Source organism: Zea mays, chromosome 1 (assembly GCF_902167145.1).
Source record: "Zea mays cultivar B73 chromosome 1, Zm-B73-REFERENCE-NAM-5.0, whole genome shotgun sequence".
NCBI lineage: Eukaryota > Viridiplantae > Streptophyta > Magnoliopsida > Poales > Poaceae > Zea > Zea mays.
In genome coordinates, this window is record NC_050096.1 from 287,226,540 (window position 1) to 287,292,851 (window position 66,312).

Sequence of the window (66,312 nt, forward strand, 5' to 3'; positions counted from 1 at the left end):
GGCTGGCCCCCGAAGGGTTCGACAGTCGCCTCAGACGCAGAGCGAGGGATGACCCTGGGTACGTTCGATACATAACCAAGGCTCGGGCTACGCTCCCGAAGTACCCTAGGACATTTCCGAAACCGACGGGAACGATTTTGTAACGGAATCCCACCAGAGGGAGGCATCGAGCCCTCGGACCCCGTCAAAAGGGGTCCGGGTCCGGCAAATCACCCGCAGGTACTTTTGGAGCGCGCCTCCGGGCCACTAGCCGACCCCTAACAAATGGGGCACGGGCGTCCACTCGGATTACCCGTTAGCAACTCACTAGAGACACCATGTTCGGCACCCTCCGAGGGCAACATGGCGCTTCCCCCCCTCCTCCTTGCAGAAAGGCGACGCAGGGGCGTATGTAAAAAGCCGAGTCTGTCCCTGACCGTCCTCTCGCTCTGTGCGGAGTGTAACACCCCTGGTGTTACTGTAACTAAAACTTGAGCATGACATCATAAGCATTGGCATTGCATATGTTTGACACACCTAGAGTGCATTCACTAGGCAAAAATTTCAAACAAGTTGTATTGTTTTAGTGTTTTTGCAAATAGGACCCTGGATAGAAAACTTAACCCTAAATAGGGATTAAAGGGGTAAGACCTAACCCAAATTGAGAAAACCTAAAGGCTTTAGGGAAATAGTTATAAAATATCCCCAAAAACAAAGTTGAATCACATTTATACCCCTGGGGTACCAGAAACCCTAATTGGAATCCTAGAAAACCCTAAAACCAAACCCTAGGGACCTATGTGCAAAATTAGTCCACTTTTGGACTAAAGTGCAAAAACCAAGTCAAATAAGTTTCTTAAGTCCTTTGGTCCACAAATGTGTGGACTTGAAAGCCAAATGTTGAGTTTTGGACTTAAATGCAAAATGGACCTCAATTAGGTTCTATTCTAAGTCTGAAATTTCAGAGTTTTGGCTCAACTTTGGAGCCTTGTAACTTTCAAACTATAGAGTTTTTGCCCTAGGTCACCACATCAAAATTGTAGCCCAATTATAGGAGCATAACTTTGCTTAAGAGTGTGAGCAGAGTTGTTAAGAAAATATTGGAGATATTTAAGCCTAAAGATTGGCTGTCAGGCTGATTCAGTCTGAGATTCAGATATTCAGTGTAGCAGAGCCAACTTTGAGTATGAATTCCACCTTGATTTAGTACTCAAATGTGTTCAAGTCCTATAGTCGAATTGTAGCTGGTTTGTAACTCTGCAACTTTGGTACAGAGGTTTGATGAAGTTCACATGCAAATTTGAGAGATAATTGAACCCAAACATTGACTGTCAGAAGCTCTGATGAAGCAACGCGATGGTACAGTACCCCAGCGGATCAGATCGACCGCGGCAGAAAAATCCCAACGCCGACGACCTTCGCCGTGATTCATGCCACCGCTGTTGGAATCGCGCTCGGGGTGGGTGGATAACGTCGTGCGGTAGAAGCCCCTTGCCGGCGGTGAGCTGGAGGTCACTCCAGTGACTCACCATGGCTTCCCCTCCACGGTGCGGCTTGAACAGATAAGAAAGCCAGTGATCGCCGCCTCCCGGCCATGCGCCGTGTGGCTCTCGCTTTCCACCGCACCGCCGCGACTTACCCTCGCTCTCCGTGGCTCACCGGAGTAACTGCCACGACAGTAGACACCAAGCCGCTGCGTCAGTGTTCTTCTTCCCCTCCGGCCGCCGCGCGTCCTCCCTAAATTCACTGGCCGCCGCTTTACCCTCCTATAAATTGATGGCCAGGGCTGTTGCGCTCTGTGATCACGAAGCCAACGCACCAGTTATTGCTTCAAATCACTCACCAGAGATCACTAATTTCTAACTTTCCCCAAATCTCTTTCCGCCACCGTGAAACGAGCTTCACCGTCGCCAGCCCTTTTTCGGTCAGTCCCCGTCCCCTGCTTCCTCGTTTGAGCACTTGCATAGCTCCGTGATGCTTATCAAGTCATCAATTTGAACTGTGTGACCACCCATCGTCGGGAACACGACTGCCAAGCCGCGATGCTCACGGCCGTCGTGGCCAGAGCTTATTAGTTAGTCGTTGGTAAAATTAGGTTAGGGGTAATGCTCGGGCTAGGTCTAATTTGATGTCCGCCGCTCGGGAACCCTAGCCGTTGCCCCAATCGGCCGGCGTAGGTGCTCGCCGGAGCTCGGCTGGGCGTGAACGCCGTCGGGGACCTCGAACCGAGAATAGATGGAAGTGCGGGGGTTTATCTGTAAACGTCAGTGACTCGGTTAAACAGTGAAAGAACTCGTTCGTAGTTAGACAGAAACGCGGGGGCCTCTGTGCAAAGTCGCCAGGGCGCGGGCGCGAGCGGGCGCCTTTCCCCCTCTGATTGGGCCGTATGGGCTACATTTGGCCCAGAGCTATTCACTGGTTTTTCCTTTTCTTTTTATTCCAGAGCCAAAACAATTATAGAAAAGGGTAGAAAAATCCTAAAATTGTGAAACCAATTTTCCTAGGCTTGTTATTTTCCCTAGAATTTAATAAAAAAAGTTTTATGATTTTTAAAGGAAATAAGAAATTTTGAGGTATTTTAAGTAGTTTAAAGAAATAGTTCTGGATTTTTAAAAGATAAATGGTAATCCCAAAAAATGCTCAAAATTTTTATATGAGTTCCTCATATTATTTAGAAGCCTTGGGTAGAGTTTGAATTGATTTGGACCATGTTTGATAACTAGAACCCAAAACACCCCCCTTCCCTGTGAGCTCCTTTATTGACTCCGGAAACCCTAAGTTCTCGGAGTTCCGTGAAGGAAAGTTATATTCAAGACTTAGATAATAAATCTTTATTATCTTCGCACTCTCATGAGCATTACATGGCATTCATTCTTATATATGTATATATATGGTTATGTTAGAACGTGAAGAAGAAGTGGAAATCACCGAAGAAAGGACACCACCACCCTCGGATTCTCAAGCAGGCAACTGCTTCTACTTTGATATTTGTGGATCCGAGCCAGACTCACCTGTTAACGAAGGCAAGCCCCGGTGCATTTGCCACCTCCCTTGATGTTTTTAAAATCTTTCTCACTTGCTTGCTGCATTAGGTGATAGGAGTTGATTGATTAAACAATTCCTGCATTACCTTCCTTGAACTTGATTACCTTCCTTGAAACCCTGTTTTTACAAAAAAGTTTTTCTATGCTTAGTATTGCTTTAGAAAAACAAAAGGATTTGTTTTACAAAAGATGTTTGGCAAAGTGGGAGGGTTGTTTTCGAAAATAAAATTTGATGGTGGATCCATCATGGCCATGATGGATTCAACATCGGAAAAGATGTACCTCTGCCAGGTACCAAGTTTTTGGGTTAAATGATTAAGCTGAGACCGGGCGGGTGACTTGCACGAGAAGAGAGTCTCGGTGTAGTGTCTCCGTCTGAGTCGATTAAGGACCGTCTCGATGTAGGCTTGATGATCGAGGACCCTTTAACTGGTCACATGCCTCGTCATGGGTAAGCCTTGCCTCGGGCAGACTAAGGCCAGAATAAGATAACACGAAATGGGCGTGGAGCGGTGGCGAGAGTAGCGTGTACCCTCCGTGGCAAGAGGCTGGACGGTGGTGTATGTGTGCTCTCGGTTTGCGTGAACCTGATCTGGTCTTAAGAACCCCGGTGGCGGGTTGACATATGCAAGGGTTAAGTGCTACATATGTCGTGTGATTGGAGATCCTCAGCTGAGTATAATCGATTCGGATCGCCATACCATCGCGGTTATGAAGACTTGGTCACTGACCTACACGTAGCATTCCACTTAAGATGATGGGTTTTTGTTAAGAAATTGGCTAGTGCAGGACCAGTGATTGAACTAGGGTAGAAAGAACTCTAGTTGCAGGTAATTGTACTTAACTTGACAAATAAAACTGGATTTTTAAGGATCCACTTTAATAAGCATTTCTGCAAAACAGAGTCTTTGATTATTGAAAAGCCTTACCTTGACTCCCATATAACCAGCATACCCTTGAGAGTCTTTTCTTTAGTCGGGTAAGACTTGCTGAGTAATTCCATACTCAGGGTTTATCCCTTCGTTGTTTTTAGGTGAGGAAGTAGCAGATTTCTGTTGCTTCTGTGCCAAGGTGGTTCCTAAGGAGGAGAAACAAGAGTGAAGACGCGGGAGGACTTGGTCCTCCATATAGAAAATTTTTGCTTAAAACTATCGGGAGGAGTTTGTGCCTCCCTTGGTATGTGTAATAATACTACTCTGCACTCGCTTATATTTTCTGGTCTGTAATAACCAACTTGATCTTACTTTTTAAATAAATGTAAGTTATGTAATCGCTTCCGCATTTATTTATCTCCGATGTTCTGTAATGTCTGCAAGACGGGTGAAACGTTCCTAGTGAGGTAAGGAAAGATGCCGAACTTGTCAAGTAGTTCAGGGGCACCTACAGGGTTGTCTGAAGTCCGTTGGACAAGGACAACGGTAGGTGGGCCTAATTACTTGGGAGGTTCCGCCACAGCTGGTATCAGAGCGTAGCCCTTCTTTGCAGATATTATGAGGCATCTTCAAAAGGATTTTCTAAAAAGTCTTACCTAGAAATTCTCTTCTCTTCTTACCTAAGTATTCTGAAGAGTCTATCTTAAAGACCAGATAGGAAGAGTGCAATGTATAGAAGGTTGAATCAACTAAGGTTGATTCTGTACTTACACATGCATTATGCTAAGAATTATACTAATAAAATTTTCCCCCTTAGAAAGATGTCGCAGCGTACCAGGCTAACGGCGCGCAAGTCAACTGGACCAATCGGTGTGCCCCGACATCAACTGGCCCCTCGACATGAGAACAGTAGCAGCGGGAGCAATGACCCAATAGGAGATCTTGAAGCCCGAGTAAGTCGACTTCAAGCGGAGTTACAACACAGGACCAATGCTTGGGTCGCTGACGGAGATAGAATAAATGAACTAAGAAGAGACATCCGTCACCTGCGGGATCAGCTTGCTGATCGGGACTTAGCACTCGACTGGGCAGTACAGTCCCGTTTGCTGGCATGTGCTAAGGAAGCAAGGGCTCAGGCCCGAATCAAGGAACTTAGCTCAACTGTCGACGACCTGTAGGTCTATTGCAATACGTTACATGAGGAAGTCCATGTACTGTATTCGCAATTACACCCTAGTGCACCTGCACACCCTGCTGAGGCGGAAGCCGGACCCTCTCACGTTGCGGGACACGCGCTGGGTGGGGAGTTAGACCTTTTTGAGCCCCCTCCTTCCATGAGGCTGGTTGACATATGGACTCCCACACCTGACGATGAGGCCGCCAAGAGTAATGGAAAGCAGGACTAGTGGTATAATAGAAGTAGTGTAGTGTATTGTAGGTTGTACTGGTGTATAATAGGTAATGCTATTGTATACTAGGTATTGTACCCTGTTGTAAGAGTCTTGAGTCTGTAACATTACTTTTGGTAATGTAAAATGGAATGGCTTTTTCTTTGGCATATCATATTGTTTTCAAATGTTGTTGCCACAGATGCCTTCCAAGACTCGAGCTCAGGACGGAGCTGGTACCTCTCGAGGAGGGGAATCTACACCCAATCCACCTCATGTTCCTCCAACATTGGCTGAGGCAATTGCTGCCTTAGTGAACGCAACTGCTGACAATACCCGCTTCCTAAGAGAAATGGCGGGTCAACAATTCCAGCAGCCTGGTGGGCGGGGCTATCAACAAGGCCCCTGCGAAACTTCTTACCTGGACTTCTCGGAAACCCGTCCACCACTATTTGTGAAAGCTAAAGATCCATTGGAAGCCGATGAATGGATACGGGTTATTGAGCAGAAATTTGGTCTTCTGCGCTGTTCAGAGACACATAAGCCGTTATTCACAGCGCAACAACTACGCGGCCCTGCCAGCACTTGGTGGGGTAATTTTGTGGCCGTTCAGGCGGCCAATCATCAAGTAACCTGGGAGGAATTCAAAGTGGCATTCCATGAGCATTATATACCCGAAGGCATTCTGCATATGAGGCAAGAAGAGTTCATGAAGCTAAAACAAGGAGGAGATACTGTCAATGAGTATCTCAACAAGTTCAATCATCTATCACAATATGCAATCGATCAGGTGAACACTGATCTGAAAAAGAGAAACTGCCTCATGAGAGGATCAAACGATCGATTGCAGAGAAAAATGGCCGCCTGCATAGATCTCACGTATGGAAAGGCTATCAGCACAGCCCTATCTGTTGAAGCAAAATATGCAGGTTCTGGAAAGAACAAGGGATTTGGTGGTGAGAAGACTAATCAGGGCCAGGCAAAAAGGCAACGGTTTATTCTCCGGCCTTCTAACCAGACTCCTCCACATGCACCAACTTTCCCTTTCAAGCAGCCGATAATTATTCGTCCCAATAAAGCCCCCACTGCCCCAAGTCAGCCGAGTGCCCCAGGCACTCGATTCCCTGCTTTGCCTAGCTCTTGAACCGGATGTTTCAACTGTGGCAAGTCTGGACATTTCATCAAGGATTGCCCATATCCCAAGCAGAATCAAGCAAATAATCAGCAAGGATCGGGGAATTCCTCACAAAGCAAGGGAAATGTTAAGGGCAAAAATTTCAAGAAGATGGGACGCGTATACTATACTCAAGTGGCCACTACACCGGAAGGTGAACCGGTGATGATGGGTACGTTTCTCGTGGCTAGTCACCCTGCAATTATTCTTTTTGATTCTGGTGCTTCGCATACGTTCATTAGCAAGAAATTTGTGGAGCAACATCACATTGCATGCCATGAATCAAAAGAGGGATTTAAAATACACTCACCCGGGGGACAAATCTTTACTAGAGAAGTGGCCTATCAAGTGCCTGTATCATTGGCCGGACGAGACTTTTCTACCAATATGATCGTCCTGAAAGGCCAAGACATAGATGTTATTCTGGGTATGAATTGGCTGGCCAAGCATAAAGCAACACTCAATACTGATCAAAGAACCATCAGGTTGAGCCATAATCAAGAAGAAATTATTTTGCCCATCCCTATTCTAAACAAAACCACTGGCAGAGTTTATGAAGTTATGGTACCGGAAATTAAGGATATCCCGGTAGTATGTGAGTTCCCTGATGTCTTTCCCGAGGATTTGTCGGGATTGCCACCTGAGCGGGAGGTAGAGTTTGTGATAGAGTTGAAGCCCGGTACGGCTCCCATTTCTCGAAGATCGTACCGTATGCCTCCTAATGAGTTGGCAGAGTTGAAGATTCAATTACAAGATCTCCTGGAGAAAGGATTCATCCGGCCAAGCTCATCGCCATGGGGTTGTCCAGCCATATTCGTCAAAAAGAAGGATCAAACCTTACGAATGTGCGTGGATTATCGGCCCCTGAATGAGGTCACCATCAAAAACAAGTACCCTCTTCCAAGGATTGATATTCTATTTGATCAATTGACTGGAGCAAGGGTATTTTCAAAGATTGATCTCCGATCGGGCTATCACCAGATCCGTATTCGGCCCGAAGATATACCAAAGACCACGTTCACTACGCGGTATGGGTTGTTTGAATATCTGGTAATGTCTTTCGGGTTAACAAATGCTCCGGCCCACTTCACATATTTGATGAACTCGGTGTTCATGCCCGAGCTAGACAAGTTTGTTGTGGTCTTCATTGATGACATTTTGATATATTCCAAGAATGAAGAGGAGCACGCCCAACATTTACGGATCGTGTTAACGCGCCTGAGGGTACATCAGTTGTATGCCAAGTTCAGCAAATGCGCGTTTTGGCTGGAGGAAATTCAATTTCTGGGACATGTTCTGTCTGCCAGAGGGATTGCGGTAGATCCCAGCAAAGTCAAAGACATTTTGGAGTGGAAACCCCCGACCGCTGTTCATCAGGTCCGAAGTTTCCTTGGACTGGCTGGATATTACCGCAGATTTATACCAGACTTTTCTAAGCTTGTGAAGCCAATCACAAGTTTATTGAATAATGATGTTAAATTCAATTGGTCTTCGAAGTGTGATGAAGCCTTTGAACAATTGAAGACATTATTAACCACTGCTCCGGTATTAGCTCAACCGGACATCACCAAGCCTTTTGATGTATATTGTGATGCATCTGGCAGTGGACTCGGCTGCGTGCTAATGCAAGAGGGCCGAGTAATTGCGTATGCTTCACGGCAGTTACGCCGACATGAGGAGCATTACCCAACTCATGATCTGGAGCTAGCTGCTGTGGTCCATGCCCTAAAAATTTGGCGTCACTATCTGCTGGGAAATATCTGTCATATCTATACAGATCATAAAAGCTTGAAGTACATCTTCACTCAGTCAGAATTGAACATGAGGCAGAGGCGATGGCTTGAGCTTATTAAGGACTATGAACTGGAAATTCATTATCACCCAGGCAAAGCCAATGTTGTGGCAGATGCACTAAGCCGTAAGGTTTCCTGCCATTGTTTAACGATGAAGACCTCCGAGAACACTTTATGTCAAGAGATGGAGAAGCTAAACCTGGGAATGGTCCAACAAGGAACTTTGAATCAGCTAAAGCTTGAGTCAGTCCTCTTGCAAAGGATAATTGATGCCCAAAAAGATAATGAGGGTATGAAACACATTCGTGAGAAGTTAAGGGCTGGAAAAGCCAAATGTTTCAAAGAAGATGAACAAGGCATTGTATGGTTTATTAACCGCATAGTGGTACCAAAGAATGAAAAGCTCCGCCAGCAAATTCTTGATGAAGCACATCTTAGCCGCTACTCTATTCATCCCGGAAGCACTAAGATGTACCAAGACTTGAAGCAACATTACTGGTGGACAAAGATGAAGATCGAAATTGCACGCTATGTGGCTAGATGTGACACCTGCAGACGTGTCAAGGCCATACATTTGAAAGCTGCCGGTCCATTATAGTCACTACCAATACCGACATGGAAATGGGAAGACATAAGTATGGACTTTATCGTGGGATTGCCCAGGACCGCAAAAGGATATGACTCTATTTGGGTAATTGTTGATCGACTTACAAAGATTGCTCACTTTCTGCCGGTCAAGACATATTACCCGGTACTTACTTATGCCGAGTTGTACATTGCCCGCATTCTCAGTTTGCACGGTGTTCCGAAGACTATAGTGTCAGATCGTGGACCACAATTTGTATCCAAATTCTGGGAAGAACTCCATAAATCCCTGGGTACCAAGCTGCTCCACAGTTTGGCCTATCATCCTCAAACCAGTGGACAGACTGAGAGAGTGAACCAAATACTTGAAGATATGCTGCGAGCATGTGTTTTGGACTTCTCACAAAAATGAGATGAATGTTTGCCCTTGGCGGAGTTTTCATATAATAATAGCTATCAAGAAAGTATCAAGATGGCACCCTTCGAAGCTTTATATGGGCGACGGTGTCGTACTCCGCTAAATTGGTCTGAACCTGGGGAAAGGTACTTCTTTAGGCCTGATATGGTGAAAGAGGCCGAAGAAAAGGTTCAGAAAATTATTCATAATATGAAGAAAGCACAAGCTCGTCAGAAGGGTTATGCAGACAAACGGCGAATGCCCTTATATTTCCTGGAAGGAGACTATGTCTACCTGAAGGTCTCACCAATGAAGGGAGTATCGCGTTTTGGGGTTAAAGGGAAGCTTGCACCACGGTATATGGGTCCTTTTCTTATCCTGGAAAGATATGGGCCAGTGGCATACCGACTCCAACTACCCGAAACATTGTCTGCTGTGCATAATGTGTTCCACGTGTCACAATTGAAGAAGTGTCTTCGGGTTCCTGATTGAACCGTTGAAATGACAGATGTTGTCCTTGAACCGGACTTGACATACTCTGAGCACCCTATTCGAGTCTTGGATCAAAAGGACAGGGTTACCCGAAGAAAAACTCTCAAGTTTTATAAGATACAATGGAACCAGCATTCCGAAGATGAGGCTACATGGGAAACTCAAGACTTTTTAGATAAGAATTTCCTAGGCTTTTTAGCCTCTTGTAAATTGTAAAGCCTGTATAACTGTGTAATAAAGAAATGACCCCCACACCACCCCTGCCTTGTACCAGAAATAAGGAAATAAAAGTATGCCGCGTTTCCTTTTCCATTACTTACCTTAGGACTTTTAATCTCGGGACGAGATTCTTTTATGGGGGGAAGGATGTAACACCCCTGGTGTTACTGTAACTAAAACTTGAGCATGACATCATAAGCATTGGCATTGCATATGTTTGACACACCTAGAGTGCATTCACTAGGCAAAAATTTCAAACAAGTTGTATTGTTTTAGTGTTTTTGCAAATAGGACCCTGGATAGGAAACTTAACCCTAAATAGGGATTAAAGGGGTAAGACCTAACCCAAATTGAGAAAACCTAAAGGCTTTAGGGAAATAGTTATAAAATATCCCCAAAAACAAAGTTGAATCACATTTATACCCCTGGGGTACCAGAAACCCTAATTGGAATCCTGGAAAACCCTAAAACCAAACCCTAGGGACCTATGTGCAAAATTAGTCCACTTTTGGACTAAAGTGCAAAAACCAAGTCAAATAAGTTTCTTAAGTCCTTTGGTCCACAAATGTGTGGACTTGAAAGCCAAATGTTGAGTTTTGGACTTAAATGCAAAATGGACCTCAATTAGGTTCTATTCTAAGTCTGAAATTTCAGAGTTTTGGCTTAACTTTGGAGCCTTGTAACTTTCAAACTATAGAGTTTTTGCCCTAGGTCACCACATCAAAATTGTAGCCCAATTATAGGAGCATAACTTTGCTTAAGAGTGTGAGCAGAGTTGTTAAGAAAATATTGGAGATATTTAAGCCTAAAGATTGGCTGTCAGGTTGATTCAGTCTGAGATTCAGATATTCAGTGTAGCAGAGCCAACTTTGAGTATGAATTCCACCTTGATTTAGTACTCAAATGTGTTCAAGTCCTATAGTCGAATTGTAGCTGGTTTGTAACTCTGCAACTTTGGTACAGAGGTTTGATGAAGTTCACATGCAAATTTGAGAGATAATTGAGCCCAAACATTGACTGACAGAAGCTCTGATGAAGCAGCGCGATGGTACAGTACCCCAGCGGATCAGATTGGCCGCGGCAGAAAAATCCCACCGCTGACGACCTTCGCCGTGATTGATGCCACCGCTGTTGGAATCGCGCTCGGGGTGGGTGGATAACGTCGTGCGGTAGAAGCCCCTTGCCGGTGGTGAGTTGGAGGTCACTCCGGTGACTCACCATGGCTTCCCCTCCACCGTGCGGCTTGAACAGATAAGAACCCCGGTGACCGCCGCCTCCCGGCCATGCGCCGCGTGGCTCTCGCTTTCCATCGCACCGCGACTTACCCTCGCTCTCCGTGGCTCACCGGAGTAACTGCCACGACAGTAGACACCAAGTCGCTGCGCCAGTGTTCTTCTTCCCCTCCGGCCGCCGCGCGTCCTCCCTAAATTCACTGGCCACCGCTTTACCCTCCTATAAATTGATGTCCGGGGCTGTTGCGCTATGTGATCACGAAGCCAACGCACCAGTTATTGCTTCAAATCACTCACCAGAGATCACTAATTTCCAACTTTCCCCAAATCCCTTTCCGCCACCGTGAAACGAGCTTCACCGTCGCCAGCCCTTTTCCGGTCGGTCCCCGTCCCCTGCTTCCTCGTTTGAGCACTTGCATAGCTCCGTGATGCTTATCAAGTCATCAATTCGAACTATGTGACCACCCATCGTCGGGAACACGACTGCCAAGCCGCGATGCTCACGGCCGCCGTGGCCAGAGCTTATTAGTTAGTCGTTGGTAAAATTAGGTTAGGGGTAATGCTCGGGCTAGGTATAATTTGATGTCCGCCGCTCGGGAACCCTAGCCGTTGCCCCAATCGGCCGGCGTAGGTGCTCGCCGGAGCTCGGCTGGGCGTGAACGCCGTCGGGGACCTCGAACCGAGAATAGATGGAAGTGCGGGGGTCTATCTGTAAACGTCACTGACTCGGTTAAACAGTGAAAGAACTCGTTCGCAGTTAGACAGAAACACGGGGGCCTCTGTGCAAAGTCGCTAGGGCGCGGGCGCGCGCGGGCGCCTTTCCCCCTCTGACTGGGCCGTATGGGCTACATTTGGCCCGGAGCTATTCACTGGTTTTTCCTTTTCTTTTTATTCCAGAGCCAAAACAATTATAGAAAAGGGTAGAAAAATCCTAAAATTGTGAAACCAATTTTCCTAGGCTTGTTATTTTCCCTAGAATTTAATAAAAATAGTTTTATGATTTTTAGAGGAAATAAGAAATTTTGAGGTATTTTAAGTAGTTTAAAGAAATAGTTCTGGATTTTTAAAAGATAAATGGTAATCCCAAAAAATGCTCAAAATTTTTATATGAGTTCATCGTATTATTTAGAAGCCTTGGGTAGAGTTTGAATTGATTTAGACCATGTTTGATAACTAGAACCAAAAACACCCCCTGCCCTGTGAGCTCCTTTACTGACTCCGGAAACCCTAAGTTCTCGGAGTTCCGTGAAGGAAAGTTATATTCAAGACTTAGATAATAAATCTTTATTATCTTCGCACTCTCATGAGCATTACATGGCATTCATTCTTATATATGTATATATATGGTTATGTTAGAACGTGAAGAAGAAGTGGAAGTCACCGAAGAAAGGACACCACCACCCTCGGATTCTCAAGCAGGCAACTGCTTCTACTTTGATATTTGTGGATCCGAGCCAGACTCACCTGTTAACGAAGGCAAGCCCCGGTGCATTTGCCACCTCCCTTGATGTTTTTAAAATCTTTCTCACTTGCTTGCTGCATTAGGGGATAGGAGTTGATTGATTAAACAATTCCTGCATTACCTTCCTTGAACTTGATTACCTTCCTTGAAACCCTGTTTTTACAAAAAGGTTTTTCTATGCTTAGTATTGCTTTAGAAAAACAAAAGGATTTGTTTTACAAAAGATGTTTGGCAAAGTGGGAGGGTTGTTTTCGAAAATAAAATTTGATGGTGGATCCATCATGGCCATGATGGATTCAACATCGGAAAAGATGTACCTCTGCTAGGTACCAAGTTTTTGGGTTAAATGATTAAGCTGAGACCGGGCGGGTGACTTGCATGAGAAGAGAGTCTCGGTGTAGTGTCTCCGTCTGAGTCGATTAAGGACCGTCTCGATGTAGGCTTGATGATCGAGGACCCTTTAACTGGTCACATGCCTCGTCATGGGTAAGCCTTGCCTCGGGCAGACTAAGGCCAGAATAAGATAACACGAAATGGGCGTGGAGCGGTGGCGAGAGTAGCGTGTACCCTCCGTGGCAAGAGGCTGGATGGTGGTGTATCTGTGCTCTCAGTTTGCGTGAACCTGATCTGGTCTTAAGAACCCCGGTGGTGGGTTGACATATGCAAGGGTTAAGTGCTAGATATGTCGTGTGATTGGAGATCCTCAGCTGAGTATAATCGATTCGGATCGCCGTACCTTCGCGGTTATGAAGACTTGGTCACTGACCTACACGTAGCATTCCACTTAAGAAGATGGGTTTTTGTTAAGAAATTGGCTAGTGCAGGACCAGTGATTGAACTAGGGTAGAAAGAACTCTAGTTGCAGGTAATTGTACTTAACTTGACAAATAAAACTGGATTTTTAAGGATCCACTTTAGTAAGCATTTCTGCAAAACAGAGTCTTTGATTATTGAAAAGCCTTACCTTGACTCCCATATAACCAGCATACCCTTGAGAGTCTTTTCTTTAGTCGGGTAAGACTTGCTGAGTAATTCCATACTCAGGGTTTATCCCTTCATTGTTTTTAGATGAGGAAGTAGCAGATTTATGTTGCTTCTGTGCCAAGGTGGTACCTAAGGAGGAGAAACAAGAGTGAAGACGCGGGAGGACTTGGTCCTCCATATAGAAAATTTTTGCTTAAAACTATCGGGAGGAGTTTGTGCCTCCCTTGGTATGTGTAATAATACTACTCTGCACTCGCTTATATTTTCTGGTCTGTAATAACCAACTTGATCTTACTTTTTAAATAAATGTAAGTTATGTTATCGCTTCCGCATTTATTTATCTCCGATGTTCTGTAATGTCTGCAATACGAGTGAAACGTTCCTGGTGAGGTAAGGAAAGATACCGAACTTGTCAAGTAGTTTAGGGGCACCTACAGGGTTGTCTGAAGTCCGTTGGACAAGGACAACGGTAGGTGGGCCTAATTACTTGGGAGGTTCCGCCACACGGAGGCTCGGGGGCTGCTCTCGCAAACCCGACTCCGGCCAAACCGTTGACAGCGTCAACATACCAGCCCGAGAACTTGGGACTCGACTGTGCACCCGGGCTACGGCCAGTTCGCATGAGGGAACAACTAGACCGGCCGAAGCATTGCGAAATGCACTAAGACCTCGAAGGAGTCAAACCACTCCTCCGAGGCCTCGGGGGCTACACCCGGCGGGTGCGCTCGCGCGCACCCACCGGAACGAAACGTAACCGAGAAAGGCCGGTCCCCTTGCAAAAAAAGTGCGACAAAAGCCTCCAAGCGAGTATCAACACTCCCTTCGAGGCTCGGGGGCTACTGTCGGGGACCATAATTAGGGGTACCCCCAAGACTCCTAATCTCAGCTGGTAACCCCCATCAGCACAAAGCTCCAAAGGCCTGATGGGTGCGATTAAGTCAAGGCTCGGTCCACTCAAGGGACACGATCTTGCCTCGCCCGATCCCAGCCTCGGGCAAGGGCAGCCGACCCCGAAGGATTCACGTCTCGCCCGAGGGCCCCCTCAAGCAACGGACACACCTTCGGCTCGCCCGAGGCCCAGTCTTCGCCGAGAAGCAACCTTGGCCAGATCGCCACACCGACCGACCGTATCGCAGGAGCATTTAATGCAAGGATGGCCTGACACCTTATCCTAACGAGCGCTCCTCAGTCGACAGAGCCGAAGTGGCCGCAGTCACTTCGCCGTTCCACTGACCGACCTGACAAGAAGACAGCGCCGCCTGCGTCGCCCCGACTGCTGTGCCACTCGACAGGGTGAGGCTGACAGCAGCCAAGTCCGGCCTTGGGCGCCATAGGAAACTCCGCCTCGCCCGACCCCAGGGCTCGGGCTCAGCCTCGGCTCCGGAAGACGACGGACTTCGCCTCGCCCGACCCCAGGGCTCGGACTCGGGCTCGGCCCCAGAAGACGACGAACTCCGCCTCGCCCGACCCCAGGGCTCGGACTCAGGCTCAGCCCCGTAAGACGACGAACTCCGCCTCGCCCGACCCCAGGGCTCGGACTCAGCCTTGGCCTCGGACGACGGTCTCCGCCTCGCCCGACCCGGGGCTCGGACTCGATCTCGACCTCGGAAGACAGATTCGACCTCGACCTCGGAGGAGCCTCCGCCTTGCCCGACCTAGGGCTCGGGCCAACCACGTCACAGGGGGAGTCATCATTACCCTGCCCCTAGCTAGCTCAGGCTACAGGGAATAAGACCGGCGTCCCATCTGGCTCGCCCCGGTAAACAAATAATGATGGCGCCCCGCGTGCTCCATGACGACGGCGGCTCTCAGCCCCTTACGGAAGCAAGGAGACGTCAGCAAGGACTCGACAGCCCCGACAGCTGTCCTTCCGCAAGGCTCTAGCGCTCCTCCGACGGCCACGACATCACATGAACAGGGTGCCAAAACCTCTCCGGCTGCCACGACGGCATGTACTTAGGGCGCTAGCACCTCTCTGCTAGACACGTTAGCACACTGCTACACCCCCATTGTACACCTGGACCCTCTCCTTACGCCTATAAAAGGAAGGTCCAGGGCTCTCTTACGGGAAGGTTGGTCGCGCGGGAGGACGGGACGGCGCGTATAAGCCTCTCGCTCCCTCCCACGCGGACGCTTGTAACCCCCTACTGCAAGCGCACCCGACCTGGGCGCAAGACAACACGAAGGCCGCGGGTTTCCCCTTTCGCCTGTCTCCTTCCTTTTTCCCCCTTCATGCTCCGTCTCACGCTGACCCATCTGGGCTGGGACACGCGGCGACAATTTACTCGTCAATCCAGGGACCCCCCGGGGTCGAAACGCCGACACTAGGAATTTTGATTGATATTTTGCACACATAGCTCTTTTATGTACCTTTGATCATATCTCTTTCATGTGCTATGACTAATGTGTTTTCAAGTGCATTTCATGCTAAGTCATAGATTGAAAGGGAAATGGAGTCTTCGGTGAAGACAAGGCTTCCACTCCACTCCATCGAATTATTCATCCTTCGTCATCGCTCCGCACCGCTCTTCACTTTGGTATAATCCTTCACTCATACATTATTTGCCAAAGAGGGAGAGAAAGTACAAGGGCTTATATTTCACTCACACGTATCCGTTTTTGGCGATTCATGCCAAAGGGGGAGAAAGTATTAGCCCAAAGCAAAAGGACCGCACCACCACCAATTTCAAAAATGTCATCTTTCAATGTGTAGTTAAGAAAGTTTTTCAATTGGTATCTTATTTTCGATATAATTTCAAATTGGTATGACCCCTTTCAAAAATTAATATCTAAAACCCTCTTGAACACTAAGAGGAGAATTTCATTGAGGGGGAGTTTTGTTTAGTCAAAGGAAAAGCATTTGAAACAGGGGGAGAAAATTTCAAATCTTGAAAATGCTTCTCAAAATCTAATTCATTTACCTTTGACTATTTGCAAAAAGACTTTGAAAAGAATTTCCAAAAGAGTTTGCAAAAACAAAACATGTGGTGCAAGCGTGGTCCAAAATGTTAAATTAGAAGAAAGCATCCAGGCATATTTTATGAAATGTATATTGGTTTAATCCCGAGTAACTTTTGCACTTACATTATGCAAACTAGTTCAATTATACACTTATATATTTGCTTTGGTTTGTGTTGGCATCAATCACCAAAAAGGGGGAGATTGAAAGGGAAATAGGCTTACACCTTTTCCTAAATGATTTTGTGGTTGAATTGCCCAACACAAATAAATTGGACTAACTAGTTTGCTCTAGAATATAAGTTTTATAGGTGCCAAAGGTTCAACTCAAACCAATAAAAAGTCCAAGAAAGGGTTCAAATAAAAAGAGCAAAAGACAACCGAAGGTAGCCCTGGTCTGGCGCATCGGACTGTCCGGTGTGCCACCGGACAGTGTCCGGTGCACCAGGGAGATCAACTCCGAACTTGCCACCTTCGGGAATTCTAGGAGCCACTCCGCTATAATTCACCGGACTGTCTGGTGTGGCACCGGACTATCTGGTGTGGCACCGGACTGTCCGGTGCACCATGCGAAGCAACGGCTACAAGCGCCAACAGTCATCTGCAATAGCTACAGGAACAGTGAACAATGCGTGACTGCGCACGCAGAGTTAGAGCAGACGTCAGATGGCGCACCGGACAGTGAACAGTGGTTGTCTGGTGCACCACCGGACTGTCTGTTGGGCCCAGTTGTCAGAAGCTTCAACGGTCGAACCCAACGGTTGGGTGACGTGGCTGGCGCACCGGACAGTGTCCGGTGGCGCACCGGACTGTCCGGTGCGCCCTTTGACAACAGAGTTCCCCAACGGCAATTTTGGTGGTTGGGGCTATAAATACCCCCAACCACCACTCTTCAAGACACCCAAGCATTCACTACTCCTCATTCAATACAAGAGCAATACACAACACTTCAAGACACAAATCAAAGCCTCTGATCAAATCATAGTCCACAATTCAACTCTAGTTTTTAGGACTTGTGAGAAGATCGACTTGTGTTCTTTTGTTGTTCTTGTTGCTTGGTTGACTTTCTTCTTTCTCTCATTCTTACTCTCAAAAGCCTTGTAAGCAAAGCAAGAGACACCAATTGTGTGGTGGTCCTTGCGGGGTCTAAGTGACCCGAGAAATCAAGGAAGGAAGCTCACTCGGTCTAAGTGACCGTTTGAGAGAGAGAAAGGGTTGAAAGAGACCCGGTCTTTATGACCACCTCAACGGGGAGTAGGTTTGCAAGAACCGAACCTCGGTAAAACAAATCACTGTGTCATCCGCCTCATTTGCTTGTGATTTGTTTTCGCCCTCTCTTTCGGACTCTAAAGCTAACCCCGACTTGTAGTTGTGCTTAAACTTTATAAATTTCAGATTTGCCTATTCACCCCCCTCTAGGCGACTTTCACCTAGTATTTGAAACCACGGTCCAGGGGGTCCAGACACACAACTTGGCTTCCCAGACTAAAACCTGCAGGTCCCATGCATGTATCAAAGGATGGCTAATGTCAGACGATGGGTCCTATGGGTGTACTACTAACGCTCCCTAGCCGAAGCTGTGTTCAGGTCCAGGTCCCAATCGAGGCTACCTCCTGGGGGCCATTCCCAAACCTTTTAGGTATGTTGGTATCCAGTCTCGACACATCGAGCATACATCCTAGGGGGGCCAGGTATGACCTACTCGCAGAAGACATCCCGGGCCCACGAGTCATACTCCTTAGGTGTCGGTGAAAGGGAATTAGGCTTACACCTATTTTCCTAATTGATTTTGGTGGTTGAATTGCCCAACACAAATAATTGGACTAACTAGTTTGCTCCAGTCTATAAGTTATACAGGTGCCAAAGGTTCACACTTAGCCAATAAAAAGACCAAGAATTGGGTTCAACTAAGAGAGCAAGGGATAACCGAAGGCAGCCCTGGTCTGGCGCACCGGACTGTCCGGTGCACCACCGGACATTGTCTGGTGCACCACCGGACAGTGTCCTGTGCACCAGGGGACTTCACGCTGAACTCCTCACCTTCGGGAAAATCCAGAGGCGCTCCGCTATAATTCACCGGACTGTCCGGTGTACACCGGACAGTGTCCGGTGCCCCAGGAGAGTGCGACTCTGGAACTCGCCAGCTTCGGGAATTCGCTTCGCTATAATTCACCGGACATGTCCGGTGCACACCGGACTGTCCGGTGAGCCAGCGGAGCAATGGCTACTTCGCGCCAACGGTCACCTACAGAAGCATTAAATGCGCGCCAGAGCGCGCAGAAGTCAGGGACGCGCGAAGTGGCGCACCGGACATCCTACAGTACATGTCCGGTGTGCCACCGGACATCCAGGCGGGCCCAGCAGTCAGAGCTCCAACGGTCGGAACCCAACGGCCTGGTGACGTGGCTGGCACACCGGACACTGTCCTGTGTGCACCGGACTGTCCGGTGCACCATGCGACAGACAGCCTCCACCAAACGGCTAGTTTGGTGGTTGGTGTTATAAATACCCCCAACCACCCCACATTCAAGTTATCCAAGTTTTCACACTTCCAACCACTTACAAGAGCTAGACATTCAATACAAGGCACACCCAAGTGATCAAATCCTCTCCCAATTCCACAAAAGCTTTAGTGATAAGTGAGAGTGATTTGTTGTGTTCTTTTGAGCTCTTGCGCTTGGATTGCTTTCTTCTTTCTCATTCTTTCTTGAGATCAATACTCACTTGTAACCAAGGCAAGAGACACCAATTGTGTGGTGGTCCTTGCGGGGAAGTTTTGTTCCCAGTTGATTTGAGAAGAGAAAGCTCACTCGGTCCGAGGGACCGTTTGAGAGAGGGAAAGGGTTGAAAAAGACCCGGCCTTTGTGGCCTCCTCAACGGGGAGTAGGTTTGCGAGAACCGAACCTCGGTAAAACAAATCCGCGTGTCACACTTCTTATTTGCTTGCGATTTGTTTTCCACCCTCTCTCGCGGACTCGATTATATTTCCAACGCTAACCCGGCTTGTAGTTGTGATTAACTTTGTAAATTTCAGTTTCGCCCTATTCACCCCCCCTCTAGGCGACTTTCAATTGGTATCAAAGCCCGGTGCTTCATTAGAGCCTAACCGCTTGAAGTGATGTCAGGAGAACACGCCAAGAAGGAGATGGAGACCGGCGACAAGCCCTCTACAAGCCACGGGAAAGCTTCATCAGGAGAGTCCCGCAACAAAGGGAAGGGGAAGGAGAAGAAACCCTCTTCCCACAAGTCGCATCGGAGTGGGGACAAGAAGAAGAAGATGAGGAAGGTGGTCTACTACGAGACCGACACCTCATCGCCATCTACCTCCGGCTCCGACGCGCCCTCCGTAACTTCTAAGCGCCATGAGCGCAAGAAGTTTAGTAAGATCCCCTTACACTATCCTCGTACTTCTATACATACTCCATTACTTTCCGTTCCATTAGGCAAACCGCCAACCTTTGACGGTGAAGATTATGCTAGGTGGAGTGATTTAATGAAATATCACCAAACCTCACTCCACAAAAGTATATGGAATATTGTTGAGTTTGGAGCACAGGTACCTTTCGTAGGGGATGAGGATTATGATGAGGACGAAGTAGCCCAAATCGAGCACTTCAACTCCCAAGCAATAACTATACTCCTCGCCTCTCTAAGTCGAGAGGAGTACAACAAAGTGCAAGGATTAAAGAGCGCCAAGGAAGTTTGGGACGTGCTCAAGACCGCGCACGAGGGTGATGAACTAACCAAGATCACCAAGCGGGAAATGATCGAGGGGGAGCTCGGTCGCTTCCGTCTACGCCAAGGGGAGGAGCCACAAGACATGTACAACCGGCTCAAAACCTTGGTGAATCAAGTGCGCAACCTCGGGAGCAAGAAATGGGATGACCACGAGGTGGTTAAGGTTATTTTAAGATCACTTATTTTCCTTAACCCTACTCAAGTACAATTAATTCATGGCAATCCGAGATATACACTAATGACTCCCGAGGAAGTAATCGGGAATTTTGTGAGCTTTGAGTTTATGATCAAAGGCTCAAGGAAGATCAACGAGCTTGACGGTCCCTCCACGACCGAAGCACAACCGGTCGCATTTAAGGCGACGGAGGAGAAGAAGGAGGAGTCTACACCGAGTAGAACACCCATTGACGCCTCCAAGCTCGACAACGAGGAAATGGCACTCATCATCAAGAGCTTCCGCCAAATCCTCAAGCAAAGAAGGGGGAAAGATTACAAGCCCCGCTCCAAGAAGGTTTGCTACAAGTGTGGTAAGCCCGGTCACTTTATAGCAAAATGTCCTATTTCTAGTGACAGTGACAGGGGCGACGACAAGAAGGGGAGAAGAAAGGAGAAGAAGAGGTACTACAAGAAGAAGGGCGGCGATGCCCATGTTTGTCGTGAGTGGGACTCCGACGAAAGCCCTAGCGACTCCTCCTCCGACGAGGACGCCGCTAACATCACCGTCACCAAGGGACTTCTCTTCCCCAACGTCGGCCACAAGTGCCTCATGGCAAAGGACGGCAAAAAGAAGAAGGTTAAATTCAAATCCTCCACTAGATACGAGTCTTCTAGTGATGATAATGCTAGTGATGAGGAAGACAATTTATGTACCCTTTTTGCCAACCTAAACATGCAACAAAAAGAAAAGTTGAATGAATTAATTAGTGTCATCCATGAGAAGGATGACCTCTTGGACACTCAAGAGGACTTTCTAATCAAGGAAAACAAAAAGAATGTTAAGGTAAAAAATGCTTATGCTCTAGAAGTTGAAAAATGTGAAAAATTATCTAGTGAGCTAAGCACTTGCCATGAGACTATAGACAACCTTAGAAATGAAAATGCTAATTTGTTAGCTAAGGTTGATTCTATTGCTTGTAATGTTTCAATTCCCAATCTTAGAAATGATAATAATGATTTGCTTGCTAAGATCAAAGAATTGAACATTTCTCTTGCTAGCCTTAGAGATGAAAATGAAAAATTGCTTGCTAAGGCTAAAGATTTTGATGTTTGCAATGCTACCATTTCCGACCTTAGAAGTAAAAATGATATATTGCATGCTAAGGTTGTAGAATTAAAATCTTGCAAACCATCTGCATCTACCATTGAGCACACTACTATTTGCACTAGATGTAGAAATGTTGATATTAATGCTATACATGATCACATGGCTTTAATTAAACAACAAAATGATCATATAGCTAAACTAGATGCAAAAATTGCCGAGCATGAAATTGAAAATGAAAAATTTAAATTTGCTCGTAGTATGCTTTATAGTGGGAGACGCCCTGGCATTAAGGATGGCATTGGCTTCCAACAGGGAGGCAATGTCAAAATTAATGCCCCTCCTAAGAAATTGTCCAACTTTGTTAAGGGCAAGGCTCCCATGCCTCAAGATAACGAGGGATACGTTTTGTACCCTGCCGGTTATCCTGAGAGCAAAATTAGGAGAATTCATTCTAGGAAGTCTCACTCTGGCCCTAACCATGCATTTATGTATAAGGGTGAGACATCTAGTTCTAGGCAACCAACCCGTGCTAAGTTGCCTAAGAAGAAAACTCCTAGTGCATCAAATGATCATGACATCTCATTTAAAACTTTTGATGCATCTTACGTTTTAACTAACAAATCCGGCAAGGTAGTTGCCAAGTATGTTGGGGGCAAACACAAGGGATCAAAGACTTGTGTTTGGGTACCCAAAGTTCTTGTATCTAATGCCAAAGGACCCAAAACCATTTGGGTACCTAAAGTGAAGAACTAAACTTGTCTTGTAGGTTTATGCATCCGGGGGCTCAAGCTGGGTAATCGACAGCGGGTGCACAAACCACATGACAGGGGAGAAGAAGATGTTCTCCTCCTACGAGAAAAACCAAGATCCCCAACGAGCTATCACATTTGGGGATGGAAATCAAGGTTTGGTCAAAGGATTGGGTAAAATCGCTATATCACCTGACCATTCCATTTCCAATGTTTTTCTTGTAGATTCTTTAGATTACAATTTGCTTTCTGTATCTCAATTATGCAAAATGGGCTACAACTGTCTATTCACTGATATAGGTGTCACTATCTTTAGAAGAAGTGATGATTCAATAACATTTAAGGGAGTGTTAGAGGGTCAGCTATACTTGGTAGATTTTGATAGAGCTGAACTCGACACTTGCTTAATTGCTAAGACTAACATGGGTTGGCTCTGGCACCGCCGACTGGCCCATGTTGGGATGAAGAATCTTCATAAGCTTCTAAAGGGAGAGCACATTTTAGGATTAACAAATGTTCATTTTGAGAAAGACAGGATTTGTAGTGCATGCCAAGCAGGGATGCAAGTTGGTGCCCATCATCCACACAAGAACATCATGACGACCGACAGGCCACTGGAGCTTCTACACATGGGTCGCCTCGGCAATGAGCACCATCACCGCGACCGTCGGGCCCACCTCGACGAGAGGGTGCGCCGAGGCTACCACCCCAGGCGCGGAGGACGCTACGACAGCGGGGAGGATCGGAGTCCCCCGCCCGAACCACCCGGTCCGCAGGCCTTCAGCCGGGCCATACGACGGGCGCCGTTCCCGACCCGGTTCCGACCCCCGACTACTATCACAAAGTACTCGGGGGAGACGAGACCGGAGCTGTGGCTCGCGGACTACCGGCTGGCCTTCCAACTGGGTGGAACGGACGATGACAACCTCATCATCCGCAACCTCCCCCTGTTCCTCTCCGACACCACTCGCGCCTGGTTGGAGCACCTGCCTCCGGGGCAGATCTCCAACTGGGACAACCTGGTCCAAGCATTCGCCGGCAATTTCCAGGGTACGTACGTGCGCCCTGGGAATTCCTGGGACCTCCGAAGCTACCGACTGCAGCCGGGAGAGTCTCTCCGGGACTACATCCGGCGATTCTCGAAGCAGCGCACCGAGCTGCCCAACATCACCGACTCAGATGTCATCGGCGCGTTCCTCACCGGCACCACCTGCCGCGACCTGGTGAGCAAGCTGGGTCGCAAGACCCCCACCAGGGCGAGCGAGCTGATGGACATCGCCACCAAGTTCGCCTCTGGCCAGGAGGCGGTCGAGGCTATCTTCCGGAAGGACAAGCAGCCCCAGGGCCGCCCACCGGAAGATGCCCCCGAGGCGTCAACTCAGCGTGGCGCCAAGAAGAAGGGGAAGAAGAAGTCGCAAGCGAAACGCGACGCCGCCGACGCAGACCTTGTCGCCGCCGCCGAGTACAAGAACCCTCGGAAACCCCCCGGAGGTGCCAACCTCTTCGACAAGATGCTCAAGGAGTCGTGCCCCTATCACCAGGGGCCCGTCAAGCACACCCTTGAGGAGTGCGCTATGCTTCGGCGCCACTTCCACAGGGCCGGGCCACCCGCGGAGGGTGGCAGGGCTCACGACGACGACAAGAAGGAAGATCACCAGGCAGGAGAGTTCCCCGAGGTCCGCGACTGCTTCATGATCTATGGTGGGCAAGCAGCAAACGCCTCGGCTCGGCACCGCAAGCAAGAGCGTCGAGAGGTCTGTTCGGTGAAGGTGGCGGCGCCAGTCTACCTAGACTGGTCCGACAAGCCCATCACCTTCGACCAAGCCGACCACCCCGACCACGTGCCAAGCCCGGGAAAATACCCGCTCGTTGTCGACCCCGTCGTCGGCGACGTCAGGCTCACCAAGGTCCTCATGGACGGAGGCAGCAACCTCAACATCATCTACGCCGAGACCCTCGGGCTCCTGCGTGTCGATCTGTCCTCGGTCCGGGCAGGCGCTGCGCCTTTCCATGGGATCATCCCCGGGAAGCGCGTCCAGCCCCTCGGACAACTCGACCTTCCCGTCTGCTTCGGAACACCCTCCAACTTCCGAAGGGAGACCCTTACGTTCGAGGTGGTCGGGTTCCGAGGAACCTACCACGCGGTACTGGGGAGGCCATGCTACGTGAAGTTCATGGCCGTCCCCAACTACACCTACCTCAAGCTCAAGATGCCGGGCCCCAACGGGGTCATCACCGTCGGCCCCACATACACACATGCGTTCGAATGCGATGTGGAGTGCGTGGAGTACACCGGGCCCTCGCCGAGTCCGAGGCCCTCATCGCCGACCTGGAGAGCCTCTCTAAGGAGGTGCCAGATGTGAAGCGTCATGCCGGCAACTTCGAGCCAGCGGAGACGGTTAAGTCCATCCCCCTCGACCCCAGCAGCGACGCCTCCAAGCAGATCCGGATCGGCTCCGAGCTCGATCCCAAATAGGAAGCAGTGCTCGTCGACTTTCTCCGCGTGAATGCCGACGTCTTCGCGTGGAGTCCCTCGGACATGCCCGGCATACCGAGGGATGTCGCCGAGCACTCGCTGGACATCCGAGCCGGAGCCCGACCCGTCAAGCAGCCTCTGCGCCGATTCGACGAAGAGAAGCGCAGAGCCATAGGCGAGGAGATCCACAAGCTAATGGCGGCAGGGTTCATCAAAGAGGTATTCCATCCCGAATGGCTTGCCAACCCTATGCTTGTGAGAAAGAAAGGAGGGAAATGGCGGATGTGTGTAGACTACACTGGTCTAAACAAAGCATGTCCAAAGGTTCCCTACCCTCTGCCTCGCATCGATCAAATCGTGGATTCCACTGCTAGGTGCGAAACCCTGTCTTTCCTCGATGCCTACTCCGGGTATCACCAAATCAGGATGAAGGAGTCCGACCAGCTCGCGACTTCTTTCATCACGCCCTTCGGCATGTACTGCTATGTCACCATGTCGTTCGGCTTGAGGGATGCGGGCGCGACGTACCAGTGGTACATGAACCATGTGTTCGGCGAACACATTGGCCGGACGGTCGAGGCCTACGTCGATGACATCGTAGTCAAGACGAGGAAAGCCTCCGACCTCCTTTCCGACCTTGAAGTGACATTCCGATGTCTCAAGGCGAAAGGCGTGAAGCTCAATCCCGAAAAGTGTGTCTTTGGGGTACCCCGAGGCACGCTCTTGGGGTTCATCGTCTCCGAGCGGGGCATCGAAGCCAACCCAGAGAAGATCGCAGCCATCACCTGCATGGACACACCTGCCTCTGTACCGCCTCGGGGCGAATAACGGTTCCCCTGGAAGCCTTCTCCTGAGACCTGCATCAACCCTCCGTCAAGATCGACAACACGCTCGAGCCCGAGGCACCCTCGGCCTAGCCCGAGGTACCCTTGGCTCGGTCCGAGGTACCCACGGTTCAGCCCGAGGTACCCTCGGCCTCCGAGGGTGAGGCACTGCGCGTCGAGGAGGAGCGAAGCGGGGTCACGCCTAATCGAAAACGGCAGACCCCGTGCCTGCAATGTCTCCACCGAGGAGAGCTACCCCTCGACCGAGCCAAAGCTCGGCGGTTGGCGCGGCGCGCCAAGTCGTTCGTCTTGCTGGGAGATGGGAAGGAGCTCCACCACCGCAGCCCCTCAGACTTCCTCCAGTGATGCATTTCCATCGCCAAAGGCCAGGAGCCCCTGCGAGAGGTACACTCGGGGGCTTGCGACCATCGCGCAGCACCCCCGAGCCCTTGATGGAGACACCCGGGGGCTACACGCACCCCTGGGAAGGGCCGCTCGTCATCGCCAAAGTTCTGAAGCCCGGAACAAACAAATTGGCCGACAGTCAAGGCGAGGTCCGCACCAACACTTGGAACGTCTAACAGCTACGTGGCCTCTACCCTTAAGATGCTTTCAAGTTGTTCGCATACCTCGCCCCCACGCAAGTTTTAGTCATCAAGGAAGGGTCAGCCTTGCCTCGGCAGAGCCCGACCCTCCCTCGGGGGCTAAAAAGGGGGGAACCCCTCTGCGTCAAAATTTTCAATCGAAAAGGCTTTTGCGTTCCCCCGGCTATGTCGGAAGCAGGACCCCAAGGAGCGAACGCGGGTGCATGTAAGTGGCAAGGCTGACTGAGCCGAGGGACTCCTACGCCTCTGGGTTACGGACACCTCACTCGTCACCCACCACGAAAAGTGACTCCTACTTGGGGAAGCCACCCTGCTACTGACGAGCGGAGCCGGACACGCAAAATGAAAGGGAAAGGAGCACGATTTTATACAACGGTAATAAAGTGTTCAGGCCTCAGCGGCCGCAGAAAGACACACGTGCATCCAACAGAAACTGCTCCGACAGAGTTAGGCGTCGCCCGGGGAAGGAGTCGCGCCTTCGGCTTCGTCCCCGCCCTCGGCAAAGTCCATCCCGGCTTCGGACGACGGCGCAGGCGGGAGGATCTCTGCCTCGAAGGTGGTCACCAGCACTGCACTCGGACCCACGGCGGCTGCGTCGAGCCTCTGGACTTCTGCCAGGGCGGCTTCATCTTCGTCGGGAAGGCAATACCCCTCGCTGACCCGCTCCAGGTCCACGACGTAGTGGGAAGCGAGCACGGCGAAGGCCCGCCTGACACTGTGGTGTAGCGCCTCGCGGAGTCTGACGCGCACATGATCGCCCAAGGCCTGCAGGCGACTTTGAGGGGAGCTTCCTGAGGGGACGTCGCTGAAGCCAAGGACCCGGCAGAAGCCCGAGACGGCCTCGGACATGGCCGCGTGGTCAGCCTCCCTCTGCTCGGCTGCCCTGGCAAGCGCCTCGGCAAGCGCCTTGGCGGACTCATCAAGGGCGGACTCGAGCTCTGCAAACAGCCAGAACGAAAGATCTCAAACACAAGCGGAGGAAACAAGCTGAAACGAAAACCGAAAATGGCCAGGGCGTACCTCCGGCTCGGGCACGCTGCTCCGAGGCTGCGACCTGAGCTACAGCTAGGTCGGCTGCAAGGGCTCCAGCCCGGCTTTCGGCCTCGGCAGCCCGGCCCCGAGATTGGTCTCGCTCATTGACGACCTGGTCGAACTCCGACTGCTGTCGTCGCACCTCTGCGCGTGCCGCTGCCGCCTCGGCTCTCAGATCGGTGCAGAGCAACCGAAGGTCCGCCGCCTCGGTGCCCTGCTGAGAGAGGCGCGCAGTAGCCCCGGCGAGCGAGGTCCTCAGGGATCGCAGCGAGCCCCAGACGTCGACCTCGTGGCGGATGAACGACGACTTGGCGGCGCTCAGATCCGTCAGATCCTGAGGAAAGGAAGCGGGGCGTCACAAAAGACGCCTTGGTCACAAAAAAGGTATGCCTGAAGCCATTACCTGGAGGATTTTGGGGACGTCCTTGCAGAAAACCTCCAGCGACGACCAGAGCGACCCCACCGTTGCTTCGGCACACTCGCGGAGCTCGTCCCAAGACTGCTCCTCCCGTTCATCGTCAAGAATGAAGAAGGGATCCGAGGCCCCACGGGTCCGGAACCGGAGCAACTGGCGCCGACCCTCGGAGCCCCGCCGCACAGCGACAAGGCTGCCGCTGGGCGGGACGGATCGCGTTTCCGCTCCCCCCTTCTCCGAGACACCAAGCGCCGACGCCTCGGCCATCTCAGCGTCGGCAGCAACAGGTCGCTCCCCGACTGGGACGGCAGTGGCTTCAATAGCAACAGGTGCCAGCACCACCGGCACGTCCGGTGGGGCCGGGGCCACGTCCGCGTCAGCCGCCTCCTCTAGCACGATGGCCGCCTCGGCAGAAGAGCCGGCCTCGGGAACTCGCTCCACGGCGACTGGTGCCGCCTGAGCCCCCTGCTGTGGAGCGCCTTGCGAGAAGGTCAGCTGAACAGCAAGGCCCGGAGCGGCACCGGCTGCGGAGGCCGACGCCGTCTTAAGGGCCTTTCGGGGAGCCAGATCGGTCAGGCCATGGCTTCGCTTGCTGAGGAGGAAAGAAAGGTCGCGGTCGGGACATATGAATGAAAAGCCAGGACGAAGACGTTCCAAGATACTTACCCGCTCCGGGCCATGATCAACCGTGCCTGAGGGGAGGTCTCTCGAATCTCGACCCCCGAAGGCGCCGCCGAGGTCCGCCTCGCCGGCAGCTTCGGCACCACCCTTGCTTTGGGCGCCTTGGACGCCCGGGAGACGGACTGCCCAGGCACTGCCACGGCGACCTGAGGGTCGCTCTCCTGCGCTGCCGGCGTGGGTGACGGCTCTCGGGGAACAGACGCCTCGGCCTGACTCCCCGGGGTCACCTCAACTCCCCCGGCCGAGGGGTCAAGTACCCTCTCGGTCTGCCCCCGCTCTTCGGGCCAGGGCCTCGGCGTCCCGACTCCGGGGACTGACGGCGCCAGCCCACTCGGGGGCTGACTTGACGGCTCCTGGCCTAACTTCAAGCACGAGCTGAAGCCGAGGCGGGCAGCCATGCCGTCATCCTCGTCATCATCTTCATCATCGTCGTCATTGTCAGGCGTTTCCGGCGACGGCTCCCTCGGGAGCCCCTCCCTCTCCTGCCGACGATGGAGCTTTTCCAAGGCGTCTCGAGCTCGCATCCGCTCGCGGGCCCAGGCCTTCTCCGCGTCCTTCTTTTTCTTCTTCTCCTCTGCGGCAACCCGCTGCGCTGCTCGGTCCACCGCATCCTCCGGGACTCGCGGCAGGGAAGGCTTGTGCCACCCTACCTCCTGGAGACGGATGGAGATCCCGACCGTAAGAACCAGGGGCAACCCGACGCAAGAAGAAGGAAGGAGCGGACACTCACCAGAGTCACGCACCCTTGGTCGGGGCGCATCAAGGGCTGGGAAAGGGCGCTAGCATCCGGTTTCCCCAACGCGACGGCCACCCGCCCATGGAGAACGTCGACGGGAAGAGGATCCGAGGACATCCGCGAGCCCTCCAAGTCAGCCTCCGCGCGTCATCTCCCAAAGCGGCAACCGCCGCTCCACCAAGGGAAGCACCCTACGGCGGTGAATGGCGGCAATCACTCCTGCGGCAGTAAGTCCTCCTTTCCGCAACACCTCCAGGGCCTTGAGAAGGGGCTCGAGGTTTTTCTGCCTGTCGTGCGGGGTCCCGTAGCGCCAGGTATTGGCAGCGGCAGTGACCACTCGTTGGGAAAACGGCGGAAGCATCTCGCCGTCATTCCGGAGGTAGAACCACCGGCGCTGCCACCCTTTGTTCGAGGACGCGAGGATGGCGGGGATGTACAGCGACGCTCGCGACTGACTCAGCTGGAGAATGCAACCGCCGGCCCGCACCGCCGCGCGAACCCTTCTCTCTCCCGTCGGTGAAGCAAAAAGTTCCGCGGAGAAGAGATGGGTCCACAAGTCCCAGTGGGGGGCGATCCCCAAGTATCCCTCGCACAACGCTACGAAGATGGCGGCCTGCGAAATGGAGTTGGGACTGAGGTTGTGCAACTCCACCTCATAGTTGTACAGGATCGCCCGCATAAAGCGGCTTGCCGGCACGCCGAACCCCCGCTCGTGGAAGGAGACGAAGCTCACGACGTACCCCGGCGGCGGGGACGGGGCGGTTCCGCTCGTGGGAGGAATCCACTCCGGCTACCTCTCATCAGAGAGAGGGCGAAGTAAACCCTCGGCAACAAGATCCTCCAGGTCCTCCGCTGTGACTGTGGAGAAGGGCCATGGATCACGCGGCGAGATGATGGTCACCCTGTCGGCCATCGCCGAGCGAAAGGGGTGGCGGCAGAAAAGACTGGGTGGATGGTTCTCCTTTTCTCCGGCTAAACCTCTCAGGTTGCGAAAACCTAAGGAGGCAAGAAGCGGAGCAAAGGACCGTCGCCAGGCCCTCCCCCGAGTATATAAAGACTAAGGCGAGACCCGTTCAACGCTTCGTCCGGACCCGCCGCGGGATTCAAAAACCCAAGGCGAAACGGCCGTTCCTCGAACGGCTCGCGCACGCGCAACGGCCGCCCCGCAAACCGCTCGCCCCGTCGCATTAACTCCGCGGCGGGATAGGCGGCGCCTCTGGCAGGAGAAGCGAGCGACGCTTCACCTTCGCCATAATGACCGCGTCAAAAAAGGTACGCCATGTCATTCGATTTCGTATCATTTTCCTTTTCCTCTTTCTCTCTCTTACAACAGGGACCGGGAAAGGGGGATACCCCGAAAAGGATCCTTCCTTGTGAAGGAACCAGGCTCCGAGCCTCCCTACTGATCAGAGGTTCGAAGGCTGGCCCCTCGGAGGGGTTCAACAGCCGCCTCAGAGCGCGTGGGCTCCACACCCACTACTGGTCAGAGGTTCGAAGGCCGGCCCCTCGGAAGGGTTCAACGACCGCCTCAGGCTACCCGGGCTCCGCGCCCACTACTGATCAGGGGTTCGAAGGCTGGCCCTCGAAGGGTTCACAGCCGCCTCAGACGCAGAGCGAGGGATGACCATGGGTACGTTCGATACATAACCAAGGCTCGGGCTGCGCTCCCGAGGTACCCTAGGACATTTCCGAGACCAGCGGGAACGATCTTGTAACGGAATCCCATCAGAGGGAGGCATCGAGCCCTCGGACCCCGTCGACAGGGGACCGGGTCCGGCAGATCACCTGCAGGTACTTTTGGGCGCGCCTCTGGGCCTCTAGCGACCCCTAGCAAATGGGGCACAGACGTCCGCTCGGATTACCCGCCAGCAGCTCACCGGAGACACCATGTTCGGCGCCCACCGAGGGCAACATGGCGCTTTCCCCCCCTCCTCCTTGCGGAAAGGCGACGCAGGGGCGTATGTAAAGAAGTCGAGTCTGTCCTTGATCGTCCTCTCGCCCTGTGCAGAGGCTCGGGGGCTGCTCTCGCAAACCCAGCTCCGGCCAAACCGTTGACAGCGTCAACATACCAGCCCGAGAATTTAGGACCCGACCGTGCACCCGGGCTACGGCCAGCTCGCATGAGGGAACGACCAGACCAGCCAAGGCATTGCGCGAGGCATTAAGACCTCGGAGGAGTCAAACCACTCCTCCGAGGCCTCGGGGGCTACACCCGGCGGGTGCGCTCGCGCACACCCACCGGAACAAAACGCAACCAAGAAAGGCTGGTCCCCTTGCAAAAAAGTGCAACAAAAGCCTCCAAGCGAGTGTTAACACTCCCTTCGAGGCTCGGGGGCTACTGTCGGGGACCATAATTAGGGGTACCCTCAAGGCTCCTAATTCTCAGCTAGTAACCCCCATTAGCACAAAGCTGCAAAGGCCTGATGGGTGCGATTAAGTCAGGGATCGGTCCATTCGAGGGACTCGATCACGCCTCACCCGAGCCTAGCCTCGGGCAAGGGCAGCCGACCCCGGAGGATCTCTGTCTCGCCCGAGGCCCCCCTCCAGCGACGAACATACTTCCGGCTTGCCCGAGGCCCTGTCTTCGCCAAGAAGCGACCCTGACCAAATCGCCGCACCGACCGACCAAATCGTAGGAGCATTTAATGCAAAGGTGGCCTGACACCTTTATCCTGACGCGCGCCCTTCAGTCGACAGAGCCGAAGTGACCGCAGTCACTTCGCCGCTCCACTGACCGACCTGACAGAAGGACAGCGCCGCCTGCGCCGCACCGACTGCAGTGCCACTTGACAGAGTGAGGCTGACAGGCAGTCAGGCCCGACCTCAGGCACCATAGGAAGCTCCGCTCCGCCCGACCCAGGGCTCGGACTTGGGCTCAGCCCCAGAAGACGACGAACTCCGCTCCGCCCGACCCAGGGCTCGGACTTGGGCTAAGCCCCGGAAGACGGCGAACTCCGCTCCGCCCGACCCAAGGCTCGGATTCGGGCTAAGCCCCGGAAGACGGCGAACTCCGCTCCGCCTGACCCAGGGCTCGGACTTGGGCTCAGCCCCAGAAGACGACGAACTCCGCTCCGCCCGACCCAGGGCTCGGACTTGGGCTAAGCCCCGGAAGACGGCGAACTCCGCTCCGCCCGACCCAGGGCTCGGACTTGGGCTCAACCCCAGAACACGACGAACTCCGCTTCGCCCGACCCCAGGGCTCGGACTCAGCCCTGGCCTCAGCCGACGGTCTCCGCCTCGCCCGACCCAGGGGCTCGGACTCGACCACGGCCATGGAAGACAGACTCGACCTCGACCTCGGAGGAGCCTCCACATCGCCCAACCTAGGGCGCGGACCGACCACGTCGACAGGAGGCGCCATCATTACCCTACCCCAAGCTGGCTCAGGCTACGGGGAATAAGACCGGCGTCCCGTCTGGCTCGATCCGCCAGATAGGCAATGATGGCGCCCCGCACGCTCCCTGACGACGGCAGCTCTCCGCCCCCTTACGGAAGCAAGAGGACGTCAGCAAGGACTCGACAGCCCCGACAGCTGTCCTTCCGCCAGGCTCCAGCGCTCCTCCGACGGCCACGACACCACACGAACCGGGTGCCAAAACCTCTCCGGCTGCCACGACGGCATGTACTTAGGGCGCTAGCTCTCCCCCGCTAGACACGTAGCACTCTGCTGCACCCCCCATTGTACACCTGGATCCTCTCCTTACGCCTATAAAAGGAAGGACCAGGGCCCTCTTACAGAGGGTGGCCGCGCGGGGACGAGGACGGGACAGGCGCTCGCGTGAGGCCGCTCGCTCCCTCTCCCGTGTGGACGCTTGTAACCCTACTGCAAGCGCACCCGACCTGGGCGCGGGACGAACACGAAGGCCGCAGGATTTCCACCTCTCTCACGCCTGTCTCCGGCCACCTCACTTCCCCCCTTCGCGCTCGGCCTCGCGCCGACCCATCTGGGTTGGGGCACGCGGCGACATTTCACTCGTCGGCCCAGGGACCCCCCGGTCTCAAAACGTCGACAATATTATATTTGGGTCTACTAACGAGTCTACATGTGAAGAATTTAGTAGGATCATGACACAGAAATTCGAGATGTCAATGATGGGGGAGTTGAAGTACTTCTTAGGATTTCAAGTGAAGCAACTCCAAGAGGGCACCTTCATTAGCCAAACGAAGTATACTCAAGATATTCTAAGCAAGTTTGGGATGAAGGATGCCAAACCCATCAAGACACCCATGGGAACCAATGGGCATCTCGACCTCGACACGGAAGGTAAGTCCGTGGATCAAAAGGTATACCGGTCGATGATAGGCTCTTTACTCTATTTATGTGCATCTCGACCGGATATTATGCTTTCCGTATGCATGTGTGCAAGATTCCAAGCCGACCCTAAGGAAGCTCACCTTACGGCCGTAAAACGAATCTTGAGATATTTGGCTTATACTCCTAAGTTTGGGCTTTGGTATCCTAGGGGATCCACATTTGATTTGATTGGTTATTCGGATGCCGACTGGGCGGGGTGTAAGATTAATAGAAAGAGCACATCGGGGACTTGCCAGTTCTTGGGAAGATCCTTGGTGTCTTGGGCTTCAAAGAAGCAAAATTCCGTAGCTCTTTCTACCGCCGAGGCCGAGTACATTGCCGCAGGACATTGTTGCGCGCAACTACTTTGGATGAGGCAAACCCTTAGGGACTACGATTACAAATTAAGCAAAGTTCCTCTTCTATGTGATAATGAGAGTGCAATCCGCATGGCGGATAATCCCGTTGAGCATAGCCGCACTAAACACATAGCCATTCGGTATCACTTTTTAAGGGATCACCAACAAAAGGGAGATATCAAGATTTCATATATTAACACTAAAGATCAATTAGCCGATATCTTTACCAAGCCACTAGATGAACAAACTTTTAACAAACTTAGGCATGAGCTAAATATTCTTGATTCTAGGAACTTCTTTTGTTGATTTGCACACATAGCACATTCATCATGTCTCTTTCATATGCTATGACTAATGTCTTTTCAAGTCTATTTCAAACCAAGTCATAGGTATATTGAAAGGGAATTGGAGTCTTCGGTGAAGACAAAGGCTTCCACTCCGTAACTCATCCTTCGCCGTCGCTCCAGGCAACTCTTCATCTTTGGGGGAGAGAGAGCCAAAGGACTCCATCTTTGGTATAATCTTCACTCATTTATTTATGACCAAAGGGGGAGAAAGTAATTCTAAGGGCTCTAATGACTCCGTTTTTGGCGATTCATGCCAAAGGGGGAGAAAGTATTAGCCCAAAGCAAAAGGACCGTACCACCACCTCGTTTTAAAATGATTTTCAATTGGAAATTTCAAATTGGTATCTTATTATGTTTCAAAGGGGGAGAAAGTAGTATTTCAAAATTGATATATAAAAACCCTCTTGAACTCTAACAGGAGGATTTCATTAAGGGGGAGTTTTGTTTAGTCAAAGGAAAAGCATTTGAAATAGGGGGAGAAAATTTCAAAATCTTGAAAATGCTTCGCAAAATCTTATTCATTTACCTTTGACTATTTGCAAAAGAACTTTGAAAAGGATTTACAAATGAATTTGCAAAAACAAAACATGTGGTGCAAGCGTGGTCCAAAATGTCAAAACTTAAAGAAACAATACATGCGTATCTTATAAGTATTTATATTGGCTCAATTCCAAGCAACCTTTTGCACTTACATTATGCAAACTAGTTCAATTATGCACTTCCATATTTGCTTTGGTTTGTGTTGGCATCAATCACCAAAAAGGGGGAGATTGAAAGGGAATTAGGCTTACACCTATTTTCCTAATTGATTTTGGTGGTTGAATTGCCCAACACAAATAATTGGACTAACTAGTTTGCTCCAGTCTATAAGTTATACAGGTGCCAAAGGTTCACACTTAGCCAATAAAAAGACCAAGAATTGGGTTCAACAAAGAGAGCAAGGGATAACCGAAGGCAGCCCTGGTCTGGTGCACCGGACTGTCCGGTGCACCACCGGACATTGTCCGGTGCACCACCAGACAGTGTCCTGTGCACCAGGGGACTTCACGCTGAACTCCTCACCTTCGGAAAAAATCTAGAGGCGCTCCGCTATAATTCACCGGACTGTCCGGTGTACACCGGACAGTGTCTGGTGCCCCAGGAGAGTGCGACTCTGGAACTCGCCAGCTTCGGGAATTCGCTCCGCTATAATTCACCGGACATGTCCGGTGAGCCAACGGAGCAACGGCTACTTCGCGCCAACGGTCACCTGCAGAAGCATTAAATGCGCGCCAGAGCGCGCAGAAGTCAGGGACGCGCGAAGTGGCGCACCGGACATCCTACAGTACATGTCCGGTGTGCCACCGGACATCTAGGCGGGCCCAGCAGTCAGAGCTCCAACAGTCGGAACCCAACGGCCTGGTGACGTGGCTGGCGCACCGGACACTGTCCGGTGTGCACCGGACTGTCCGGTGCACCATGCGACAGACAGCCTCCACCAAACGGCTAGTTTGGTGGTTGGGGTTATAAATACCCCCAACCACCCCACATTCAAGTTATCCAAGTTTTCACACTTCCAACCACTTACAAGAGCTAGGCATTCAATACAAGACACACCCAAGTGATCAAATCCTCTCCCAATTCCACAAAAGCTTTAGTGATAAGTGAGAGTGATTTGTTGTGTTCTTTTGAGCTCTTGCGCTTGGATTGCTTTCTTCTTTCTCATTTTTTCTTGAGATCAATACTCACTTGTAACCAAGGCAAGAGACACCAAGTGTGTGGTGGTCCTTGCGGGGAAGTTTTGTTCCCGGTTGATTTGAGAAGAGAAAGCTCACTCGGTCCGAGGGACCGTTTGAGAGAGGGAAAGGGTTGAAAAATACCCAGCCTTTGTGGCCTCCTCAACGGGGAGTAGGTTTGCGAGAACCGAACCTCGGTAAAACAAATCCGCGTGTCACACTTCTTATTTGCTTGCGATTTGTTTTCCACCCTCTCTCGCGGACTCGATTATATTTCTAACGCTAACCTGGCTTGTAGTTGTGATTAACTTTGTAAATTTCAGTTTCGCCCTATTCACCCCCCCCCCTCTAGGCGACTTTCAGTCGGCCTCTGCGTGCGGAGAAGATGAACCGCCACGTGAGGAGCACGCCACTGTCTGCGAAAGTGCGCCTCTTCACCTCCACCGAAACCAACAGCCCAGTCTCTGGCACGGGGGCCTGGGCCCACGAGTCATCCTCCATGGGCGCCGGTTCCTGGGTGCAGAGAAGTCGAACCATCGCTCGCGCCAGTACCACGCCTCCTCGGAGCCTCCGCAGAAGACAGAAAAATTTTCAAAACCAATATAGCGGTATCGAGGAACCCCGCGCGTGGCCCAGCAAAAGCATCAAGTACGGAGGTCACGGGTCAGTCAGCCGCGGGGATAGGCGTGGCAGTTGGCGTGACCGAGGGCGGACTGGCAGTAATTATGCCAGCGAGCGCACGGAAGCCGCACACCAATCGACAATCCAGCTTTGGCCCCACCTGCAGGCTCGTATCCTCCCCTAAGGCGGGCCCGGGGGCCACTGTCAGTACCCTAGAAATGGGGTACCCGTTACTACATTATGAAGGTGCGGTGTCCATGCGACTATCTTTAGTCGCGTGACAAACAACACATGACCCCACCACGTGGACGGCTCCAGGGCCGCCATGTGGCCAGGAAAGACAATATACTCCATGGTGTCAACAGTGGGCTCGGGAAAGTGCCGGACCCCTGGATACACGGCCTGAACCTTCGGTCAGGGTCCAGGACCTTCACGAGTACAGACTGGACCCCCAAGACGGGTCCCGGACCTCCCTATGTGGGGCCAGGTCACTCACAACAAGGTCCCGGGACTCTAAGAGAAGGGGTACCCGGACCCCAATCAAGGCCAGGCGGGGGTCCAGAGCCGACACGTGTATGGACCATATTGCGGACGCCTCTGCTCCCTGCTCAGGCGGAGACCCGATGCCACCACATGGCCAACTGCCCGTGATGTAAGCCAACGGGCGGAGACGGACGTAAGGCCTCTAGGCCGCGCGCATTTATTGCGAGTGAGGCGCGCCGCCTGTCAAACTGGCAGGTGATGTGCCGCCTCAGCATTAAATGTGTCCTGTCTACTCCACTGACAAGCGATGCGCCTCCTCAGCATTAAATGTGTCCTGTCCACTCTGTTGACGGGCGGCGTCCAGGCCATCCTACAGGCGGCGTGCCTGTCCACTCTGGTGGCGGACAGTACGCCCGTGCTGCGGCATACGCTATGCTCATCATCACTCGTACGTTGCCAGGGAAGCTTCCGATGCACGCCAATACTACGCAAGCCGCGGATATCAGAGCACAAGGAGATTGCACTGGCGACGGGCATTAGTTGCTCCAAGTATGACATCCGATATGTCTCTAGGCACGCATGTCGGGACTCAGCACCCTTATGTGTGCCCCCTTGAGATATAAAAGGGGAGGCACGCAACGTTACAAGGCAGACTCAGACACACTTAGACGCTCACAAGTTCATACAAGCTCTCAAGCTCAATACATCACACAGTGGAGTAGGGTATTACGCTCCGGCGGCCCGAACCACTCTAAATCCTTGTGTGTTCTTGTGTTCTTCCCGTTTCCACCTAACAGGCAAAACGCTTAGGCCCCTCCTCATCTAAGGATTTAGGGCGGGTGCATTCCGCCACCCGGTTAGAGATTTCCTCTCTGACAGAGCTCAAATCGCTAACACCGAGAATCAAATGCGTGGGAGCGGAGTCTGGATGTTTTAGAATACTCAAAGAATGCTTGGGGTACTCCTCCATGCGCCTAGGGGTCCCTTTTATAGCCCCAAGGCAGCTAGGATCCGTTGGAGGCCAATCAAGGAAGGCCAAACTTGCCTTCTGTCGGGTGCGCGATCTCCTTCATTTTCTGGTGCATCCGACCATTGCAGCTTCGGGCCCATTGGCGCACCGGACACTGTCCGGTGCACACCAGACAGTCCGATGCCCCCTGCCGTCCGTTGGTGCGGGCCACGCGTCGTCCGTGGATTGCGCGGCCTACCATTGCGCTGGCGATCGTTGGCTCACCGGACAATTCGGTGTACCACCGGACAGTCCGGTGAATTATAGTCGTACGCCGCCGATCTTTTCCCGAGAGCGGCCTTTTTACCGGAGACCAGCCTGGCGCACCGGACACTGTCCGGTGCACCACCGGACAGTCCGGTGTGCCAGTCTGAGCTGGGTTTTGGCTGCATCGAGCCAAGTCTTTTTGGTTTCTTTTCTTCTTCTTCTTTTCTCACTGTTTCTAGCACTTAGATAACTTCATTAGTATTCAAAAACAAATGTACTAAGTCTAGAAACATACCTTATGTCTTGATTTGCACTTTTTCAATCTTTGGCACATTAGGACTTAAAGAATATGTGTTGGGCACTTAATCACCAAAACATTATAGAAATGGCCCAAAGGCACATTTCCCTTTCAATCTCCCCCTTTTTGGTGATTTATGCCAACACAACCAAAAGCAACCAAAAGAAGTGCAACATTAATGCAATTGAGGACCAAATTGTTTTTTACTATTATTTGGCATATTTGGATCGCTCTTTGCCACCACTTGGTTTGTTTTTGCAAATCAAATTCATTTTCCTATCTCTAATTCAAACTCACTTGTTTGGGCATAAAGAGAGATAATCCAAGAGTGAAATTGATCAAGAACCAAAAACTCCCCCTTTTCCCATAATCAAAATTCTCCCCCACAAGAGACAAAATTTTGCAATAAGAGTATTTTGGACAAATCAAAAGTTCTAACTCTATTGTTTTCAAAATTTACAAGTGGTAGCTGATCCATTTGCTTTGGCATTAAGTTCTCCCCCTTTGGCATTAAGCACCAAAACAGGATCATTCTTAGCCCTTTAACTCCATTGCCTTACCAAAAATGTCAATTAAGAGCAAAAAGGCAACTAGAGCATAAGAATGAACTTGGAGGTGAGTACACTAATACCGGAGTGCAGTGGAAGTCTTTGCAAGGTCCAAGTTCACCTTTCCCTTTCAATTCACCTTTGAGACTACATCAAGTATACTCAAACACAAAGGTTAGTCTCAAAGGGTCAAGTTGTAGCACATCTCCCCCTAAATATGTGCATCATTCACACATGGACTTGTGAGGTTCGGGGATCCCTTGCACAACTTGAGCACCATAAATAAGCAACAAATCACATAAATACATGAAGTAACATGATCAAAGGCATAGAACACATGTATGCTATAGATCAATCCAAGTTACGCGAATCTAAGACATTTAGCTCACTACGCAACCTGCAAAAGGTTTTCTCATCCAACGACTTGGTAAAGATATCGGCTAGCTGGTTCTCGGTGCTAATATGGAACACCTCGATATCTCCCTTTTGCTGGTGGTCTCTTAGGAAGTGATGCCGAATGTCTATGTGCTTAGTGCGGCTGTGTTCAACAGGATTATCCGCCATGCGGATTGCACTCTCATTGTCACATAGGAGTGGGACTTTGCTCAGATTGTAGCCAAAGTCCCGGAGGGTTTGCCTCATCCAGAGTAGTTGCGCGCAACACTGTCCTGCGGCAACATACTCGGCCTCAGCGGTGGATAGGGCAACAGATGTTTGTTTCTTTGAACTCTAGGACACCAAGGACCTTCCTAGGAATTGGCATGTCCCTGATGTACTCTTCCTATCAACCTTGCATCCAGCATAATCGGAGTCTGAATATCCAATCAAGTCAAAGGTAGACCCCTTTGGATACAAGATTCTGAAGCAAGGCGTAGAAACTAAATATCTAAGAATTCGCTTAACGGCCACAAGGTGACATTCCTTGGGGTCGGATTGATATCTAGCACACATGCATACACTCAGCATAATGTCTGGTCTACTAGCACATAAGTAAAGTAATGACCCTATAATAGACCGGTATGCCATTTGATCAACAGACTTACCTCCTTTGTTGAGGTTGACATGCCCGTCGGTTCCCATCGGTGTCTTCGCGGGCTTGGCGTCCTTCATCCCAAATCGCTTGAGAAGATCTTGAGTGTACTTCATTTGGGAGATGAAGGTGTCGTCCTTGAGTTGCTTCACTTGGAACCTAAGGAAGTAGTTCAACTCGCCCATCATCGACATCTCAAACTTTTGAGTCATCACCCTGCTAAACTCCCCACAAGACTTTTGGTTAGTAGAACCAAATATTATGTCATCGACATAAATTTGGCACACAAAAAGATCACCATCACAAGTCTTAGTGAAAAGAGTGGGATCGGCTTTCCCAACCTTGAAAGCATTAGCAATTAAGAAATCTCTAAGGCATTCATACCATACTCTTGGGGCTTGCTTAAGTCCATAGAGCGCCTTAGAGAGCTTAAACACATGGTCGGGGTACCTGTCATCCTCAAAGTCAGGGGATTGTTCCACGTATACCTCCTCCTTGATTGGTCCGTTGAGGAAAGCGCTCTTCACATCCATTTGAAACAACCTAAAGGAGTGGTGAGCGGCATAGGCTAATAAAATTCGAATAGACTCTAGCCTAGCCACAGGAGCAAAAGTCTTCTCGAAATCCAAACCTGCGACTTGGGCATAACCTTTTGCCACAAGTCGAGCCTTATTTCTTGTCACCACTCCGTGCTCGTCTTGCTTGTTGCGGAACACTCACTTGGTTCCCACAACGTTTTGCTTTGGACGTGGCACCATGCTCCAAACTTCATTCCTCTTGAAGTTGTTGAGCTCTTCCTGCATGGCCAACACCCAGTCCAGATCCTGCAAGGCCTCTTCTACCCTGAAAGGCTCAATAGAAGAGACAAACGAGTAATGCTCACAAAAGTTAGCCAATCTTGAGCGGGTAGTTACTCCCTTGCTTATGTCACCCAGAATCTGATCGACGAGGTGATTTCTTTGGATCGTCGCTCGGACTTGAGTTGGAGGGGGCCGTGGTGCTTCTTCCTCCATCACTTGTTCTTCCTGTGCTCCCCCTTGATCACACTCCTCTTCTTGTGGTACCTGTCCATCATCTTGGGTTGGGGGATGCACCAGCGTCGAGGAAGACGGCTGATCTTGCTCCTGTTGTTCCTGTGGTCGCACATCACCAATCGCCATTGTGCGTATTGTGACCGTTGGAACATCATCTTCATCTATGTCATCAAGATCAACTTGCTCTCTTGGAGAGCCATTAGTCTCATCAAATACAACGTCGCTAGAAACTTCAACCAAACCCAATGATTTGTTGAAGACTCTATACGCCTTTGTATTTGAGTCATACCCTAGTAAAAACCCTTCTACTGCCTTGGGAGCAAATTTAGAATGTCTACCTTTCTTCACCAAAATGTAACATTTGCTCCCAAATACACAAAAGTAAGAAACGTTGGGTTTGTTACCGGTAAGGAGTTCAAACGAGGTCTTCTTAAGAAGGTGATGTAGGTAGAGTCGGTTTATGGCGTGGCAAGCTGTATTCACAGCTTCCAACCAAAACCGCTCGGACGTCTTGAATTCTCCAAGCATCGTTCGCGCCATGTCGATAAGCGTCCTGTTCTTCCTCTCTACCACACTGTTTTGTTGTGGTGTGTAGGGAGCGGAGAACTCGTGCTTGACGCCTTCTTCCTCAAGATACTCCTCCACTTGCATATTCTTGAACTCGGACCCGTTGTCGCTTCTTATCTTTTTCACCTTGAGCTCAAATTCGTTTTGAGCCCTCTTTAGAAAGCGCTTTAGGGTCCCTTGGGTTTCTAATTTATCCTGCCAAAAGAAAACCCAAGTTAAGCGGGAAAAATCATCAACAATTACAAGACCATACTTACTTCCCCCGAGGCTAAGGTAGGCAACGAGTCCGAAGAGGTCCATGTGAAGAAGCTCAAGTGGTCTTGATGTTGTCATCACATTCTTGCTGTGATGAGTGCTTCCCACCTGTTTCCCTGCCTGACAAGCTGCACAAGGCCTATCTTTCTCAAAACAAACATTGGTTAGTCCTAACACATGTTCTCCCTTTAGAAGTTTATGAAGGTTCTTCATCCCAACATGTACTAGACGGCGATGCCACATCCACCCCATACTAGTCTTAGCTATTAAGCATGCATCTAGATCGGCCTCCTCTTTCGAAAAATCAACTAAGTAGAGTTTGTCGTCTAATACACCCTTAAATGCTAATGAACCATCACTCCTTCTAAAGACAGAAACATCAACATTTGTAAACAAACAATTGTAGCCCATGTGGCACAATTGACTTACAGACAGGAGGTTGTACCCTAATGACTCTACTAAAAATACATTTGAAATAGAGTGCTCGCTTGTGATGACTATCTTTCCCAAACCTTTGACCTTGCCTTGGTTCCCATCTCCAAAAATAATCGTATCCTGGGAATCCTTGTTCTTGACGTAGGAGGTGAACATCTTATTCTCCCCCGTCATGTTGTTTGTGCATCCGCTGTCGATAATCCAGCTTGAGCCCCCGGATGCAAAAACCTGCAAGACAATTTACGCTTAGGTTTTAGATACCCAACTCTTGTTGGGTCCTACAAGGTTAGTTACAATAGTCTTTGGAACCCAAATACAAGTCTTGTCTCCCTTGCATTTGGATCCCAACTTTCTAGCAACTACTTTTTCATTCTTACATAAAAGCGCAAATGAAGTATTGCAAGCATGGTAAATGGTAGTAGATTCATTACACACTTTCCTAGGCACATGATGCTCAACATGATTTCTCTTAGGCCTACTTCTACCATGAACAAAAGTAGAGCTAGAGGCAAACATAGCATGTGAATTAAAAACATCATGATCATAACTCCTATGAGCATTCCTAAAAAATTTTCTATCATAAATATAGGCATGACTCCTTTGAGTACTACTAGCCATAGGGGCCTTCCCTTTCTCCTTGGTGAGAATAGGAGCCTTTTGGCTTGTCAAGTTCTTGGTTTCCCTTCGAAAACCAAGTCCATCCTTAATTGATGGGTGTCTACCAACAGTGTAGGCATCCCTAGCAAACTTTAATTTATCAAAATCATTCTTGCAAGTCTTAAGTTGAGCATTAAGACTTGCCACCTCATCATTTAATATAGTAATGGATGCAAGATGTTCATCACAAGCATTAATATCAAAATCTTTGCATCTATTACAAATAACAACATGCTCTATACATGATTTTGTTACATTAACTTCCTCTAGTTTAGCATTTAATTCAACATTTAAATTCTTTAGACTAGACACAGATTCCTAACAGGCGGACAACTCAGAGGACAACATTTCATTTCTTTTAAGTTCTAAGGCAAGAGACTTTTGAACACTAACAAATTTGTCATGTTCCTCATACAAAATATCCTCTTGCCTTTCTAGCAATCTATCTTTTTCATTTAGAGCATCAATTAACTCATTGATTTTATCTACTTTAGCTCTATCTAAACCCTTAAATAAATCAATATAATCTACTTCATCATCAGATGACTCTTCATCACTAGAAGAAGTATACTTGGGAGTGTCCCAAATACGTACCTTTTTCTCCTTGGCCATAAGACATGTATGGCGTTTGTTTGGGAAGAGGGAGGATTTGTTCAAGGCCGAAGCATCGAGTCCTTCGTCGTCGGAGTCGGAAGAGGAGCAGTCCGAGTTCCATTCCTTTCCAAGGTGCGCCTCGCCCTTTGCCTTCCTGTAGTTCTTCTTTTTCTCCTTCTTCCCGTTCTTTTCTTGTCCCTGGTCACTATCATTATCGGGACAATTTGCAATAAATTGACCAGTCTTACCACATTTGAAGCAGGAGCACTTTCCCCTTGTTTTGTTCCTGTTGGGGTACTCCTTGCGTCCTTTGAGTGCGGTCTTGAAGCGCTTGATGATAAGCGCCATCTCATCTTCATTGAGTCTGGCAGTCTCCACCTAAGCTACCTTGCTTGGTAGCGCCTCCTTGCTGCTTGTTGCTTTGAGAGCAACGGGCTGCGACTCGTATATAGGTAGTGGACCGTTCAAGGCGTCATCCACGTACCTTGCCTCCTTAACCATCATGCGCCCGCTCACGAATTTTCCGAGTATCTCCTTGGGCGTCATCTTGGTGTACCTGGGGTTTTCACGAATAATATTGACAAGATGGGGGTCAATTACCGTGAATGACCTTAGCATGAGTCGGACGACGTCGTGGTCCGTCCATCTTGTGCTTCAATAGCTTCTAATCTTGTTGATGAGGGTCTTGAGCCTGTTGTAGGTCTGAGTGGGCTCCTCTCCCCTGATCATCGCAAATCTTTCCAGCTCGTCTTCCACCAACTCCATTTTGGTGATCATGGTGGCGTCGTTTCCCTCATGAGATATCTTGAGGGTGTCCCATATTTGCTTTGCGTTGTCCAAGCCACTCGCCTTATTATATCCATCACTGCACAAAGATGCTAGCAAAACAGTGGTAGCTTGTGCATTCTTATGACTTTGTTCATTTATCATCACAGGGTTATCCGTACTATCGAAATGCATTCCATTTTCCACAATTTCCCAAATGCTAGGATGGAGAGAAAATAGATGACTACGCATTTTATGACTCCAAAATGAGTAATCCTCTCCATCAAAGTGTGGGGGTTTTCCAAGAGGAATAGAAAGTAAATGGGCATTTGAATTGTATGAAATACGGGAATAATCAAAGGAATAGTTTTGATTAACCGTCTTTTTCTTTGACGAAGAATCATCGTTGTCGTCGTCTCTTGGTGAATAAGAAGATGCATCGCTGTCGTAGTAGATGATCTTCTTGATGCGCCTCTTCTTCTTCCCGTCCTTCTTCTTGTGGCTTGAGCCTGAGTCAGTGGGCTTGTCGTTCCTTGGCTCGTTGAAGAGGGACTCCATCTCCTTGTCGTTGACCACCACCCCCTTTCCCTTAGGATCCATCTCTTCGGGCGGTTAGTCCCTTAGATGAAGAGTACAGCTCCGATACCAATTGAGAGCACCTAGAGGGGAGGTGAATAGGTGATCCTGTGAAAATCAAACACTAATAGACACAAAACTTAGTTATGAGTGCTAGTGTAGTCAAGTGGCTAAGAAACGTTCTCGTGCGAACAAAGCAATCACAATAAGCAGCACACGAGACACGTGATTTTATCCTGTGGTTCGACCAAGTAGCACTTGCCTACTTCCACGTTGTGGCGTCCCAATGGACGAGGGTTGCACTCAACCCCTTTCAAGTGATCCAATGATCAACTTGAATACCACGGCTTTCTTCCTTGGTCTTTCTCCCGTTTGCGAGGAATCTCCATAACTTGGAGCCTCTCACCCTTACAATGATGATCACAAAAGAAGCACAGAGGTAAGGGAGGGGAGAGCAACACACACAAGACTCAAATCCACAGCACAACCACGCACACAAGTCACAACTGGGTCCCAAAGATCAGTCGGAGGAAATAGGTAACATCTACACTGGAAGAACCCGGCTTCGGACGAACTCTACAGCACTGAGCCCGGGGTCGAGCGTGGCGGAACCGGACAGGGTGTCAGACGCGCTGAAGGGAAACCACTCGAGTGGATCTCATGTGTGGCCCAAGACCGACCCATCATAAAACGATCGATCACTTTAACTGCATGTGGCGCCACACCACAGCGGAGGCGTCGGTCTGCCTCCCACTTCATCTAAAGAAATATATCATTATTCTCCACGTTGTTCATAACCTAGATCTATTATTTATAGTTAGATTGGTCCAGAGTGGTTTAACCGCCCTTGGTAGCGATTGAACTGACCTGCACCCGTCGAACTAATAATTTGATTTTATTTTAAAGTTTATGGTGAAAATTTTAGGTGTAGTCTATTCATCCATCTCTACTTTCAATACCGCGCAATAAATTTCATATCTTGTATGGTGAATTCTTCCATTTGTTGTTGAATTTATTTATTGTACATTCTTAGAGCTTTGTTACTATAGGTTGCAAACCTATTTTAGTTCAACTTTGGTTGGACTATTTAATTCTCTTATGATTCTAACTAAATGTAATGAGCGTGTTCAATTTCATATCCTTCATCCTACAACATCCAAATGTTTTGTGCAATATCAATTTCTTGCCTAGCTAGACTATACAATAGATAGTAAAAAATCCAAACGTACCCCAAATGTCTTTAGCTGGTCAAAGTGAGGTAAAACTCTAGCAAGAGATTCGAACAACTTTTTTTTGGGATGGAGGGTGTACTCCTGAAGCCCTAGCAAGAGATTCTGCAGTTTATAGAAACTTACGACATTGTAGTATATACATGACGTGATAAAGATTGGCGCAACTTTATAAGCCATGTCAAAAAAATATGTACAGTTACCAACATCTACAGAAATTATTTCATGCATTGAAAATACTTTAACAGATTGATTTTAATTAAGATGTTTAATCCAGCGAACGGCTCAAGCCCACTGGAGGCCTGGTGGGTGCACGCTAAGGGGCCTGTTTAACGTTTTGCTAGCGAACCAGATTGCAATGGCATATAGGAAGCGCGGCGTCTAGACAGATATCAGCATTGTAAGTTAATGAGTTGAAGTTGTACAGTGAACCATCTCCCACCTTTGACACTTCGCGCTCCCCATCCAAACGGTACCGATCCGCCGGCCGCCGTTCTCCATTTCAAATTGCAAACCCGTTCTCCTTTTCCGCCTCCTCGACGCAACTCGTCGCCGTCTTCTCCAACTCGCACCTCGTTCCTCGCCCCACCATTTGCCGCTCCCGCCTACGATGCCGACGAGTGAGGTGTGGAGCTTGTCCGATTTTGAAATCAGCAAGTACATCGCTGAGGGCAGGTTCGGCAAGGTCTACCTCGCCCGCGAGAAGCAGGTCTGCCCAATCAGCCCCTTCCAATTCTCTTGATTTACCCCAAAATATCGCATACATGGAAGTTAATCTACGCGCGGGGACGATCCAGAGCGGGTACGTGGTGGCGCTCAAGGTGATATTTAAGGCGAAACTGAAGAAGCACCGCTTCCACGCGCACCTGCGGCGGGAGATCGAGATCCAGCAGAGTCTCGATCACCCTAACGTGCTCCGCCTCTTCACCTGGTTCCACGACGAAGAGCGAGTCGTCCTCGTCCTCGAGTACGCGGCCCGTGGCGAGCTCTACAAGGTCCTTCGCGCTGCTGGCCGCTTCACCGAGCGCACGTCCGCCACGGTAAAAAAAAAACACTTCCCGTTTTCCTTTTGCTTCACTTTTATTTCCCGGTTGTGCCTACGGCTGGATTGCCATTCCTCCTACTGTTATTAACCTAAATCATGTTAACCTGAACCACAATAACCGATGCAAAGTCTCATATGACAGCAACTGTGTACATACAAAGTTCCAGAGAACTAGGCAGCTAGACCATGAGCCGAGTAGTTATATGGTTGGTAATTCTGTGATATTACTTCTATTCAGGTCATGAATGGTAGCAAGAAAGTTTTGAGTAATGGCCTAACTTGATTTTACTGGAATCAGATATCGTGTATGACAGGAGTCATCAATTGCTGGTACATTGTGTGCAATGGCCAATGGTTACAAGTTACATCAAAGGCAGTTGACATTGAACAAAATTCGATAATTGCAAATTTTTAGTGCCATTAATAAGCTTTCAAAATGATATTTTGGATTTTATGGATCTTTGCATTATCTGATTGCAGCATTAAGTATTCTTTAGAAACTCTTAATGCATTTCCTAGGAGTATAAGTTAAGCTGAACCAAATGTTTATGTGAACTGCTAATCATGTGTCACACATGCAGTGCGCTCTGCAGTTTATGACTTTATTGCCCTGAACCCATACATCTATACACAAAACATAGTGAGAATGCATGACATATCTTTTAACATGACACTGTCTCAGTCTCAACTTGTGATGATGCCATTATTTATTGCCAAGAACTTGTGCTGCCATTGGCATACCACACCCTAGAGCATGGTGTGTGTGTGTGTATGCAGGTTTCCTTCTGGTTTGCCATTCTTTTGTTAGATTGTGATAACCATGAATCTTATGTGTTTTAGTATGTAGCGAGTCTTGCTGGTGCACTGGCATACTGTCACAAAAAGCAAGTCATTCATAGGGACATCAAGCCTGAGAATTTGCTAATCGACATCGAGGTTGGTTCTTCTTTATGAAGTTGTTGCGGCTGTTATTGTTTCTAGCACCATATTTGATTCATGCATTTATTCTGTTGTTAATTATTGTCGCAAACAATTTTATCCGTGTATGTCTTTGTACTTTTACTGTTTTGTGTTGTTGTAATTTACTAATTTTTATTACCAGATGGCTTTAAAAAAATTGACATGTGGGGGTAAAACTGCCACACGACACTATATTAAGAAGACCTTCTCAGCAGGTCGAGAAAACCCTTGTCCCACCCATACACGGCGACACCGTAGCCCATATGAGAACGACCGTGACTCGGGCTAGACCTTAGACCTGTGCTTTGGCGTGAGACAGACGAGGTGATTTTTTTAACCATGGACTAAAATTCGCTCTCACTGTTATGACTAGAAATGGTATTGGGGAATTGAGGATGTATTTGAACAGGGGATTGGAGGCTAGAACCCCGGCCGGGCAAGAAGAAGTATTATCCTTGTTTTTGCTTGCCTTAGACTGATACAATCCCTCTCCTTATATAGAGAGGGTACCTTGGACTCTACGTAACTTGGACCCTAAACAATAGATCTAATCTTCTAATGTTATCTCTAACTAATCTTATCTAATCCTTCCTTGGAGGGCCATGGCTGCTGCTGCCACAACCCCTCTATGGGTCTCCTTAGGCCCTGACACTACACCCCCCTGGACAAGCAGCTCGTTCTCGAGCTGCAGCATCCAACAAACGACCTGTAACGACCTAACCTATCATCGAAAAATGAATCTTTTACATATCGATTGATCTTTTAATTATTCTAGATATATTGCAACTGCAAGCATCATCCTGTTTCCCAATGAAACGTTGCACAACAAAGAGGAGGGTGCGAGCTGAAACCATGGAGGTAAAGACACAGTAACCTTCGGAGGCGGGCCCGTGGAGGTCAACGTTGGTGTTGCCTGTAGCAAGTGGATCCCGTGCAGCGCAACCCCTCTTGGTCCCATGGCCACCAGTGCACAGAGGGTGGCGTGGCTAGAGCAGAGGGTGGCAAGGCCACCAGACCCCCTTGTACGAAGGAGAGTAGTCGAGGTAGTTGCTCGGTCGCCACAGATGAGGGCCAGCGCCGGACAAAGCGATGCAGAGGGGCACCATGTCTTGCAGCCTCTCGTACGGTGAGGTGAACAACCACCATGTTGCTTGGCCGCGCTGGTGCAGCTACGACTCCCTGCAATGGAGCATCGCCAACATCTGCTTCACTCGTCGACGAGCTAGGAAACCGCGTGCTGCAACCTGCAGGTGGACGATCGTCGCCGTACGTCGCGGAGCAACCACCCTCTCCTGGACGTCGCTCTTGGGGTAAAGGGTAGCGGTGATGGCTACCCCTGATGACTGAGGCGGTGTCGGCGACGAGGACGCGACAAACATGGCAGCAGAAGTCACCACTACTGCGAGGGAACCAAAGCGCTGCTAGCACATGATCTTGAACTGTGGCCATGTGACTTGATGCTCGTCGCGTTACAGCCACCAGAACCACATATGTGCGTGGTCCGTGAGGTGATACGATGCCAGCCAGACCTTGTCAGACTCCAGGGTGCGCTGGCTCCAAAAGAACCGCTAGCTGTCGTTTAACCACCCAGAGGGTCACCGCTGCCATCGTAGATGGGCAGGGATTGGGGTGCTGCGGTCACCGGCATGGTAGCAGTAGCGAGGGTTGGCGCCAGAGGCTGGTACACCAGTCCTGGTATGGTTGCCCGTGTCGTCAGCCATGCAGCCGATGATGAAGACAACCTCGAGGGCGCAAAGCAACTGGTAGGCATCGCTGTTCACAAAGATGTAGATGTCGAAACGGTCGATGACGGCCATGCCGCTGTCGGCGTGGTGCTGGAGAGCGCCATGCTGATGGCGTTGAGCCACGCAAACAGATCGTCGAAGTACGCCTCGGGAACCCAAGGACCCATGAGAGGCAAAGGCGCGGTCGTGGGCCACTCGTACTGCGTGACGTTGGTGTCAGGGTTCTAGTAGTAGAGGTAGCCGGTGATGTCGTCGACGAGCCCGCGCCATGGCTTGGGCAGCGATGGGTCTTTCAGCGCATACCACGGGGTACGCGTCTGAACGAGCCACTACTATTTCTAACTATCCTTATCTAATCCCCTTTGAGGGTCGATGACTGCTGCTGCCACAGCCCCTCCGTGAGCCTCCTTAGGCCCTGACACGGGTAGTCAAACTTAGGACATGAGTGTTATTTAGACCATTTAACCAACTTAGCTAGAGACCTTTTCGCTTTACCAGACGGTCTTATTCTACAAAAAATGAATTTTAATATCTAGGGTAGTGCCTGTAGTTTTTGCACCATTTCGTTATAAGAATATAATAGAACCATTACGTTGAGTTTGCTCAAGAATCCAATTTACAGCTTTTTCTCATAGGTTGAAAATTATCTCTAAATGTTTGCCCTTCTTAAGTGTACATTATAAAAAGTATTTTACTGTTTATGAAAACAATGCAGACTGTCAGACTTGGCTCTTTGCAAGGGTTTAGGGTAAGGATAATTCATCTTGAATACAAGTTACACCTGGACAGGATATATATCATGCATCTGAATAAATCTGAAAACACATATAACATATTATTGCCGGTTCACTAACATACGTGGAGAAATGGTTATACAAATGTTTCTTCAATGCCTCATTTCTGAAAAAACTGCATTGTCGTGTGATGGGTATTATTCTTGATGCATCAAATGCTAGGTGATGATTTCATAACTAGTTAACTTCCTTTTTCTCCAGGGCCGGCTTAAAATTGCAGATTTTGGATGGGCGGCTCGTTCAAATGCTAAACGCCACACACTCTGTGGCACAATCGATTATCTGGCACCAGAGATGGTAGAGAAAAGAGCTCATGACCATGCTGTGGACAACTGGACATTAGGAATCCTGTGCTATGAGTTCTTATATGGTTCACCTCCTTTTGAAGCTGATGAACAGGATGATACCTTGAGAAGGTATGGGCTGATAGATCTGTTTTCTCTCTCTCCCTGGTCTTCATTCCTTAACATTTTGTGCCATGCGAATTTTGTGCAGGATAGTTAGGGTGGATTTGGCATTCCCTTCATCTCCTTGTGTATCTTCAGAGGCTAAGGATCTCATTTCCAAGGTGACATCTAAAAGTAGTGGTTATATAAGAGATTAGTCAAAAGTGATGGGTGTTGCCTGGACTATTGATTGTTAAGTGTGATTGTGTATGCAGCTTCTAGTTAAGGATTCAAGCAAGAGGCTTTGCCTTGAAGACATCATGAAGCATCCATGGATAAAGAAGAATGCAGACCCTTCAGGCAGTTGCATTAAGCAAAAAGATGTCACAAGATCAAAGGTAAAACGATAAGTGAATATGCAAGATATCTTCTGAGCAACAGACTAGTGTTCTTGTTCCTTGGAGATAACCATGGTGTTTAGTGTCAGTAGAAGCCAGTCTATGTACTGTGATCTTAGTTATGGACCATGTGTCGAAGTTGCTAAACTTCTGTTGCTTGCCTCATCTGGGGAGGCAATTAATCTTAGCTTTTGTGTGTATACAGTAGTTCCATATTTTTCAGCCCCTCTGTGATATATAGATGTTTGGCGGGTGGGCGCTTTTATTTTGCTATTATGGACTCATTGACATTGTGCTTGGGTAATGAAATTTGGGCTTACCGTTGTAAAAAAACACACTGGTGTTATCTGATTACTCTGCTGAGTATGAAAAATATATAAGTTAATTTTAATTTGGCCTCATTGGCATGGTATTCTTGCTTAGCTTGACATGTCTATTTTTTATCATATAGTTTGCTCTCAAATGCAAATAATAAAACTATGGATTACACTCACAAGAATAAGTAGCTAGTATATATTTGAATGTGATAAAACACTTCCATCCCCAGCTCAGCTACTTGGTCTGGATAAAAGGACGACTTTTTCCTTTTAGTTTCTGATCAATCTGCATGTTCTTCTAGACGAGAAGGGCACCTTTTAGTTATCAGAAATAAATATAATGTGAAATATCAGTACGACATTCACAGCTAATTTGGTCTCGGTTTTCTCTACAGCTTCTGTAATATCAGTACAACCTGCTTGCCAGTGGGCAAGAATCTTCTGATGTGGTGCCAAACTCGTCACTACTGGAGGACAAATATGATGACATGTAGTTTTAAGTTCCGATAGTTCTGGAGTGGATTGGTGTGTGTGTCCCTGCAAGCTTTCTCCTACAGGCTGGAGTTCTAGTTCTGATGCAGCGTTTGTGTTTCCCTTTTGAACTGTGTCGTGAAACCAATGTTCACTCGAGAGGAATGTAGTTTTCAACTGAGTTGTTGAACCTTCGCAAATTGGAGGGTCAATGGTCTGTGGAGACTGGAGAGGAACGTGGCTTTCGCTGTGGCGATCGTATTTTGTAATTGTTGAATCTGCAGTATTTTGGTCTTTAGCAATGAAATATGGAGATGCACGTAGTTTTTCTATGACGCGAAAAGGGAGGGAAAAACTGGTAATTTCAAATGGCCATATATCTATTATTATGAGTTTAATGGCTGTCTAGTCTTGATGCACACAGAGAATGGAAGTCGTATTGTCTTCCTCAAAAGTTGGTACCAACATCGTTCAAAATCTGCACACTGCAGCTAAGCCTGGGCATATTACCTGTTACTCGAACCTGAAAATTCCGGACTCAGACCCGAATTCCGAATTTGTAGCACCCGATGTCTAGTTTGGATAGTAAATGCTACCTGAATTTAGTTTGGATAATTCAGGTAGCATCACCCGGTGCCGTGCCTGAACTACTCGAAACAGTGTCAGTGTGTGTCACCTAGCCCTTAGCGTGTGTGGATGTTTTAGTCCAACATGAAACACACGGACATGGGCCACGCCCACGCGGCCCATCAACAATTCAATCTGCTTCCTCCATGGACCATGGCTCTGTCCGTAAGGTGCCTTCCCTAGTCTAGCATTCGACATCTCGGCCACTCCTCAGGCCCTAGCAGCCTCCAATCCCTCCATAACCTAGCTGCCACCCGTCGCTCTCCTTGTGCCCGCCTGCGGCCTGCCCGGAGGCTGGATCGCCAGACGCCGGACGCCAGAGCGACCTCGAGTGCCTGGAGGCCGGACCACCGGAGGCCGGAGCGACCATGACGGCGTCACGGCGCTCGCTGTCGCTGCCTCCTTCGTCCACCTCTGTCCTCTGATCTCTACTCCTCACAACCTCACTGGTTAAGGGATCGCGAGTGCTGAGGTTGATGTCGCTGTTCGGGTAAATTGGGTATACCCTAAACTCGTACCGGAAATTGCGGGTAGCGTTTTAGTAAGGCTGTGATCGAGTAACAAAATCTATTATCTGAATTTATCAAAACCCGAATTACCCGAACCGAACTAATCGGATAACCCCGCCCAGTTTTGACTGCAGCTACAGACAACTAGTTTTTTCTCAAACATGTGTGAGTACATATCATTTTAATAAAGAGAGAAAGAAACAACATATTACAAAGGAGGCCAACACAGCTTTCCCCCGCAACACACACATACACTCAACACAACACCACATGTAGGCTACAACCCCAAGAACACCTTAACCCGGATCAACCACATAAGTTGAGAGCAAGGACAAATCTTTTGCTTCAACCATATACCACAACCTAAAATCATCTTCAGCCAAATGAGGGTCTTGAAAATACTAGACCGCACACCATTGAACACAGTCATTACGGTGGCGCCAAAGACACCAAGCCACGTCCTCACCATATTACTCCCCTTCCCCTTACCTACGACCAATGTTTATATAACTCTCTAATTGTTTTTTTTTTTCATTTTACCCTCCTCTTTTGAGTTGTTCAATTTAACATGATTTTTCTTTTTATTTCTTTATGTATAAATTTAGTTTTCAGTTCAAATTTTTTGTTAGTAGCTAATAGCATAATGTAGTTTAAAAAATAAATTTTATTTTTATAATTACTTCTATAGGTTAGGGATCTGATAAGACAAAAAATTTAATGTTACAAAACTAAATATAAAATAATGATGAAAAATTATTAACATATTTTTCAATATAAGGTATAATGTCTTTAATCACCTCAAAAAATATGAATTTAAAATTTAATTTGTACATGTAGAAACGAAAAGGACAATCTTATTAGAGAGAGATTTTTCTTTTTTTTTTTGTTTCTCTATGTATAAGTTAAATTTGATGTTTGTATTTTCTAGGTGATTGAGAAAATCATAAATTATGTAGAAAAATATGTTAATTTTTTCATTATTTAAGTTATTATTTTATTTTAAGTTTATATTAAATTTTATCTTATTAAAGTTATTATTTTATCTAATTACTAACCTATTAAAATAATTATAAAAATATAATATATTTTGCTAAGCTACATTATGTTGTTAGCTACTAACAGGTAAAAATTTGAACTGAAAATTCAGTTTGAAAATGAAAAGGACAAATTTCTATTAAGGTGTAAACTGAACGGACTCAAAGAAATGGAGGGATAAAATGAACTGAAAAATAGTTTAGGTAGTTACACGAACATTGTCGAGAGTAATTTGGAGTTTTTTCTAGAATAAAAAAATTGTCAAAATAAGCTAGGTCGATTCTGTTTTTTATACAAATAACAAGGGTAGGAATAAGTGAGGCTGGAATGAAGTAAAAAAACATATCGTTTGGGCGTCGGTTTTAGCTTATTTTAACCAATAGCTTATAAGCTACACAGACAGATCAAATATCTTCAGTACATATGAGCTTTATAATATTATATAGAATTTAGAAGAATTAGTTTTATTTTGACATAGAACACACAAAAAAGCAAGCATTTGAAAAAAAGAAGGTAGGCCAAGCCGTGACCGTAATGCTTTCCTTTTTTGTGCTACCGTTTTCGAGCCACTTTCGACGATCCGAGCAGAGCAAGCGAAACCACTACGTAACCGGGTACATGGATTCTATTCCAAAATTTTGCCATCACAAGAAGCCTTAGGAGGCAGGATACATGGATTCAACCAAAACCTTTGCACCAGGCTGACCTTGCCTTAATCTTTGATCCGAGATGCAATAATGAATAGATACATAACACAAGTTGAGCAGTCTTTTATGTTTTGTATTTCCTTTTTACATAAGTTTCGAACACCATGTCATCACATAAAACAAGAGAACTGACATCCTTATCACTCATTGATGCTCGTTCATCTACTTCTGCAACATTTATATGACATTCATTCTTAGCTACAGAGAAAATTCGTTGCTTTCGAACAAGCATCTGCCCGTAGGGAGTGAAAAAAAATCAATCTGTCTGCCAAGCTGCGCAATCGACATTTGAGGCAAGGCTACAACCAATAAATAAAGAACCTAAAGGCTCAGCATATCCCTTGTCAGCAGGGAAAGGAAAAATGGACCTGCAGCATGTGGTATTGCCACAATGTACTATCAGGATGCAGCAGCTGTGTACTGCACCATGTCATGCTCATATATTGTATCTGTTATCCTCGATGGTGGCTAGTATCGGAGCACAGATCTCCCAAGGATGTTCTTAAATGGAAGTGGACTCCTGCAGAAACCACACAACACGTGAGCTATTGCTGTAGAAACTGGGGTTAAAAATGAAACATAAAGCATCTATTAGAGGTTTATCATACCAGTTATGTGAATCAAAGTTGTTGTTTCTGTTATCCCCCAGAACAAAGACATAGCCTTCAGGTACAGTCTGGCCAAGCAACAATAAATCAGGATTCATTGGATGAAAATAGTAAACTTAATATGTGATCAACACATAACAGGTGCAGGGTGCAGCCTATAGAACTATCCACCAACATAGAACACATGAATAATTTTGAGGCTGCAACCTATTTATAACAATTCAAAAGTAAAGAACTGATGCCACATAACTATGATGGTGTTAAGTAGCCACATAACTATGATGGTGTTAACTTAACAGGACTACAAAAAATGGTTCTTTAGTAGCATGTGGTAAGATTAGTTATTATACCAGCGGATCCATTTCATAGTTGGTTGGTTCCAGCACAAATTCCTCCTCCTAAACTACTCCATTAACCAACAAGTTACCATCACGTACCTATTAAATACAAGGGACACTGATAAGCTCATATACTCCCCAAAAAAGTAATGCCACAATGAAGGAAAATATAGAGACGGTTACTACCATTGGGATAAAAGCTTACTTCAACGATGTCCCCGCCCTTAGCCACAACTCTCTTGATGAACACATCACCTAAGTTGTAGCCCAATGTCTACAAAGATTGTTCTGATTATAATAAGAAGCCCCGAAGAACTACATAAGACAATGGAGAAACAATGTATCACACCTGAAGTACTGGAGGTGCACGAAATATCACGATGTCCAAAATTTCTGGCTCCCGAAAAATGTACGAAACCTACAGCCACAATAGGGGCTAGACATTAGATGCATGTTCACCAATAGAAGCAAATGATACATTATAAATTCACATATGTATTCATATAACAAAGGAAACCAAAATAAAACATACTACCTTCTCAGCAAGGATCCGGTCACCAACATCAAATGTTGGGAACATTGACCTGGATGGGATGGACCTCGGTTCAGCTAGGGATGATTTATAGAGCAGTGACACGGTCACGGCGGCGAAGATTGTCTTTGCATCATCTGAGCATGAGCTCACCCACTTTGAGAGCCAACCAGTCTTCCTTCTCACCCCTGCACCAGCAGGAAGACTAGCCGGTGCACCGGACAGTCCAGTGCCCCCTGCCGACCGTTGGTGCGGGCCACGTGTCGCCTGCGGATTGCGTGGCCGACCGTTGCGCTGGCGACCGTTGGCTCACCGGACAGTTCGGTGTACCACCGGATAGTCTGGTGAATTATAGCCGTACGCCACTGATCTTTTCCCGAGAGCGGCCTTTTCACCGGAGACCAGCCTGGCGCATCGGACACTGTCCGGTGCACCACCGGACAGTCCGGTGTGCTAGACTGAGTTGAGTTTTGGCTGCATCGAGCCAAGTCTTTTTGGTTTCTTTTCTTCTTCTTTTCTCACTATTTCTAGCACTTAGATAACTTCATTAGTATTCAAAAACAAATGTACTAAGTCTAGAAACATACCTCATGTCTTGATTTGCACTTTTTCAATCTTTGGCACATTAGGACTTAAAGAATATGTGTTAAGCACTTAATCACCAAAACATTATAGAAATGGCCCAAAGGCACATTTCCCTTTCAAGTACATGACACATGAAAGTTCGGGTAATTCAGGTATTTCGGGTACCCGATTATGATATCCGAATTACCGAAATAAATTTGGGTTTTGCAAGTTGCTATCCGAAATTCTCGTACAAAATTTGTGTTCGGGTATTCCGGGTTCGGGTTTTTTTGCCTAGCCCTAATAGAGATTCCCATGCAATACAATTCACATTGGATGTAGGGTATACGCTCCGGCGGCCCGAACCACTCTAACTCTTGTGTTCTTGTGTCCTTCAAGCTAATCAGGCAAATCCCTATGCCTCCTTCTGATCTTAGAATTAGGCGGGTGCATTTCGCAACCCGGCTAGAGTTTTTTCTAAAACGGCTGTAATGGGCTTAGGCCTACTTTACTCTATTATTAATAAAACTCGCTATCATTTCTAGCGTTAGTGTTTTACTTCTATAATGGTATCAAAGCTAGGTTAAGGTTTTTCTTCTCCCACTCCCAGCCGCTAGTCGCTCGCTCCTTCTCCGCGGTCGTCGGCCTTCCCCTGTCCTTGCCACTAGGGCCCTCACCTCCCTTGTTGGTGTGGTATGGAGTGTGGCCGCCTCCTCCCGGTTCCTCCCCTCCCACGACGACGCCTCTACTCGCACCCATGAATGTGGCAATCGCGCCCGCTCTCGACCGACGTGCGGACTTTGCCACCCTCATCTCCCATGGTTGTGGAGTACGTGCCTCCCGCCCACCCCACAGTCGTGCCAGCGACACTTCTCACATCCCACCTCGTGATGCCATCCCCCTTGCCCCCCTCAACGGCGACGTGACTCCTGCCCCTGTCCCCACCGTCCTCCCCTATGACGGCGCGCCCACCACCCTTGCCAGTAGCAAGTGCACAGTCCCCGCGCACGGCCAGGCTGCCTGCATCACGAGCAGTGGCAGAACTACCTCATCTAGACGCTCTCCTCCATAGCGCCCAATGACCAATACCGACCCACTTTGTCATGCCTGTCAACTTGGGTGTCACACTCGGTTACCCTTGAAAGGGAAATAGGGTCAAACCTTTTCCTATATGATTTTGGTGGTTGAATTGCTCAACACAAATTATAGGACTAACTAGTTTGCTCTAGAGTATATGTTCTACAGGTACCAAAGGTTCAACTCAAAACAATACAAAGATTAAAAAGGGTTCAAGAAGAAAGGAGCAAAGGAAACCGAAGTGCTCTCTGGTCTGGGGCACCGGACTGTCCGGTGTGCCACTGGACAGCGTTCGGTGCACCAGGGAGGAACGACTTCAAACTCTTCACCTTCGGGTTTCCCAGGCGCACCTCCGCTATAATTCACTGGACTGTCCGGTGAGCCAGCGGAGCAACGGCTATCTGCGCGCAACGGTCGACTCTGACAGTGAACAGTGCAGCACAGTACACGCGGCAGAAGTCAGAGCAGATGGTCAGAGGGGCACCGGACTGTCCGGTGTGGCACCGGACTGTCCGGTGCCGCATGAGGACAAAGCCTCCAACGGTCGACCAGCTCCAACCCTGACGAACAGGATGACGTGGCGGCGCACTGGACACTGTCCGGTGGCGCACCGGACTGTCCGGTGCACCCATCACCAGCAGCCATCTCCAACGGCTACATTTTGGTTGGTGGCTATAAATACCACCCCAACCGGCCACTTCAAGGTGTGGGAGCCCAAGCAACATTCCAAGTCATATAGTTGACATATCCAAGCCCTCCCAACCACCTCTATTCATTGATTCATCCTATACACAAGATTTAGACCACTACACCCACACAAGTGCCACAAAAGTGAGAGCAAGCAAAAGAAAGCTTCTCATGTGAGTTTAGCTGTAGTGCCTTGTGAGATTCAATGAGAGAAAGTGTGTGCTACATCTTGCGTTCATTTGTGCGTGGAGTTTTGACTCCCATTGAACTTCCTCCAAAGTTTTGGAGGCTTGTAAAGCTAGCAAGAGACACCAAAGTGTGTGGTGATCCTTGCGGTGTCTTAAGTGATCCTTGAGAAGAAGAAGAGCTCGCCGATCTTGGGGATCGGTTGAGAGATGGAAAGGGTTGAAAGAGACCCGTCCTTAGTGGACTCCTCAACGGGGACTAGGCCTTCGAGGGCCGAACCTCGGTAAAACAAATCACCCGTGTCTCTTGTGTTTATTGCTTGTGATTTGTTTGTTCTTTCCCTTTCTAAGTTCTCTTGCGCTACTCTTTGCTAATATTATTTTGTGTTGCTTCAAGATAAATTCTCATTTAGAGAAGCAACTCCTTGCAAGAAAGAACTTGTGCTTATCTTCTTCTTATCTAAGCCCTCTTGCATTATTCTCCACTAACATTTCTAGGAGTATTGCTATTGATTAAAATTCCGCACTCTTTGAAAACAATACTCGTTGCAAGCAAATGACTTAGTTTTATACTCCGATAATTGTGTGTCTTGTTCTAACCACTAATCAAGGGATCTAGTTGGGGGATAAAGTTTTAATTTTCAGGTTTCGCCTATCCATCCCCCCTCTAGGCGACTTTCAATTGGTATCAGAGCTAGGCACTTCATATTGAGTCTAACAACTCGAAGTGATGGCTCGAAGAAGATCCCAAAAGAACAAGAAAACCAAGGAGAACAAGGAGGTAACTCTTGGGATATTACTTTCTGATTGTTCTAATTATGATTCATGGGCTACTAGGGTGCTAAATGCTTTTAGAACCATAGATCTCCGATTAGAACAAATCTTATACAAGAGTATTATTGAGAGCACCTAGAGGGGGGTGAATAGGTGATCCTGTAAAACTTAAAACTTAACACCACAAACTTGATTAAGAGTTAGAACACTGAAATCAAGTGAGTAGAGAGGAGAGCTCTTGTGAATCACAAAGGACACAATAAAGACAAGCACAAGAGACACGAGGATTTATCCCGTGGTTCGGCCAAGTACAAAACTTTGCCTACTCCACGTTGTGGCGTCCCAACGGGCGAGAGTTGCACTCAACTCCTCTCAAGTGATCCAATGACCAACTTGAATACCACGGTGTTCTTCTTTACTTTACTCTTTTCCCGCTTGCGAGGAATCTCCACAACTTGGAGTCTCTCGCCCGTACAATAAGAATCTCAATGAAGCACTAGAGTAAGGGAGGGAAGCAACACACTCAAAACCACAGCAAATACGCACACACAAGATCAAGACTTGAGCTCAAGACAATATCTCGAGGTTCTCACTAGAACAGAGCTCAAATCACTAAGAATGTCGAACAAGTGCGCAAGAATGAAGTGTGAGTGATCAACAATGCTCAAGGAATGCTTGGTGTACTCCTCCATGTGCCTAGGGGTCCCTTTTATAGCCCCAAGGCAGCTAGGAGCCATTGAGAGCATTTCAAGAAGGCAATTCTTGCCTTCTGTTGCCTGGCGCACCGGACAGTCCGGTGCACCACCAGACACTGTCCGGTGCGGATTTCTTTCCTTCTTTGGCGAAGCTGACCATTGGCGGTTTGGAGCCGTTGGCGCACCGGACACTGTCCGGTGCACACCGGACACTGTCCGGTGCACACCGGACAGTCCGGTGCCCCTTCTGACCGTTGGCTCTTGCCACGCATCGCATGCGGATTATGCGGCCGGCCGTTGGCCTGGCCGACTGTTGGCTCACCGGACAGTCCGGTGCACCACCGGACAGTCCGGTGATTTATAGTCGTACGCCGTTAATTGCTTCCCGAGAGCAGCCAGTTGACAGTCGCCGGCCTGGCGCACCAGACACTGTCCGGTGCACCACCGGACAGTCCGGTGCACCCAGACCGAGCTGTCTATGGCTGAACAAAGCCGTCTCTTTTCCAACTTGATTTCTCCTGTTTCCAGCACTTAGACACAATACATTAGTCTCCAAAACAATGTACTAAGTCTTAGAAACATACATTTTTACTTGATTTGCACTTTATCCATCACTTTGCATAGATTAACATTAGTCCACTTGTGTTGGCACTCAATTACGAAAATACTTAGAAATGGCCCAAGGGCACATTTCTCTTTCAATCTCCCCCTTTTTGGTGATTTATGCCAACACAATAAAAAGCAACTAAAGAAAGTGCAACATCAATACAAATGAGAATTCAAAATTGTTTTGATTCAAATTTGGCATATATGGATCATTCTTTGCCACCACTTGGTTTGTTTTTGCAAATCAAACTCAATTTCCTATCTCTAAGTCAAGCACACTTGTTGAAACATAAAGAGAGATATTTCAAGAGAAATTGATCAAAGATTTCAAAAACTCCCCCTTTTTCCCTTAATCAAATATTCTCCCCACAAGAGATCAACTTTCCACAATAAGAGACAAACAAGAGTATTTTGACAAACAAAAACTCTAACTCTACTTTTTCAAAATTCTCAAGTGGTAGCTGATCCATTTCTTGCTTTGGCCTTATTTTCTCCCCCTTTGGAATCAAGCACCAAAACGGGATCAATCTTGGCCCTTTAACCCCATTGCCTCACCAAAATCTTCAACTAAGAGTAAAAAGGCAATCGGAGTACAAAGATGAACTTGGAGTTAGTTACTCTTTCATCGGAGTGCAGTGGAAGTCTTGCATGGTCCAAGTCCACCTTTTCCCTTTCAAACCTCCTTTGAGACTAAATTAAGCAAACTTAAGCACACAGTTAGTCTCAAAGGGTCAAGTTGTAGCACATCTCCCCCTAAATATGTGCATCACTTGCAAATGGACTTGTGAGGTCCGGGGAGTGCTTGTACAACTTGAGCACCATAAATAAACAACAAAATGCATTAAGGAACATGATCAAGGCATAAAACACATGTATGCTATAAATCAATCCAGGTTCCGCGAATCTAAGACATTTAGCTCACTACGCAGCTTGCAAAAGGTCGACTCATCTAGAGGCTTGGTAAAGATATCGGCTAGCTGGTTCTCGGTGCTAACATGAAACACTTCGATATCTCCCTTTTGCTGGTGGTCTCTCAAAAAGTGATGTCGGATGTCAATGTGCTTTGTGCGGCTGTGTTCAACAGGATTATCCACCATGCGGATAGCACTCTCATTGTCACATAGGAGTGGGACTTTGCTCAGATTGTAGCCAAAGTCCCGGAGGGTTTGCCTCATCCAAAGCGCGCAACACTGTCCTGCGGCAACATACTCGGCCTCAGCGGTGGATAGGGCAACAGAAGTTTGTTTCTTAGAACTCCACGACACCAGGGACCTTCCTAAGAATTGGCACGTCCCCGATGTACTCTTCCTATCGACCTTACATCCAGCATAGTCGGAGTCTGAATATCCAATTAAGTCAAAGGTAGACCCCTTTGGATACCAGATCCCGAAGCAAGGCGTAGCGACTAAATATCTAAGAATTCGCTTCACAGCCACTAAGTGACACTCCCTTGGATCGGATTGAAATCTAGCACACATGCATACACTAAGCATAATATCCGGTCTACTAGCACATAAATAAAGTAAAGACCCTATCATAGACCGGTATGCCTTTTGATCAACGGACTTACCTCCTTTGTTGAGGTCGGTGTGTCCGTCGGTTCCCATTGGAGTCTTTGTGGGCTTGGCGTCCTTCATCCCAAACCGCTTGATCAAGTCTTGCGTGTACTTCGTTTGGGAGATGAAGGTCCCATCCTTGAATTGCTTCACTTGGAACCCAAGGAAATAGCTTAACTCGCCCATCATCGACATCTCAAACTTTTGAGTCATCACCCTGCTAAACTCTTCACAAGACTTTTGGTTAGTAGAACCAAATATTATGTCATCGAGATAAATTTGGCACACAAAAAGATCACCATCACAAGTCTTAGTAAAAAGAGTTGGATCGGCTTTCCCAACCTTGAAAGCATTAGCAATTAAAAAGTCTCTAAGGCATTCATACCATGCTCTTGGGGCTTGCTTAAGTCCATAGAGCGCCTTAGAGAGCTTACACACGTGGTCGGGATACCGTTCATCCTCGAAGCCAGGGGGTTTCTCCACGTACACCTCCTCCTTGATTGGCCCGTTGAGGAAAGCGCTCTTCACATCCATTTCGAACAACCTGAAAGAATGGTGAGTAGCATAGGCTAACAATATGCGAATTGACTCTAGCCTAGCCACAGGAGCAAAAGCCTCCTCAAAGTCCAAACCTGTGACTTGGGCATAACCTTTTGCCACAAGTCGTGCCTTGTTCCTTGTCACCACCCCATGCTCGTCTTGTTTGTTGCAGAACACCCACTTGGTTCCCACAATGTTTTGCTTGGGACGAGGCACCAGTGTCCAAACTTCATTTCTCTTGAAGTTGTTGAGCTCTTCCTGCATGGCCAACACCCAGTCCGGATCTAGCAAGGCCTCTTCTACCCTGGAAGGCTCAATAGAAGAGACAAAGGTGTAATGCTCACAAAAATTAACTAATCTAGAACGAGTAGTTACTCCCTTGCTTATGTCACCCAATATTTGGTCGACGGGATGATTCCTTTGAATCGTCGCTCGAACTTGGGTTGGAGGTGCCGGTTGTGCTTCTTCCTCCATTAAATGATCATCTTGTGCTCCCCCTTGATCACACGCCTCATGTTCATCATCTTGAGTTGGGGGATGCACCATTATTGAGGAGGAAGGTTGATCTTGCTCCTTTTGTTCCATTGGCCTCACATCTCCAATCGCCATGGTGCGCATTGCGGCCGTTGGAACGTCTTCTTCATCTACATCATCAAGATCAACAACTTTCTCTCTTGGAGAGCCATTAGTCTCATCAAATACAACGTCGCTAGAGACTTCAACCAAACCCGATGATTTGTTGAAGACCCTATACGCCTTTGTATTTGAGTCATAACCTAACAAAAACCCTTCTACAGCTTTGGGAGCAAACTTAGAATTTCTACCTTTCTTCACTAGAATGTAGCATTTACTCCCAAATACACGAAAGTAAGATACATTGGGTTTGTTACCAGTTAGAAGCTCATACGAAGTCTTCTTGAGGAGGCGATGAAGGTAGACCCGGTTTATGGCGTGGCAAGCCGTGCTCACGGCCTCCGTCCAAAACCGTTCGGGCGTCTTGAATTCACCAAGCATCGTCCTCGCCATGTATAGTAGCGTCCTGTTCTTCCTCTCTACCACACCATTTTGTTGTGGTGTGTAGGGAGCGGAGAACTCGTGCTTGATTCCTTCCTCCTCAAGATACTCCTCCACTTGAAGGTTCTTGAACTCGGACCCATTGTCGCTCCTTATCTTCTTCACTTTGAGCTCAAACTCGTTTTGGGCTCTCCTTAGGAAGCGCTTGAGGGTCCCTTGGGTTTCAGATTTATCCTGCAAAAAGAATACCCAAGTGAAGCGGGAAAAATCATCAACTATAACAAGACCATACTTACTTCCTCCTATGCTTAGATAGGCGACGGGTCCAAAGAGATCCATATGAAGTAACTCCAGGGGTCTTGATGTTGTCATCACATTTTTGGCATGATGAGAGCTTCCCACCTGTTTACCTGCTTGACAAGCTGCACAAGGTCTATCTTTTTTGAAAGTTACATTAGTTAGACCTATCACGTGTTCTCCCTTTAGAAGCTTGTGAAGGTTCTTCATCCCCACATGTGCTAAACGGTGATGCCACAGCTAGCCCATGCTAGTCTTAGCAATTAAGCATGCATCTAGACCGGCCTCCTCTTTTGCAAAATCAACTAAATAAAGTTTGTCGTCTAGTACACCCTTAAAAGCTAATGAACCATCACTTCTTCTAAAGACAGACACATCTACATTGGTGAATAAACAGTTATATCCCATATTACAAAGTTGACTCACAGACAACAAGTTATATCCAAGCGACTCAACTAAGAACACATTAGAAATAGAGTGCTCGGATGAAATAGCAATTTTTCCTAACCCTTTCACCTTGCCTTGGTTCCCATCACCGAATATGATTGAATCTTGGGGATCCTTGTTCTTGACGTAGGAAGAGAACATCCTCTTTTCCCCCGTCATGTGGCTTGTGCATCCGCTGTCGATAATCCAGCTTGAGCCCCCGGATGCATAAACCTGCAAGGCAAATTTAGGCTTGGGTCTTAGGTACCCAACTCATGTTGGGTCCTATAAGGTTAGTACAAATAGCTTTAGGGACCCAAATGCAAGTTTTATCTCCCTTGCATTTTGCCCCTAATTTTCTAGCAACCACCTTCTTATCCTTTCTACAAATAGCAAAGGAAGCATTTAAAGCATGATAAATTATAGAAGGTTCACTACTTGTTTTCCTAGGCACATGAGTGTTTCTCCTAGGCACATGATGAATGGCATTTTTCCTAGCCAAACTTCTATCATACATCATAGAAGAACTTGAAGCAAACATTGCATTTGAATCATAAGCATGTGAAACAATATCATTGCAACTTCTATCATGATGAACATTCCTAGAATATCTCCTTTCATGGTATAAGAAAGCATGGTTCTTTTGAATACTATTTGCCATAGGGGCCTTCCCTTTCTCCTTGATGGAGATGGTAGCCTTATGACTTGTCAAGTTTTTGGCTTCCCTCTTGAAGCCAAGCCCATCCTTAATTGAGGGGTGTCTACCAACTGTGTAGGCATCCCTTGCAAATTTTATTTTATCAAAATCACTCTTGCTAGTCTTAAGTTGGGCATTAAGACTAGCTACTTCATCATTTAATTTAGTAATTGAAACTAGGTGTTCACTACAAGCATCAACATTAATATCTTTACACCTATTGCAAATTGCAACATTGAGAGCACCTAGAGGGGGGGTGAATAGGTGATCCTGTGAAACTTAAACTTATAGCCACAAAAACTTGTTAAGTGTTAGCACAATAATCGCCAAGTGGCTAGAGATGAGTCTCAACAAAACACAATACCACAAAAGATCAACATAGAGAAGACACAGTGGTTTATCCCGTGGTTCGGCCAAGTACAAAACTTGCCTACTCCACGTTGTGGCGTCCCAACGGACGAGAGTTGCACTCAACTCCTCTCAAGTGATCCAATGATCAACTTGAATACCACAGTGTTATGCTTTTCCTTTCAATATCCCGTTTGCGAGGAATCTCCACAACTTGGAGCCTCTCGCCCTTACACTTAAGATTCACAAAGA

The 66,312-nt window shown here is 48.4% G+C and overlaps 1 protein-coding gene and 1 pseudogene across 3 annotated transcripts; one reads left to right on the top strand and one right to left on the bottom strand.

Annotated features, from left to right (window-relative positions):
• The first annotated feature begins 46,524 nt into the window (after positions 1 to 46,524).
• On the top strand, positions 46,525 to 52,570 carry LOC100284230 (serine/threonine-protein kinase 12). 3 transcript variants are annotated; one of them, XR_004858103.1, is made up of 7 exons: positions 46,525 to 46,831; positions 46,920 to 47,162; positions 48,008 to 48,103; positions 50,868 to 51,082; positions 51,162 to 51,234; positions 51,311 to 51,450; positions 52,163 to 52,570. XR_004858103.1 is itself a non-coding variant. In NM_001157125.2 (7 exons), exons 1-7 carry the CDS (start codon positions 46,733 to 46,735, stop codon positions 52,169 to 52,171), a joined length of 858 nt encoding a protein of 285 aa, NP_001150597.2. In that variant the 5' UTR covers positions 46,525 to 46,732; the 3' UTR covers positions 52,172 to 52,568. The 3 variants fall into 3 exon arrangements, 2 of the variants coding, with proteins under 2 accessions (NP_001150597.2, XP_020408179.1); NM_001157125.2 differs by having other exon boundaries at positions 51,328 to 51,450; positions 52,163 to 52,568; XM_020552590.2 differs by lacking the exon at positions 52,163 to 52,570 and having other exon boundaries at positions 51,328 to 51,839.
• Positions 52,571 to 55,226: 2,656 nt separating this feature from the next.
• On the bottom strand, positions 55,227 to 58,263 carry LOC103645632 (thylakoidal processing peptidase 1, chloroplastic-like; annotated as a pseudogene).
• Between the last annotated feature and the right edge of the window lie 8,049 nt (positions 58,264 to 66,312).

Coding starts and splice junctions, on each gene's coding strand:
- LOC100284230 (XM_020552590.2), top strand. CDS start 46,733: ATGCCGACGAGTGAGGTGTGGAGCTTGTCCGATTTTGAAATCAGCAAG. Junction 47,163..48,007: donor CCGAGCGCACGTCCGCCACG/GTAAAAAAAAAA, acceptor TATGTGTTTTAG/TATGTAGCGAGTCTTGCTGG. Junction 51,083..51,161: donor CAGGATGATACCTTGAGAAG/GTATGGGCTGAT, acceptor AATTTTGTGCAG/GATAGTTAGGGTGGATTTGG.